The sequence below is a fragment of the Astyanax mexicanus genome, chromosome 13 (assembly GCF_023375975.1).
Source record: "Astyanax mexicanus isolate ESR-SI-001 chromosome 13, AstMex3_surface, whole genome shotgun sequence".
NCBI classification, from domain to species: domain Eukaryota; kingdom Metazoa; phylum Chordata; class Actinopteri; order Characiformes; family Acestrorhamphidae; genus Astyanax; species Astyanax mexicanus.
This window is the reverse complement of record NC_064420.1, coordinates 45,755,184-45,827,272: the sequence shown is the minus strand read 5'-3', so window position 1 is coordinate 45,827,272 and position 72,089 is coordinate 45,755,184. Positions and strand designations below refer to the sequence as shown.

At 37.2% G+C, this 72,089-nt stretch overlaps 2 protein-coding genes across 4 annotated transcripts in view; one reads left to right on the top strand and one right to left on the bottom strand.

The window, feature by feature from the left end:
- Positions 1-20,933, top strand: part of si:ch211-236h17.3 (carbohydrate sulfotransferase 11) — a 47,504-nt gene extending 26,571 nt beyond the window's left edge. The window contains exons 2-3 of the mRNA XM_049463162.1: positions 11,476-11,558; positions 18,315-20,933. Coding sequence (XP_049319119.1) covers positions 11,476-11,558; positions 18,315-19,160 — 929 coding nt within the window. The 3' untranslated portion in view covers positions 19,161-20,933. The remainder of the gene's footprint in view (positions 1-11,475; positions 11,559-18,314) is intronic.
- A 6,887-nt stretch (positions 20,934-27,820) lies between these two features.
- LOC103045687 (solute carrier family 41 member 1) lies at positions 27,821-69,670 on the bottom strand. 3 transcript variants are annotated; one of them, XM_049463141.1, is made up of 11 exons: positions 69,324-69,670; positions 67,436-67,733; positions 56,961-57,068; positions 55,386-55,457; positions 50,542-50,686; positions 48,998-49,144; positions 46,266-46,410; positions 45,011-45,090; positions 34,542-34,676; positions 33,402-33,550; positions 27,821-30,241 (listed from the first exon to the last, which is right to left on the bottom strand). In XM_049463141.1, the coding sequence occupies exons 2-11, from the start codon at positions 67,721-67,723 to the stop codon at positions 30,068-30,070; spliced, it is 1,443 nt and encodes a 480-aa protein (XP_049319098.1). In that variant the 5' UTR covers positions 67,724-67,733; positions 69,324-69,670; the 3' UTR covers positions 27,821-30,067. The 3 variants fall into 3 exon arrangements, with proteins under 3 accessions (XP_049319098.1, XP_049319099.1, XP_049319100.1); XM_049463142.1 differs by having other exon boundaries at positions 69,344-69,670; XM_049463143.1 differs by lacking the exons at positions 67,436-67,733; positions 69,324-69,670 and adding an exon at positions 62,249-63,909.
- Between the last annotated feature and the right edge of the window lie 2,419 nt (positions 69,671-72,089).

The following is a 72,089-nucleotide window of genomic DNA, read 5'->3' as shown; positions in this document are numbered from 1 at the left end:
TAGCGGGAGCCCAGGAGCCAAAGGAGTCATCAAGAGTCTATTTTCACACCTTGTTCCTGCGCCATTAAAATAGCGAGGGAGTTTAGTAAAATATCTATGCTGATGAGTGTGGTGGTCTGGAAATAAGGTGTGTTCAGGTAATTTTCTGACATATTGCTATCTTGGCAGCAGAAAACAAGCGAGGTACAGAACTGACACTCAATGTAAGAAAAGTATGTGGACTGATTTTTAAATATTACAAGCAGTTTTACAAGATTTTACACTAATATGTCTTGGGTTTCACAGAGTTACACAGTTCTGGAGAGAGGTCTGTCTGGAGCAGCTTCACCAAGGTTATATACAGCTCTGGAAAAAATTGGAGACCTGATTTTGCTATTTATAGGTATATATTTGAGTAAAATGAACATTGTTGTTTTATTCTATAAACTACAGACAACATTTCTCCCAAATTCCAAATAAAAATATCGTCATTTAGAGCATTTATTTACAGAAAATGAGAAATGGCTGAAATAACAAAAAAGATGCAGAGCTTTCAGACCTCAAATAATGCAAAAAAAAAAAAAAAAGTTCATATTCATAAAGTTTTAAGAATTTTTAAATCTGAACTGTTTTTTAAATCACAGTTTTTTATGCATCTTGGCATCATGTTGTCCTCCACCAGTCTTACACACTGATTTTGGATAACTCTATGCTGCCACTCCTGGTGCAAAAATTTAAGCAGTTCAGCTTAATATACTGTATGCTTGTTTAATTTCATAACTTGACATGTAGTTTCTCCTTTATAAAGATGTGACTCAATATAAATAGTCCTTGAGATGACCATTTTAATATAGTCTATCATGCTGAAACTCTTGAAATACTCAATAGCCCCACTGGAAGAAGCACAGAGCCAACAAAATCACAGCACACAGTGCGAGTGTGTGTGCGGTTTCCGGATAGATTTGTTACAGGATTGTCCTGAATTCACCTTTTTTTCTTTTATCCCTTTAGATATCTAATCTATTTAACATTTATTCACATTTATTCAAATTTAACCTGATAACCCATCGCTGAAATTCCAGTTTACCAATGAAGCAAACCCCAGACACCCTAGTGAAAATAAGTATATTAAAGTATACTAAGCATTATTATGCTATAGTGCACTGAAGTGTTCTTGTAGCCACTTTATTATTAATCAGTATATTTAAAGAGTGCTAAAATAGAACAACTTTTTTGTACTTATTATACTTTAATTACAGTATAAAAATAGTACAAAAGTCTTACTTAAATTGTGCTACTAACTGTACTAAAATGGAACTATTTTAAATATACTTAAGCATCATTTAAACATTTAAACTACTTCATGTATGTAACCCCATATTTTAAATATGTTTACAGTAAAATTATAATATATTTAATGAGTATTACACAAACTGTATCACTATTTATTATACACCAGGTATATTAGAATTGATGTTAAATATATGTGATCTTTTTACATTAGAGTACAGATATGCTTCTTGTTCCACTGTCTGCTAGTGCTAGAGCTACAGTGTGGGAGGCTGGGGTTCAATTCCTGCCCTAGGTATAAAAATAGTACAAAAGTCTTACTTAAATTGTGCTTAAAGTGTACTTATCTGTACTAAAATTGAACAATTTTAAATATACTTAAGTAACATTTCAACTACTTCATGTATGTAACCCCATATTTTAAATATGCTTACAGTAAAATTATAATACATTTAATGAGTATTACAACTGTATCACTATTTATTATACACCAGGTATATTAGAATTGATGTTAAATATATGTGATCTATTTACATTAGATTACATTAGATTACATTACATTAGTAAAATAATAAAACATATGCTTCTTGTTCCTGTCTTTTGTAAGTAGCACACTTCTAGTATACTTTGTTGGGAATAAACATATATATTTTGATATACTGCACTAAAATTTTTTAGCATGTTTCACATTTATTTCACATTTGTATTTGAAATTTAAATGTGTTTTTAAAACTGTATCCTATCATTTACTTATGTTTATATTTTCCTAATTATAATTACAGAGCATTGAAATACATGTTAACTTTTATAATAATGCAATACCTAAATATATTTTACAAACATTTCACCAATATAGTAATTTAATTTACTTTCTAATAAAGTTCTGTGATACATTGTACTTTAAATGTGAATTGCTGTAACAGTTGTTGCTAAAAATGTACAAAAGTATATTTGTAAATAAGTATTGTAGAAGTATATTGAATTATATTAAAGTAAAAAAGTACTTCAAGGTAGTCTATTTTTTTAAATACACTATATTGTACTTTTTAAGAAGTATGATCAAAGTTTAATTTCAAACATTTAATGGATTTTAAGTAAGTACATACATCTTAGACATTTCTTAATATGTTTTAGGTACAATTAAATATATATTTCTTTTTCACCAGGGAGCCCATAGCTGTTTATATGCCAGATTACCAATGAAGCAAACCTCAGACACCCAACATGTCTTGGTTGATTTTCCACATTTAATAGCAATAATCTATTAAATTAGACTTAAAAACTACAACTTCTGTCCAAATTGTTCCTTAAATAAAGACACATTTATTTCACATTTTTATTTAACATTTAAATGTGTTATTTAACAATGTATCCTAAAATGTACTTTTATTTATATTTTCCTAAATATAATTACAAAGCATTGAAATACATGTTAACTGTTATAATAATGCAATACCTAAATATATTTTTAAAACATTTCACCAATATAGTAATTTAATTTACTTTCCAATAAAGTTCTGTGATACATTGTACTTTAAACGTGAATTACTGTAACAGTTGTTTTTAACACATTTTGCTAAAAATGTACAAAAGTATATTTGGAGATAAGTATTGTAGAAGTATATTGAATTATATTAAAGTAAAAGTGTACTATATTGTACTTTTTAAGAAGTATGATCAAAGTTTACTTTCAAACATTTAATGGATTTTAAGTAAGTACATACATCTTAGACATTTCTTAATATGTTTTAAGTACAATTAAGTATATATTTCTTTTTATCAGAAAACCCATAGCTGTTTATATGCCAGATTACCAATGAAGCAAACCTCAGACACCCAACATGTTTTGGTTGATTAAGCACATTTTATAGCAACAATCTATTAAATTTGGCTTAAAAACTATTTTAAAACTTCTATCCAAAGTGTTCCTTAAACAAAGCTTGGGAAACTCTCCAGTCATACATAAAATGACATAACACCCCTATTTAAAACCGCTGTTTTGGAAGTCCGCCCAACGTAGACAACAGAATAACAAGAAAAGCAATCTTTTCTTGATCTATCTGAATCTATCTGAGGAGAAGCTGGCCGCTTTTGAAGGTGCCCAAACAATGGAGGCCTTTTTAGCCCTCGTTAGTATGCACAATGAACGAAGGCTTCCCAAGTCAACTCAGGCCAGGCGGCAGCAACAAAGGCCCGCTGGCTGGAATGCTGCGGAGGCTTGTGGCCATTTTTGTTGGCCTGCGATGGCTTAGAGGGGACCGCACACAAATCAGCAGGCTTTTATCTAATGCTTTAAAGCAGACTGGAGACAGGAATACCTCCTGCTGTGCAGAAACAGCTCACTTTCTAATCTCCAGCCTCCTGCGGCTTGCTCATAGCACGGGACTGTGTGTGTTTGTGTGTATTTGTGTGCCCTGTATGGCCTTACCTTCCGGGAAGCTAATCCTAAAATAATCTGACTCAAGACCGATTGTCTTTAATTGCTCTGAAAATAGCAATTTATGAAAAAAAATAATATATATATATATATATACATATCCACAGTCCACAGTTAATCCTGTTGGATGTGGTCGGTCCTTCTTGGTGGTATGCTGACATTACCCTGGATACCGTGGCTCTTGATGCATCACAAAGACTTGCTGTCTTGGTCACAGATGCGTCAGCAAGACGTGCACCAACAATTTGTCCTCTTTTGAACTCTGGTATGTCACCCATAATGTTGTCTTCATTGCAGTATTTAGAGCAGAACTGTGCTCTTACCCTGCTAATTGTACCTTCACACTCTGCTCTTACTGGTGCAATAATGTGCAATTAATGAAGATTGACCACCAGGCTGCTCCAATTTAGCCATGAAACCTCCCACACTAAAATGACAGGTGTTTCAGTTTCATTGTCCAACTCCTGTAGAAAAACAACAGCAAACAGCAACTATTCACTCAGACAAAAAGAGATGAATGGAATTGCGCAATCAATCCATAGCTCTGAGAAAAGTTCCTCTTGTCCCCTAGACGAGCCCAGAATCGGTCCTGGGTACAGAATAAATTGATAAAAGTGATAAAATTCCCTAAAACTCTGGATACAAGGTGCAAAAAAGCTTCAAGAGCAGTAACTATAGACCTTTTGAATATACAGAATTAATACTGTTGCTTGAATGATCATTTTAATGCACACTGAACTGAATGTATTTGTTAATTGGACAAAGAAGGGAATTGTGGCTGATTTTTGGCGTATCTCTTTTTTTTTAAGGTCTATTATTTACATTCTTCAGCGTTTTTTGCAAATAAAGTCTTTTCAGAAATCAGTACTATTTGGTGGAATAACTCTGTTTTTTTATCACAGTTTTCATGCATCTTGTCATGTTCTCCTCCACCAGTCTTACACACTGCTTTTGGATAACTTTATGCTGCTTTACTCCTGGTGCAAAAATCCAAGCAGTTCAGCTTGGTTTGATGGCTTGTGATCATCCATCTCCCTCTTGATTATATTCCAGAGGTTTTTAATGTGGTAAAATCAAAGAAACTCATCATTTTTAAGTGGTGTTTTTTACATTTTTCCCAGAGCTGTAGGTTCACGCAAATGGGTTTACTGATTGTTTGGGTGACCCCCGTTTGCTAACTGCACCAATGTAAAAAAAAAAAGGGGACTCAGTAACGAACCATTTCACACCACACCTCTTTTTTACAAACCGCAAACACTTAAATCAGACAGAATCTTTTTAAAAGCTTGTGTGGTTCCACTTGACTCTATAGTTGTCATCACCCCATGACAATTCACTGGTACTTGAGTGATCTGAAACGCTTTAATTCAGCCGTTCTCTCTCTCATATCCTGTGACTAACTCAAGAAGTCTGAAGCGGAACTTCGTCGCTGGTGAGGTTTTGTGGTTGCACAACACACTCACTCAGACCATTAGCGTTTCCTCTTCTGCAGACTGCTTCACTGCTTCTGAAATGTAAATCGCAAGCATTCAAATTAAGATAAGTTCAGACTGATAGCAGACAGAACGGAAGTCCTGTAAAAATGATCTCATGTGTCCCTGTTTGGAAACCTATTAGGGGTTTAGTGGTGCGTATATTTATATCAGATCCTAACGGTATGTCGGTTGTAGTTGTATAGTAGTAGTATACGTACACTGTAAGCTCTGATAAGTTGAATTTACTTAAACAATTTAAGGAAACCAGTTGCCTTAAAAAAGTTAAGTAGTGGGTAATGAAAACTTGAGTTAGCATAACTTAAAACATCAAGTTATCACAACTAAAGGGGAATTTGATTTATTTGTAAGGTAGCCCAGGGGGAATCACTACACACTGATGGTGAGTGTTAGTCAGAAACTGTTGGACACATCCAGTATGCAAATAGATTGTGACAGGAGCCAATGAAAAAGAAGCTGCCAATGGAAACAGACTAAACTCGTTGTATAAGTTGTTTCAACTAACTCAAAATAGTTGAGTATTGTTTAGAAATATCCAATTTTATGTAACACAGACTCAAATCATTTGAGTTCAAACAACATATGTGTTTACAGTGTAGTAACTGTAGTCTATATTCAGTGTTGGGCATGTTACTTTAAAAAAGTAATTAGTTATAGTTACTAACTGAGTAACTCCACCATAAAAGTAACTAGTTACCAGTAAAAGTAACTATTGGGTTACTTTTGTGTTACTCACCCCCGTACCCCCCCCCCCCCCCCCCCCCTACCCACAACACATCTCTTGGTGCAGCTGTGCAGCTATAGCTGCGGAAATAAAAAAACAGCAAAAGCAAACCACCTGGCCTTTATTCTCCTCCTGGACCTGAGCATGAACTTCAGACCAGCTGTTTACTCTCCACTCCAGCAAAAGATGCTCCACATATGAGCTGATAACTCATCCATTTCCCTTTATAAAGCTACGAGTCGTAACGCCGTTATTCCCATCACTGTCTATATTATTTGGGACAGATCAGGATGACAGGCAGGCCAATATGGTCACGTTCACATTACAAGCCACATTACTTAAATTGTGCTAAGTGTACTTAACTGTACAAAATTGAACTACTTTAAATAAACTTAAGTAACATTTAAACATATTTAATTCATGTATGTAACCCCATATTTTAAATATGCTTACAGTATAGTTATAATACATTTAATAATGAGTATCACAACTGTATCACTATTATTATACACCAGGTATATTAGAATTGTTCTAAGAATTGATAAATATATGTTATATATTAAATATATATATATATATATATATGTTGAATATTAAGTATATTTTAAATATATTTGATCTATTTACATTAGAGTACAATAAAACATATGCTTCTTGTTCCTGTCTTTTTTAAGTGGCACACTTCTAGTATACTTCGTTGGGTATAAAAATACATATTTTTAATATACTGTACTACAATTTTAAAGCATTTTACACATTTATTTTACATTTTGTATTGACATGTAATGTGTTTTTAAAACTGTATCCTAAAATGTACTTTTATTTATATTTTTCTTATTATGATTACAAAGCATTAAAATACATGTTAACTGTTATAATAATGCAATACCTAAATATATTTTTAAAACATTTCACCAATGTAGTAACTTAATTTACTGTCTAAAAAGTTACGTGATACATTGTACTTTCAGTGAACTACTGTAACAGCTGATTTTAACACATTTTGCTAAAAATGTACACAAGTATATTTGGAGATAAGTATTGTAGAAGTATATTGAATTATATCAAAGTAAAAGTGTACTTCCTAGTAGTGCATTTCCCATCACTGTCTATATTATTTGGAACAGATCAGGATGACAGGCAGGCCAATGTGGTCACGTTCACATTACAAGCCACATTGCTGAAATCAGATTTTTTCCTCAGATCAGATTTGGGATATCTTGACGGTTCACATTCACAAATGTAAGTGATCTGTATCTTTGTGTAATGTGAACGAATCTGTCCCTGAAACGCCTTCCCAAGTGAAAGACAATACTAAGCATTATTATGCTATAGAGCACTAAAGTGTTCTTGTAGCCTCTTTATTATTAATCAGTATATTTAAAGAGTGCTAAAATGGAACAACTTTTTTCTACTTATTATACTTTAATTACAGTATAAAAATAGTACAAACGTCTTACTTAAATTGTGCTAAGTGTACTTAACTGTACTAAAATGGAACTTTAAATATACTTAAGCAACATTGAAACATACATAAACTACTTAATGTATGTAACCCCATATTTTAAACTGGCTTACGGTAAAATTATAATGTCTTTTGTCTTTTGTCGTTTCAATAATATGTAATAATATTCTCTAAAATGCTACATTGACTGGTTGGTGTGGTGCAGTGGATAACACCACTGCCTGCTAGTGCTAGAGCTACAGTGTGGGAGGCTGGGGTTCAATTCCTGCCCTGGGTGACTGAATGCGATTCTACACCAATAAGAATCCTTAGGCTAGACTCTAAACAGTACATTGGCCCAAATCTGTAATAGAAATAGAAATAACCATTAGCATTTAGCTTGGAAAGGTTTTTAGACCAGTGAGCTCGATTTATGTAACTATAGATGCTCAAATAAAATGATCCAAGACTGTGATGTAACAGTTTGCTGGTTTTGGAATCAACCCGTTTAAAGAGAATTTTCTGTTGAAGGAGGAACAGCAGTGCTTGAGATGTGCAGTTAGCACAATGCTAATTGGTAGCTTTGAGCTTCTAACAGTACTTGTTAGCTATGTTAGTCTTGTAAAAGCAGAATACAGACATCAAACAGGTCCTGGCTGATCAGTTTACACTTTTTTACGATCTACAGAAGTCTGAGCTGTGCTGCTCTGTATATTGGCTTCCTGTAGCGTTTCTGTCTGGCTGTAACTCTGTTCCCTGAAGCATAATATGGAACAGGACTCTGAAGAACGGCCACGCTGGCCATGAGGCCACGAGTGTGTGTGTGTGTGTGTGTGTGTGTGTGTGTGTTTGGGCATATGGTCCACATCTAAAGCTGTGTGTCCATCCCCCCTTCGTCCCCCTTTCACTTATTTGTCTCCATACTGCTGTTCGGCCTTATTCTGTCACTGCTGGACTTTACCCCAACTCAGTCCACCCACCCATAACTCACCACCCACCCTCCCTTTATAATTTCACTTTTTACCCTCGTTTCTCTCATCCTTCCTGTTTACATTAAACTTGACTTTCTCACAAAACTCTTCATTTTTAATTTTAAACTCAAGATATTTCATGTTTTATCTACTCAACTCAACTACTTTCATTTATTAATATAGGTTTATTCCCACATTTTAGGCTTTAACACATTAAAAAAACAGTTTTTACCAAGCATTTGGCCCATCGTAATACTTCCATTACTTTTTCCAACATTTAAAATATTTTTGGTTCCAAAGATACCAAGCAATGAAGAGTTTCAGGCGTTATTTTGCCTTATTTTACCTGCAAACACGTCTTAATCTCCTAAAACACAGACTTACCTAAATTATCTAAACTATGTCTTTGTACAGGAAGTCATTTTCTGCAAAAAAAAAAATAAAAATAAACAATATCCTTATATGGGGACAGTAGGTAATTTTAACATTTAAAAATGTTCCTCGCCATTTGAGATCAGAAGGACCCAATTAGTCCAAAAACAAAATGTTAGCTTTCTACTAGGGCTGCACCAATTAATCTGATGATTATTTTTTCGATTAGTTGATTAGTCAACGATTTTTTCTGCCATGTTCTCATCTCTAAAAACAAAAGAAAAAGCTGAACATGAGATTTAAAGGTACCACATTAAAGTAAGACTACCTTAATAAAGGGTTTATAAATGGTTCACAATTAGTTTATTAATGGTTACTAATTAGGTTGTAAATGCCTTAAAAATCATTAATAATCAGTTATAACACATACATAGAAAGGGCAACACTATAGATAGCTGTGGGTTCACTATTTAGCAAACAACAGGTCAGTGTTGCCCTTTCTATATGTGTTATAACTGATTATTAATATTTTTAAGGCATTTACAACCTAAATAGTAACCATTAATAAACTAATTGTAAACCATTTATAAACCCTTTATAAAAGGTAGTCTTATTTTAAAGTAATACCAAATGTTGTTTAGACATGGAAAACACTGATATTTAGTGAGTAAATATGTAACATGTTGTGTTTGGGCACTTTTGGAAACACAGACTAAGTTGAGTGTAAACTGTGTGATTGGGCCATTTACCCATCACCCATTGCAGTTCCTTTTTCAGCACTTTGTGTAATGCAGTAATGTTACAAATTAACGATAAGTTTAGTCGACAAACTTAAATAATCAACATTGTCGATTATATAGACTAATCGTTGCAGCCCTACTTTCTACAGTAAGTAAGTAAATTAGTTTTAATTGTAAAATTAGATGAGAATTTTTACCTGGCCCATGATTCTGTCTAGACTGGCTGTAGAAACTTTGGACTGGGATTCCCGCCGTCTTCTTTTCAATCAATTGAGTGTAATGTTGTCATGTGACCACTAGATAGTGTGGTCTCCACATGCGGTCCAAAGGGTTAACGTTTAAAGAAAATTCCTATAAAAGATGTTCAAAGCAGATCTCAGTGTAATTTTCTGCATTAGTGCTTCATTAGCATGCTGACGAACATATCTTGGGTTCGTATTGTCTGCATAAAAAGAGTAGTGAAGGTAAATGTAAGAAACACTATTTACATCCATACTGTCACAACTTTTTTTCTCATTTGGCATTGTATTCCAGTTGTTCTCTATTTCTATCTCTCTTTCTTTGTCTCTCTTTCTCTCTGTCTTTCTGTTCTCTCTCTCTCTCTCTCTCTCTCTCTCTCTCGCATTGTCTCTCTTTTCTCTTTCTCTCTCCCTCTTTCTCTCTGTTCTCTCTGTTCTATTTCTCTCAGTTCTCTCTCTCTTTCTCTCTGTCTCACTCTGTGTTCTCTCTCTCTTTCTCTCTGTCTCTATTTCTTTGTTCTCTCTGCTCTCTCTGTGTTCTCTCTCTCTTTTTCTCTGTTCTCTCTCTCTTTCTCTCTGTCTCACTCTGTTCTCTCTCTCTTTCTCTCTGTCTCTATTTCTCTGTTCTCTGTCTCACTCTGTGTTCTCTCTCTCTCTCTTTCTCTCTGTCTCACTCTGTGTTCTCTCTCTCTTTCTCTCTGTCTCTACTTCTCTGTTCTCTCTGCTCTCTCTCTGTTCTCTCTCTCTTTCTCTCTCTCTTTCTCTCTGTCTGGCTCTGTGTTCTCTCTCTCTTTCTCTCTGTTCTCTCTGTCTCTATCTCTGTGTTCTCTCTCTTTCGCTCTGTTCTCTCTCTTTCTTTCTCTCTGTCTCTCTGCGTTCTCTCTCTCTCTTTCTCTCTTTTTATATCTGTTCTCTTTCTCTGTTCTCTTTCTCATTTTCTCTTTGACTGTCTCTGTGTTCTCTCTCTCCCTTTTTTATTTTCTTTCTGTTCTCTCTCTCTCTCTCTCTCTCTCTCTCTCTCTCTCTCCCTCTCTCTCTCTCTCTCTCTCTCTCTCTCTGCTGGCACATGTGTAAAACCAATCACTTACACTACTGCCAGCGAGGGCCCCAACATAGAATTGTCACTGACCAAGTGTGAGTGTGTATATATATGTGTGTTTGTGTGTGTGTGTGTGTGTGTATGTGTGTGTTTGAGAGAGAGAGAGAGAGAGAGAGAGAGGAGAGAAGGGAACTGAGGGGGAGATCGGTGTTAGAGAGAGAACACACTACACTGTACATTTCTTATAGAGTTACAGAGTGAGTTTTCAGTTTAACAGTGGAAGTTTGTATCTGATTGTGTTTGGTTACGGTGTGAATCTCCTACAGGCTGATTCAGTAGCGCATGTGACACACATACACACCCCTGGAGTGTGAGGGGTTAAACAGGCTTGTGGTTAAACGGTTTCTCATGTGGGCTGTTCCTCTTTCATCATAAATACAGAAATATAGAGAAGTACTGCCAATAAATAGGCCTCTCTGTAGAAGATAAAATCATCCAGACCTCAGTAACTTTAGATCTTGTCACTGAATGCAATCAAATTCCCGAAGCAATGTTCCAAAAATATAGTAGAAAGTCTTCCCTGGACAGTAGAGTCAGTCGCTCCAATAAAAGCATGTTAAACTAACTTTAATACCTTTGATACCTTTGGAGGAATCATTGAATAAGCAGTCTAGTTTTGTGGAAATAAATAAAAGTCTGTGACTTCCGTTATCTTACTTTTGTCTTTTGTGTTTTTTGTGTTCGCAGCAACAGAGCAGCTTTTTGGAAGGACCAGTGTACCAGGGAAATCTAGGAGAACCCCTCTGCAGACGCTCTACAACAGTGATCAGGTGATCATCATGCTCTATTTAGTTTTATTCAGGAGTAAACTGTAAAATAACAGCAGTCTCCAAGCTTAACCCTTGTGTGGTGTTCGGGTCTGTGGGACCCGTTTTCACTTTTCATCAAATGATACTAAAAAATATTTTTTCTAACTCAAACTCATTGGCATTGGCTTATTTTTTTGTGAAAAACATATATCAAAACACATTTTCAATAAACACACACTGTACACCCCCCCCCCCCCCCCCCCCCCCCCACATTTATATTACATACAGTATGTTTGGCCAGGGGCTAATAAACATTGCTTCATTTGTAAATTTGAAACTAAACAAATTTTCTACTCATATCTTGAGTTTAATTCATTTTCTTTTACATTTTATTAAAAAAACTAATAAAAAAAAGAGTAGCACTTTTTAAAAGAAATGTAACATAAGAAAGGTAAAGGGCAAATATTAACCATGTAAGCTGTTTATATTGCTTGCAATGTAGGTGAAGCAAGCATGTGTAAAGCATTTTAAAGTAACAAAGTAAACAAGTAACAAAACATATGAACACCACACAAGGGTTAAAGGAGAAATCTGCTGTGAAATGAACTTGGACTGTAGTGAAGCATGAAAACGAATATGAAATTTTGTTGAATAACCCAACTGCATTATTTCCTAGCATTCTGAAATACAGCGCTTTTAGCCGATGCTCCCAACAGGATTACAATACTAGTGATAGGGGCATAGCGTGACCTATGCAAAGAAATGGCTATTTGTACATCATTACTAAACTCAAAGTATCTCCACACTTCATTGGTAGAATTTTAAGGACCCTGAAATTTAAAACGAGGCACTGAGAGCTTTGAAAGTGTGAAAAAAACACTGTTTATGCACACACTACTTTCAGGTTGTTCTCCGGGCACCGCCATCTTGAAATTAAGTCACAAATTAAGTCGACTGAGGCTCCTTCTTTATTTAATCCTCTAGGCCACCCTAGAGCTGTGAAACTACACTACATTACTACATTAATGGTGTTATTTCTGAGTTTCTTTACCTTTCCCCTCTTTTATGGATGCAGAAATTTACATGGTTTCCCAGCTCTAGAGTGGAGCAACTGTCTAACTGCCTGTCGTGCACACCTTAGACATCCATAATCAGGAGTCTAAGGACCAATACCAATTCAGTTCAAAATGTGACACTCATATATTATATAGATGTATTACACACAGAGAGATCAATTTCAATCGTTTATCTATTTTATTGTCGATGATTATGGCTTACAGCCAATGAAAACCCAACAATCTGTATGTAAGACCAATCTGTATATTTGCCAGTGTGGGCAGTGATGCTAAATCCTAAATCCTGCTGGAAAATGAAATCCGCATCTCTTTAAAAGTTGTCAGTAGCAGAGGGAAGAAGCATGAAGTGCTGTAAGATTTTGTGGGAAAACAAAACTGCACTGACTTTAGACTTGATAATAAAACACAGTGGATCAACACCAGCAGATATAAGACATGTCTCTTTATCCAAACCATCACTGATCATCAGTAAATCTTACATTTCATTTGTAAATCAAGGGAGCAGAGTCTGGAGGAAGAGTGGAGAGACACACAGTCCAAACTGCTCGAGGTCTAGTGTGAAGTTTCCACCAATCAGTGATGGTTTGGATATAACTCAAAACGTGCTCTGTAATTAGTTACTGTTTCACTTTAAATTGGCCTCGCTTTACATTTCATACAGTGGGAAGATACTGTATCTTATGGCCACAAATTAGCACTGTACAAACTGCCCTCGGTTCAAAGTGAGGTTAATGTATCCTGGAACCAAAACACAAGGGTAATCTCAGTCATTAACCTCTCTCTCTCTCTCTCTCTCTCTCTCTTTCTCTTCATGTTTTAATGGTTTGGAGTTCCTTTAGAGAGGGAAACTCTGGTTTTACGCTGAGCTCAGAGGACACATTCCTCAGGCTCTGTTTATGAAGGACAGTGTTGAGGACAGGGGAAAGTTGAGGTCCTAAGAAAATAAAGCCCCAAACTTGTCCACATTCCATACCGACCCCCCTCCCAGCCTCCACGCACCAGCTCTAACCCCAGTACCGCTGGAGGAAGCAGAGTCATCCGCCGGGTGAACTCTGGCGAGGCGAGGCGAAGACTGACTCGAGAACATGCCACGTGTGGTTCTGTTCAAGCTCAGAGCTCCTGTGAGGAGCTGCAGGTCTCTCAGGTCTCGGGGGCTACATATATTTACATTAAATCATATTGCACAACAGAACTCTACTGTGCTCTACTGTACTGCTCTACAGTAATGGCTGCGTTTCGTTTAGTTACGGCCGTAGGTTAGATTTATGCACTGGGTAATATTCTCTCTGCAGACGTTTTGATAAAAAAACACAACAATTCAATTTTCCCTTTTTTGAGCATATCAGATTTCAGCTCAGTGATAAATAGCAGGACTGTTCCTCTTGCTGTTTTCTGGGCATGAGAAAGCAGTTACATTTTTTTTTTTTTTTTTTGAAATGAGTGACATTATCATTAGTGTATCATTAGTGTTTGTTTGGTACAATTTTCTATGGATGTCATCTCTATAAGAATCTATAAACATACTTATAGCACATTATAATGCATTCATAAGGCATTATAAACATGGCTATACGTACTTATAAAAACAGATAATCCATCATAGCCATGTTTATTATGCATCATAAATTGTGACCATAATGCATTAATAGCTGTGTTTGTGTTTATGATGTTATACATCAATACCAATACCATATTTTTAACCACTCATGAAATATACTTGTCTTAAATATAATATTAGGTTTAGTTCATTATAATGTATTATTACAGGTCTTTGTGCTCCAAGTAAAGTGACATATTTTCATTGTGGGACTAGATTATTAATATATATATATATATTTTTTTTTAACATATATATTATAAGCACAGCTTATAATGTATTATGATTACAAGTCTTAATGCTTAATAAACATGGCTATAATGGGTTATGCTTTTTATATAAATATTTATAGCCATGTTTATAATGCCTTATTAAATACATGATAATATGTTATGGATGTGTTTATAGAGTCTTATAGAGATGACATTCATAGAAAGTGTTACCATTTGTTTTTCTATTTTTTATATAGTTTTATAGTGAACCCATCAGGTCTGAAGATAGAACTGTTACAGTGGTATGAAAAAGTTTGTGCACCCCTGATCATTTTCATGATTTTCCTTTATAAATCATTGGTTATTCAGATCAGCAATTTCAGTTAAATATATCGGTAACACTTCCTATAAACCCTGTAGTCATCATGTATTATAAATGCATTTATAATGCATTATGTGGCATGCATAATACCTTATAATGACTGTAATAAGCCTGTATAATAACTCATAAGTACTTACAGCGGCACATTATAAACACATTATAAACTACAAGTGTAAGTGTTTATAAAGAAAGGGCTTATAATGCCTTAGAATATCTGTTCATAAGAACATTGTACAATGTAGTGTTGTAATGCACAATAACAGATTTGGTATATTTTGGTATAATGCATTATAATATGCAGCTATTACTGACCTTAAGTGAGATGAATTTTCACATTCTTTTTAAACATGAAGTAAATTTTTGTTATGCGTCACTGTCATGTTTTGAGAGTAATGACTGTATATAAGGCTTTATAATGTGTTACACACTTTTATAAAAGCTTAATTTGAGAAATCATAGCTGCGTATTATAATGCATTATACACAAATATACCAAATCGTTGTTATAGTGCATTACAACATTACATTGTACAATGTTCTTATGACCTATTATTATAAGGCATTATAAGTCCTTTCTTTATAAACGCTTATACTTGTAGTTTATAATGTGTTATGAATGTGGCCGTAAGTACTTATGAGATATTATACAGGCTTATTACAGTCATTATAAGGTATTATGCATGTCATATAATGCATTATAAATAAACAGGTTTCATAGGAAGTGTTACCAATATATCATACAGCAGAAGAACAGAACACAGTGATATTTTAGAAGTGAAATTAAGTTTATAGGATTTACAGAAAGTGTGCAATAAGTCTTTAAACAAAATAAGGCAGGTTTGAGTTCCAATAATTATTAGCACTGATTATTGGAACACAAAATTAGTTTGATAAGCTTATTGGCCCTTGACCTACATTCACACGGGTGAATCCAATTATGAGAAAGGGTTAATGAGCCAACTGCAAGAGTTTTTCTCCTCTTTTCTCATCTTCTCTGAAGAGCGGCAACCTGGGAGCCTTAAAACAACTCCCCCATCAAATTACATAAAAACTAAGATTGTTCAACATTGGTACTTTTGGCAGTGTGGGCAGTGTGCCAAGTCCTGCTGGAAAATGAAATCCATGACTGATTGTGGAAACTTAGACACACTAGATATCAAGCAGTTTGGACTGTGTGTCTCTCCACTCTTCTTCCAGACTCTGCTCCCTTGATTTAAAAATGAAATGTAAAATTTACTGATGATCAGTGATGGTTTAGAGAGACATGTCATCTGCTGGTGTTGATCCACTGTGTTTTATTATCAAGTCTAAAGTCAGTACAGTTTTGTTTTCCCACAAACTCTTACAGCACTTCATGCTTCTTTCCTCATGCTCTTCAACTTTAATGGAGATGAGGATTTCATTTTTCAGCAGGACTTGGCACACTGCCCACACTGAGAAAAAAAAAAGTCTGATCAATTGGTCTTATGTAACATTTTCTGAGAGACTGATTTTTGGGTTTTTATTATTGGCTGTAAGCCATAATCAACATCAACAATAATACATCTATGGATAATATATGAGTTTCACATTTTGAATTGGATTCTAATTTGTTGAGATGCACCTGTATTTCAGGGTATTCATTGCAATAGTGATATCTCCCCAGTGTAATCTCAATGGCTGCATCTCAAGGTTTCTTTCTCCAATCTCTCATTTCCTATTCGGTTATTTCCCGTGCCAAATTCAGACCTGTCCCTGTGAGAAGCACCTGAGGCAAGTTCCCTCTGATTCATTTCCTTCACAGGCAAAGTTCTCTCCGTGCAGCCCGAACAGGCAGCAGGCACACACGGTCGTATTCTCTGAGTGATGCAATGTGTTGGAGCATTCCTCGTAAAGCTGCTTTTTCTTTTGGCAGGAAGAGTTTCTAGGAAATTGGATTGCTAGTCACATTCTGTGCTTCTTCTTTCTCATCGTCCACCATCGTTAAAACTTAAATACCTGATGCCACAAGCACAAATTCACAAACTCTGACTATTCAGCTGTTCAGGCTGAAAAACAGCACAGAACGCAGGACATTAAAGCTGCTGTTCATCACTTTACTGCTTCAAACCATCTGTTTCTGCACTGCGGGTTTCGCTGTTATTTACTGGCACGGCTGCCACTGCAGTTCCTAACCCAGAAGGGATCAATTTTTTAGGTGTTTTATGTATCTGAATGCTTCTGTTCTGTTATACACTATCTACAGGTCAATATGGGCAACCCAATCACCTTCTAGCGCTGGGGTCTTGGGTTCAAGTCCCTATCTGAGTGAAATGTCCATGTTCTCTTCTGGGAACTCTTCCAAAAGTTTCTTCCAACAGTCCAAAAACATCAAGTCATTTCCGGTTAAGAGTATGCTGAGTCTGATTGGCTGATGCTTCTCACCAGTGTGTGTCTGTGGACGAGTGCTGTGTGTGGACGAATGGCTGTATGTAAAAAACATGGAACAACTTTAACTTTTCGATATCGACTGCTATAATACTGACAATATTAAGTAGGTTTTAACCGTGTTAAGACAAGACAATGACCGTTTATTACATTGAGTACAGAGTTCCCGTAAACCTGAACATGACCACGCCGAGTGAAACACACAGCTTCCAGTTCTCACCTTCGAGTTCCAGTGAAAGCAGAAGTGATTGCATGGTCCAGTGAAGGACTGTTCATGATGGTTAATGTTAATCAGCTTCAGAGAAACTAGGCAAGCTGTGTTTGTGCATTTGTACATCTGTGTCAACAGTAGGCACTGCTTAAAGTAAAACAGACAGAGAGGGAGAGGCAGCAGACAGGGAGATCTGGAGAGGCAGCAGTTAAAGGGAGAGAGGCAGCCACAGACAATAGGGAAGAGGCAGCAGATAGCTGGGATGGGGAGAGGCAGCAGATAGAGGGGATGGGGAGAGGCAGCAGACTTGGGAAGGGTTGAGAGGCAGCAGACAAAAGGAGAGAGGCAGCAGACAGAGGGGAAGAGGCAGCAGACAGGGGAAGGGGGGTAGGCAGCAGACAGAGGGTGAGAGGCAGCAGACAGCGGGGAGAGGCAGCAGACAGTGGGAGGGTGAGAGGCAGCAGACAGGGGTAGGGGGAGAGGCAGCAGACAGTGGGAGGGAGGCAGCAGAGAGAGGGGGAGAGGCAGCAGACAGAGGGAGAGAAGCAGCCACAAACAGTAGGGAAAAGTCAGCAGACAGAGGGGATGGAGAGAGGCAGCAGACAGAGATAGAGGCAGCAGACATGGGAAGGGGAGAGGCAGCAGCCAGTAGGGAAGAGGAAGAGGCAGCAGTCAAAGGGAGAGAAGCAGCCGCAGACAGTAGGGAAGAGGCAGCAGACAGAGGGGATGGGAAGAGACAGCAGACATGGGAAGCGGGAGCGACAGCAGAGTGTAACAGAGTTACAGTACTAGCTTGTTTTTCCAACTTTAAAAGTTTGTTCATGCACTTTCCCCCCTACTAGTTATTTTCATCATTTTTATTGATGATTGTTCTTCTCTCTTTTTTCTCCACAGCTGGATCAGTCTGCGGTGGCGTCGGTTCTGCAGGGTCGGCGAGGGCATTTGGATGAGGCGTGTCGCTCGTACATCCGTAAGCGCCGCGTTTTGACCCCAGAAGACCTAAGGCACCTCATCGTGGACGACAAGCACGGCCTGCTCTACTGCTACGTGCCCAAGGTGGCCTGCACCAACTGGAAGCGGGTGCTGATGGTGCTGACGGGCGACGGCCGCTACCGCAACCCGCTGGCCATCCCGGCTAACGAGGCTCACGTGCCTGGCCGCCTGCGCTCGCTGTCCGAGTATAGCACAACCGAGATCAACCGCCGCCTGCGCAAATACCTCAAGTTCATCTTCGTGCGGGAACCTTTCGAGAGGCTAGTGTCGGCCTACCGGAACAAGTTCACCCGCAACTACAACACGGCCTTCCACAAGCGCTACGGCACCAAGATCATCCGCCGGCACCGCGCCGACCCCCAGGCCGAGGCGCTGGAGAAGGGCAATGACGTTTCGTTCGAGGAGTTCGTGTACTACCTGGTCGACCCACGGACTCAGAAGGAGGAGCCGTTTAACGAGCACTGGGAGAGGGTTCATTCCCTGTGCCACCCCTGCCTTATCCACTACGACGTGGTGGGAAAATACGAGACTCTGGAGCAGGACTCACGGTACCTGCTGAAACTGGCCGGAGCCGACCAGGAGGTCCAGTTCCCCACCTCCTCCAAAAGCACAAGGACCACTGGAGACATGGCGGCCAAATTCTTCGACAACATCAGCCCCTTCTATCAAAAGAAACTCTACAACCTGTACCGAATGGACTTCCTGCTCTTTAACTACTCAACACCAGCATACTTAAAACTGAGATGAGTCGGACTCCAGAGCCTTGGGCTCTTCTTCATCTTCATGCTGGTGTGTCGACACTGTGCCGAGAAGTGATGCACTGAAGTGGTGAAGTGGTGGCTTGATTCAAATCTGTAAATCTACACAGATTTCTAAAGCCTTTCAAAGGTATTAATTGATCCAATACTTTTAGGGCATTAAACATTACGTACTGAATTTGTACTGAATTTCAATACATGCAAAATTGACTCTCAGATTAATATTACTGTAATTTCCAGTCACTGGTGTTACTGTCACTAGTATAACAGTCACTGGTGTTACTGTCATTAGTGTAACAGTCACTTGTTTTACTGTCACTATTGTTATAGTCACTAGTGTAACAGTCAATGGTGTTACAGTCACTATTGATGTAACAGTCACTGGGGTTACTGTCACTAGTATAACAGTCACTGGTGTTACAGTCACTATTAGTGTAACAGTCACTGTTTTTACTTTCACTAGTATAACAGTCACTGGTGTTACAGTCACTATTTGTGTAACAGTCACTATAAGTGTAACAGTCACTGGTGTTGCAGTCACTATTAGTGTAACAGTCACTGGTGTTACAGTCACTAGTATAACAGTCACTAGTATAACAGTCACTACCAGTGTTACATTCACTGGTGTAACAGTAACTATTAGTGTAACAGTCACTGGTGTTACAGTCACTAGTATAACAGTCACTACCAGTGTTACAGTCACTGGTGTTACAGTCACTAGTATAACAGTCACTAGTATAACAGTCACTAGTATAACAGTCATTACCAGTGTTACAGTCACTGGTGTAACAGTCACTATTATTGTAACACTCACTGGTGTTACAGTCACTAGTATAAAAGTCACTAACAGTGTTACAGTCACTGGTGTAACAGTCACTATTAGTGTAACAGTCACTGCTGTTACAGTCACTATTAGTGTAACAGTCACTGGTGTTACAGTCACTATTAGTGTAACAGTCCCTATTAGTGTAATCACTAGTGTAATCACTGGTGTTACTGCCACAGTGTTGCGGGCACCAAAGCAACAGGTCGTCACAATGTTGTCCACATCCCCCAAAACAAATTTTTTACACATTTGAATCAGCCAAGGTTCACACTTCTTTTAGTGCGAGTGGACCCTCTCTCGGACTGTCGCTCACATGGACGTCTCGGTGCGCTCGGTGAGCGTGTGCTGGTGTTTAAATTCCACTGGTGTGCGTCGCCGAGTGGACGGAGGACGAGCCCTGAATAAGCCATGCTTCTCCCCGGGGGCGGAAAAAAAGCACCGCCGAGAACTGATTACTAATCGTGAGGTGCTGCTGTGTCCGCCCGGGCCTACCCACAATGCCTTAGCCATTCCCTTGGCTGTGCTCCGTACTGACTGACTGACTCAACCCCCAACCCGACTCTGTGCCTCTGTGACTCACTAATTGATCACTAATTGAAGCGGGATTCTTCATTAGCTGACCGATGCAGAGATTTCTATTTCTACAGTGTTTTTGTTTCCACAGCCCCTCCCCTTCCTGTTTATTCTCTAGTCTCATGTTTTATATGAATTTCATTGGTGAATATTTATTGTAAAAGTTGTTTATTGCTGTTGAACTGAAATCAGCAGAGGCTTTACTCGATGCTGTGAATCTTTGTAACCTAAAAAACTTGACTAATGACAAACAATTCATGCATTTTCTTTTGTTTCTGTCTTTTTTTTGTTTGTTTTTTACTTTTTGAGTCGCCCTCTATGGGATAAACAGTTCATGGAAATTAAAAATGGATTAAAAAGTGATGCATTGATTGATGGACATGATTTAATTGGGGACATTGGGGATGCATTGGGAATTATTGGTAGTAGTAAAAAGTAGCTAAAATTGCATTATACATTACATTATACACAATAAAACAATACATTGGCATGCCAATAAAAGCCATGGGAACTGATTAGTATGCAAACTGATGTGTTACCTCTGTTATACACCTGTATAAGTTGTAAGGTGTTATCTTGTTAATGAGGCTCATAGCCGCATAGGTGGTGTGAATTATCCAATAGTTCCAAGTTCAAGATTTCTGAAGTTTAAAGTGTAGACGTATAATATATAATAGCAGGCTAATATATTACCACCCACTGTAGACAGGGCAGTGCAGTGGGTGGTAATGATCATGCCCGGCAGCGTCTGGCTAAAATTGTCCATGCAAACAGACATCCAACTTAAATAAGTGCAGTGTTCTTTAGTTTCAGTGAGATGAGGCAAATGTCATGGGACACAATATTATTTGCTGTCCCATGACATTTGGAATGTCAGTGTAATATACAGTACTGTGCAAAAGCTTGAGGCACCTGAAAAGCTTTAAAATGAAAAACTTAATCTAGGCAATATATGTTTACATTAGTAAAACTAATGTTAGAGAAATACAAATAACATTTATAAGAAAAAACTACTGTGGTAGTTTACTATGGGTGTGTTTATTCACTCATTTATCTAAGATTTTTTACATTTTCATTGAAGTCACCGGTGTGACCTACTTTATTCTTAAGAAATTGTAAAAAAAAAAAAAAAAAAAAAAAAAAAAAGATTAAATAACATTTTAGCTGATATATAATGTTGGAGAGTCACTGGTGATATATTAATCTGTGTTACTGTCACTGGTGTTACTGTCATTAGTGTTACTGCCACTAGTGTAACAGTTACTGGAGGTACAGTTACAGGGGTTACTGCCACTAGTGTTATTGTCACTGGTGTTACTGTCTCTGTTGTTACTGTCACTGGTGTTACTGCCACTGGTGCTAGTGTCACTAGTGTAACAGTTACTGGTTTTACAGATACTGGGGTTGCTGCCACTAGTGTTACTGTCACTGGTGTAAATGTCTCTAGTATTAGTGTCACTGGTGTTACAGTCACTGGTGCTAGTGTCACTAGCGTAACAGTTACTGATGTTACAGTCACTGGGGTTACTGCCACTGGTGTTACTGTCACTGGTGTAAGTGTCACTGGTACTAGTGTCACTGGTGTTACTATCAGTTTCACTACGGTTACTGTCTCTGGTGTTACTGTCACTGGTGTAAGTGTCTCTAGTATTAGTGTCACTGGTGTTACAGTGACTAGTACTAGTGTCACTGGTGTTACTGTCACTGTTGTTACTGTCTCTGGTGTTACTGTCACTAGTGTTACTTTCTCTGACATTACTGTAGCTAAGTTTAGTGAGACTGGTGTTAATAGTCACTGGTGTTTTCTTACCTTGGTGCCAACAATATAAAAAAGGTATGATTAAGCTGGATATTCATATATATTGATACAGCTAATAAGTTACATAATATCATATCAGCCATAATAACAGAAACTTTTGGGTCATTTTACAGAAACTGCTTAATTTCTTTTTCTAACATTTAAACAATTTTAAATGTTAGAAAAATGAAATAAACAGTTTCTGTAAAAGTACCCAAAAATAAAAAAAGCTTAGAGTAAGAGAGTGAAAAAGATGGTAACTGATTGGTTTTGGCAGATATTCAAATTTGCAGGCTTGGTATCATACAGGAAAAAATTAAATCACGCTAAACCTAGTATTTCCAATCAGACAAAAGTCTTATTGCAGAGATAAATGCTTTTTAAATGCTATTAAATAATGTGCCCTCTAAACCATCTGAACAGTACTGTACATTTCATTAATGTTGATTCTTCTCCACACATCTGAATCTGTTCAATCCAATGAATCACTTTTTTTTTTTTTTTTTTTATAAAAAAAAAACTCTCAACCACAACCCCTCTGTGTTCCTCTGTTGTGCAGCATGCTGTGGGAGTGTTGTGCTGAAGGATGAGCTGGAGGATGAGCTCGGGCTGCTCTTTCTGAGCTCAGCCCAGGTCTGGAATTAAAACAGTAAACGCTGGCTTTCTCACAGAGTCGCCTCTTTATTTAGCGTGCATCAGGCTGGGTAAATAGTGCATAGCTGTGGTCAGGGGGGACGGAGACCCTCGTCAGAGACCTCCTTGTTCGGCCGCAGCATCCAGGGAGGTGCAAAACCATCTAGCGGCCGCTGCAGGTTAGAAAGAAACACCTTTCTGAAAAAGCTGAATATTGTCTCTGTGAGGTTAAAGCTGTTTTTCTACTTAGTTTTAGTTTTTTTACTTTTTGTGAATCACATAATGTGAATTTGACTTGTTCTTCATGTTGTGTCTAGATTTTATAATGAATGGACCAATAGAAATGCTCCCAAAATGACTTTCATTGAAAGCTATGGTATAAAGTTTTTTGCTTCTCCTTTAAACCCCTTAAAATGCATTGTCCTGTAAACGGGCTGCAGGTGTATTTGATACAAAACTCTTTTTTTCCTGCAGTAAAATAGCTTATTTACGCTCAAAAATATGTGAGGGTTTGAAATCTCCTACAGGACACTTGGAAAATCTGCCTGTTTTCTCTCTTCTTCACTTAATAAATTAATAATTCCAGATCAGAAACAGGAATCAACCCAAATTCTGCATGTTTAAAAAATAGATAGATGTAAAAACCAGACAAACATAATGAAACTAAAGGTTTGGAGGACCTTTTAAGCCTATTTTAAGCATGTTTTTTTTTTTAAGTTTTTTTTTTAACCCTTAAAAAACAGAGTGAGCTATTTTAAGTGAGTTTGTTAAGATTAGATTAATCACAACAGAATATTGCGATTAATCGCACTTGTTTTTCTCCTTAACTCTTTCAAAACCCTGCACCCATTACAATGGACATCATGTATTTCCTTTTTTAAATGTTTTCTTTTTTAAATGCATGTAACACTATTTAAGAGCTGTTGTCTATCAGAATAGACCATGAACCAGCCAATGAACAAGTTTTTAAACCAAAGAGAAGTAGCTTGGCCCCATCCGCTGTAAAAACACTGGAAAAACAGTAGTACTAAAACCAATGAAGCAAAGTAACTAAAGGTTTGGAGGACATGCACTGTTTGATTTTAAAATGATTTATGATTTCATTCATTATATTTTGACATCAGCAGATTTACTTTTTCCTTATCAAACATGAAAGCTTTTTATGTAATTCTTGAATAGAAATCCTCAAGATTTAGTGGTTTAATGTCAGGCAGAAAATTGACAAAAATCCTGGCCTGTTAAGGGGTTAAGGTTGCCCTAAAGTTGGAGATTCAAGGTTTTTACATGACAGTGATAATAACATAAACTGAAGATTTGATGGGTGTTAGTAACTCATTATAGTGTTTGTCCTAGTGTTTTGAATTTATTTATTTACTAATGTAATCATGTTATAAAATATACAATTTTAGGTAAGTAAAAAACTAAAAAGGCAATATTAGTGCATCTCAAAAAATTAGAATATCATTGAAAATGTACATTGTTTTAGTAATTCAGTTCAAAATGTATATATATATACACACATATATATATATGTATATATATGTATTTCACACAGAGTGATATATTTTAAGTGTTTATTTATTTTATTGTTGATTATTATGGCTTTTATGTATATTTTTTTTTATACATTTTAGCATAATTGAAAATTGAAAATTAATCTACCTTCGACAGTAAACAATGCTGTGTTATATCTCTTAATAAAATCACAAAAGCATAACATAATTAATTTGTGTTAAAAAATAATCTCGTTAAAGTTTCTTAATTAATTGAATGTCTTACAGTGCTTTATATATATATATATATATATATATATATATATATATATATATATTATTTATTAATTTCGTACAAGTTTCGTACAAAATTGCAAGAACTTTAAAAGAAAGTAAAAGAAAGTGCCGGCACTGCAAAGACCATTAAAAACGTCATGACAAAACTGGCACTCATCAGGACAGCACCAGGAAAAGAGGGGCAAGAGTTTCCTCTGTTTCACAGGATAAGTTCATCAGAGTCACCAGCCTCAGAAACCACAAGTTACCAGCACTATACATTGCACAGTTAATATTCTATACACAGTTTTGCAAAGGATTTTTTCCAGACAGCCAGTGTTACACTACGCCACCTGAACCCGGCTGGCATCATGTCTTAAAATGCTGGGTATAAAACCCACAGCCATGCAGGTGCAGTGCCAGTTGGGCTTTATTTTTCTCATAAATTCGCAAATGACTTACAAATGCTGCCAACACATAATTCAGAAGCATTTGTATGCATGTAGCTTGATTTAGAGCATGTCAGTGTGTCTTTGCTATCGTGACCACATGAAAAGTACACCTTTCGAATCTGGAAAATTTAATAATTTTCTTAATTAATTATGGCTGTGATTAGGTTTTGGGCGTAACATGAAATAAACCATTAGGTGTGTAACTTTCAATTCCCTTTAAAAAGAGCCAGGTGCGCTCTGACTTTGTCAGATAGCTTTTTTAATGGCGCAGCTACCCGGACAGGAAACTGACCTAAAACAGATTAGGTAATTGAAATATAACAGCGTTGGGTGCTGTCAAGATAGCAATGAACGTCTGTCTGACTGTTGACATCTGTCTAGGTTGTATTTAATCAGTGGAGCACCTGTGTTTTCTGCTGCCAAGATAGCAATACACCAGAAATGTACCTGAACACAACATATTTCCAGAAGACCACGCTTATTGGTGCAGATATATTCACAAGCACTGTTGCTATTGAAACAACACAGGTAGAAGGCCTAAAAAAAAAGCAAGTTGGCAGGGTGTAAGATAGCAATGTGCATCACCTCTGGAATATAATCAAGAGGAAGATGGATGATCACAAGCCATCAAACCAAGCTGAACTGCTTACATTTTTGCACCAGGAGTAAAGCAGCATAAAGTTATCCAAAAGCAGTGTGTAAGACTGGTGGAGGAGAACATGATGCCAAGATGCATGAAAACTGTGATTAAAAACCACCAGGGTTATTCCACCAAATAGTGATTTCTGAACTCTTAAAACTTTATGAATATGAACTATGCTTTTTCTTTGTATTATTTGAGGTCTAAAAGCGCTGCATCTTTTTTTGTTATTTCAGTTATTTTCATTTCTGATTTTCTGCAAATAAATGCTTTAAATGAAAATGTTTTGGGGAACATGGGAGAAATGTTCATTTTACTCAAAAAATATACATATAAATGGCAAAATCAGAGAAACTGATTACACGTCTATTTTACTGTGTATATACAAAAGCAAGTTTGTGGTACATGTGTTCCTGGGAAATGGTTTGTAGGTGGTACATTGGTTTTAAAGTAGGGGTGGGCGATATAGCTCTAAAATAATATCACGATATTTCAGGGTATTTTTGCAATAACGATATACTTGGCGATATAGGAAAACAGAAAAATAACTAATTAATTTCAGGAACATAGTAAAATAGTATAACAGCATAATCATAATGTGGCGAAATAAATAATATAGCATAAAATAATATAATGCAGCAAATATTATTTGCTGCATTATATTATTTTATGCTATATTATTATATTTAATATATAACATAGTTTATATGCATGCATATAAACTGCAAACTAAAACAATTATACAATAAATACACCTAAAGCTTCATAGTAAATAATAGACTACTTTTAAGACAGAGCATCTCTATCACGATATAGATTAGATCACGATATTTCTGTGTCACAATATATTGTATACGATATAATACTGCCCACCCCTATTTTGAAGTTTTAGTTTGGTCATTTGTGGAACTTCACAGCAATAAAGGGTTCATCTACCCAATTCCTGAAAGAGAATCATATCGTAGATTATGGCAAAGACAAAGAAATTGAGCATCTGGTTCTTGTTTAGAGCTTGTATTTATTTCTCTGGGTTTTATTAGGGCTGGAGGGAACACTGTCCAACAGTGAGATTATTAGTGTGATCTCCTCCCTATCCATTTTAATATGTGAAATACAATATTATATGACTTTTTGTACAGATAAATACAGATAAAACCGTGAAAATGTGTTCAACCCTTATTAGAAGGAAGCAACTGAACTGTACTTTGCAAAAAAAGCATGTAAATGTAAAAAGCATGAGGTTACCTGTAATTCAACTTAGGCTCAAATGTTAACAAAACTGCCATCTAAAATAATAAGCACTTCAGTCAGCTGATCTGTCTATAAAAATTAAAACCTGAAATACTGTCAATTATAGACTACAAAAATCACGTGTCATTCTGTAGTTCTACTTGTGCTCATATTTTGAGCTCTAATATTTGGTCTAATCTTGATTTTTTTCAATAGCAGAAATGAATGGGTCACGTAATTTAATGTTTTTACTACATTGTAAATGAATACTGAAGACATCATAACTATGAAGTGGTTTCTGAGGCTGTTAACTCTGAACTAATGAACTTATCCTGTACAACAGAAGGAACTCTTGCTCTTCCTTTCCTGAGGCGGTCCTGATGAGTGCCAGTTCTATCATAATAATATAATAATGTTTTTGATGGTGTATGCGACTGCACTTAAATATATTTTAAAAGTTATTTTCTAAAGTTAATTTCTTTAAGTCATATTTTTCTTTATTTATTTGAGTAGTTTTTGCTTCTCATAATATGGATTAGAACAACTGATGCTCTTAAACACATTTAGAGACATGAAATTCAAGTAGTAATTAACTCTTGATGAGTTCAGCACAGCTGTTAATTGAAAGCCTGAATTCCAGGTGACTCCTTAATAAATCTGACTGAGAAAATACAGCCAAGATGTGTAAAACTGTCTAATCTAAGCAAGAGGTGCTACTTTAAAGAATAATCCAAACATTTGGTACAGGTACTGTATATGGCTCAAAACACATTTATTAAACCCCATTTATTTCTGCTATTGAAATGGATCAATGTCAGATCCAGAATCCATACATCCAGAGTGCCATATGTGGGCATAACCAGATGACGTCAACTACAATGACAACAACGATGACTTAGACTGTGGTCTACCTCTAAAAATCAATTTAGTGCACAAAAATAGTGACACGGATTCACTGCAAGGCAAATCAAGAACTAGTCGAGGAAAATTCATAAAATCTAAAAAACCTGAATATTGTGTTTTTCTAGGTGTTATAGGTTATTTGTAGCAGCAGAACCTCCAAAAATCTCTCCGTCAAGTCGGGTCCCATTCTTTCTTCTGTGTTTCTTCTCTTTTTCTTCACTTTTGTGTTGTTCTGTAATTTAATCCAGCACTGGAATGAGCATGTACAGGGGTTGGACAATGAAACTGAAACACCTGTCATCATTTTAGTGTGGGAGGTTTCATGTCTAAACTGGAGCAGCCTGGTGATCAATCTTCATTAATTGCACATTGCACCAGTAAGAGCTGTAAGAGTGTGAAGGTTCAATTAGCAGGGTTAGAGCACAGTTCTGCTCTAAATATTGCAATGCACACAACATTATGGGTGACATACCAGAGTTCAAAAGAGGACAAATTGTTGGTGCACGTCTTGCTGGAGCATCTGTGACCAAGACAGCAAGTCTTTGTGATGTATCAAGAGCCACGGTATCCAGGGACCAACCACATCCAACAGGATTAACTGTGGACGCTGTAAGAGGAAGCTGTCTGAAAGGGATGTTTGGGTGCTTACCCGGATTGTATCCAAAAAACATAAAACCACTGCTGAACAAAACATGGCAGAATTTAATGTACACCTCAACTCTCCTGTTTCCACCAGAACTGTCCGTCACCACAATCAATTATTGTGGTCTAAAACCAGGTGTTTCAGTTTCATTGTCCAACCCCTGTACTTTCCATAATACAAACTATCCAAAACGCACTCATAGTCAAAAAAACAAAAAATAAAAAAATAAAAAAAATAGCTGCACCCAGAATTAATCAACCAACAGGAATGAAACTTGGTCCTGCTTTTGTCTTGGTGTGGACGACCAATAAATCCATGTGTGGAGGCACCGTGATTAGCTTCAAGAAGTCATGGTGTGGAGTACACAATTTTGTATGCTGCCAGATCACATTTAAAGCCCAATCCCATTTCACCACTTACCCCTACCCCTTGTTTTTGAGTGTAACCCTTCTTCCCCTTGGAACAGAGTTAGAAGGGTAAGGGGTGAAATCCTGCACCCTGAAAAATGGGACGACCCTTCAACAAGCACCCGGTACGTCATCAGGAGCGCTAAAGTTCAGCAACCTAACTGCTGCTGCTGCAAATTAACTAGTTAACTTTAGGGCGTATTTTATTGGGGGAGAGGGTGCAGAAATTAATTATTATTGTCCATTCTCTAATTCCTCTGTAATGGGAAGCTGAAATTAGCTTTGATTAGCTTTTATTTTATTTTATTTATTCATTCCGCCTTAAATGCTGCAGCCCCTGCTGTCTGTTGAGCCATTTAAGGTGGAATGGGAAAGTTAGCTTGCTAGCTAGCTACTGAGACAAACTACTAGCGATCTTTTTTATGCTTGTTATGAAGAATTTATCTTTCTTAAAAATAGCATTGGTCTCCTTTTGGTCACATCCTTCTGGGTTCAACTATTTTCGTAAGCATTTTCGTTTTTGACGATGAGTGCAGTAGTTTGGAGAAAGCAACAGAAGGTCTTATGGCCATTTATCTATCAGTGAAATCTGTGCGACTTCTGCAGTCCTCAAATCTTAATCCACACACATTCAAGCTCATTTAACATGTCACACAATAGATGGTTGGATGTGGAACAGGATGGTCGATAGTCCCATAGTCCAAAATAGTCTATACTTTTAATAAATAAGAAAATAAGCCCTGCAAAGTTTGAAGATGAGTATGTGTAAGTCATCACTACAGGACACACCCACACATTACAGTGTATTACAGTGTAACAGATAGTTGTTGTAGGTCCAGTATGTATGTTTCATGTCCAACAGGAGAATTCATTAGTGTTAGTCCACTCATCCAGCCTGCTAGAGTACCGTTAGTCTGTGTTATTTAACCTCCCAGAGACAGCAGAAGGTGCTAGCCCAGAAGACGGTGGTGCAATGGGGTCCCTTTCAAGGTCTGGAAGTGAAGGCCACGCCCCTAATCCTCTCATAGGCCGAGCCCCTCCATCAGCATGACCAGGTGGAAGCACAAGGCCAAGAAGCCGGTTCCCAGCAGGTCTCCCAGAGCAGTCAGGTACGGAATGGAGAAGTTATCTGGGTCGAGGCCCTTCCTCCACATCAGCCGCACAATCAGGTCAGCCACGTAGAGCAGGATACCCACCTGTAAAGATAAACAGGTCCATCAGTTCTATAGTCTAAAAATATTCTATAATTCTATAGTATTAAAGAGCATTTTATTAGAAACAGGATTCATTCACCTTTTACAAGGTAAAATTCAAGCACTTTCAAGACCCATTTTCAAGTTTTTCCAGCACCTTTTAGCTGTGGTGAATTAATGGTAACAGTGATATCTCAAAACTCAGATTCAGCGATAGTCAATATATCACAAAACTATTCTCACTTCACAGCGACTATGTTACTGGGAAAAAAATACTCATAGCAGGAACTATGGATTTATTGGTGTCAGTTTCACACAATTGAAATATCAATGCTCATCACCGCATGTTTACCCTATTCATTTGATTGAGCAGTTACTGTAATATGTCAAATTTGGGGTTGAGTTGAGAGCATTTAAACATATATATATATATATATATATATATATATATATATATATACTCAAATTTATTGATTTGCTTTTTGTCACACTTCAAGAGATGGCATTATGTTTATGTGAACACAACCAGAATTGTGTTATATGGTAATAGCAGAAGGAGAAGAAATGAAAGCAAAAGTTTTAGGGTTTTAGGATGGTTTTGACAGTTTGGGGGCGGAGTCAGGATCACCTCCCTCAGCGAATGCTATTGGCTGATATCTCCAGGTTTTGTGACTGACCACCGATTACCAGCAGCCTTCAGAAACAAAGACAGCAGGGGAGTTATCTAGCTATGTTAAAAGCCAAACTTTGGATTTATCGAAATAATAATAGTAATAATCGGGTTACATGTAAAATATAGGATAGGTTAGCCAGGATTCAGTGCGTGGAACGAGACGATCTCCGGGGCTTATATCGCAGCTCAAAACGTGCAAAAGGCAAGTACTAATTCTTTTCAATAATCATGGGTGTGTTTTGGGCAGAACGCGAAATGAACCAATCAGCCAATCAGGTGCGCTCTGACTTGACTGATTGCTATTTTAATGTTGCAGGGCTCCTGCGCTTCTCAGCAGAGGAAATTGACCTGCTCTTTTACCTGTAAAGATAAACAGTTCCATCGGTTCTATAGTCTAAAAAGAGATTCCATTAAAAACAATTTATGTCCAATGTGAAGGTTAAAGAGACATGCCGTCTTTTTTTAGCGATCCATAGGCGAGATGTCAACCGTGCACCATGCAGCTTGATTCAGGGCATGTTAGTGTGTCTTTGCTATCGTAACAACAGGAAAAGTACACCTTGCTCAGCTGAAAACGTGCTAAAGGCATGCACTATTTATCTTAATTAATGATGGGTGTGGTTTGGGTGTAACGTGAAATAAACTAATCAGACAATCAGATGCACAGTTTTGCAGTGCAGATATTTCCAGTTACAGTTGAATTCATGATTTTAATCCCAGATAAAAAACCTATTATTTACCCTTTAAAAAGCCATTTAAATGGCTGATTAAAGGGTGATTACTGTTGTTTTGCTGTTTTTCTCGGGTTTTGAGAGCTCTGTGCTGACTCAGCTATTGGTCAATTCGGATGCGAGGCTGGTGATGTCATGGGTCCTGCATTGTTAAATATCGCGATATACATTGTCGAAAAAAGCACACAATTTTTTCGCAATATCGTTCAGCCCTAATATGTATTTTTTAAATCAAATTGAACCCTTTTATCTAGCTGTTTTTATAAGACTGCACTTTTCAGCCAATGCCAGGGTTATCTTTCAGTGTTGTGCTCCATCTTCCGCAGCTGCATCAACACATTTACGACACAGCGCTGGATTTAACTCACGGGTAAATCTACTGCTGCAGAATAATGAGGAAAACTAGCACAGAGTGCATATTCTCACTTTCATCATTTAGAGGATGTGTTTTCGGAGCATGTTAAAGTCCAAACACAGCAGCTTGAAAGCCAAGGAGGACGGTGTGACTGGATCGATCATTCTGACAAAACCACAGGAACATCTTCACTGCTGCAGAGGGTCAAGAGAAAGTTCTGGAGTTGCAGTTTAAGCTAAAGATGTAGACTTTTAAGTTTATCATGGAGAAATCATGGAGAAAATGACTTTTTATTAAGACATATAAGATTTGAAAAATACTGGAGAAACTGGAACTTTTACTTGCCTCTGAGCTGATTTACTTCATTGATTCATAAACTGTAATTTGTATTTTAGACCTCCATGTGTTTTGTGTCTCCACATGATTTGCCTTTCTTTCTTTTTCTACCTCAAATATACTTATATATTTGTATAGCATTTAAATGTCCCTTTGAAGACCTCTGTCAAACACCCGATCTGCCTTTTCTGTTGTTCTGTATTTGTTTTTTATTTTTTCTTGTTTTTTGCATGTTAAAACTCAATAAAATGAAAGGTAAAAAAAACAAATCTGTGATATTCTGTAATTAACTGCGATTAATTGCACTTGTTCTTCTTAAGAGGCTTCTTAAGTTTTTATAGAGGATATTTAAATGTAAATAAAATAATAAATGTAAGAAATGTAAAAATTCAATTATATTAATATTAGTGATGTTGATTATAATACTAGTATACACTTAAAACACCATAAAACATGTGGCGCTGGAATAAAAAAGAATGCATGATAAATTGGATAGAGGAAACTTTATTTTTTTTTTACTTTATTATAAAACATCTCAGCTTGTTTATAAAGATTTCTGAATTAGATCTTAATTAGCTGAGTATAAAAGAGCGTTTTCACACCTGTAGTTGTGAAGGTTTCTATCATCTGGATCAGTTGATGAGTTTGTTTATTTGGAGCGTTTCTCCCTCTGTTTGGTTTGATTTAGTTTCACACAGGTAAAAACTTAACCGCACCAAATGTGCACCAATAAACCAAGCGAGCACATCGTCTCCTCTGATTGGTCAGAGCTGTCTGATGCGGGAGCAAGAAAGTAAATATAGTGAGAAGATTCTGTGATCCAGTGTGTATATCTGTGCAGTGTGTAGCTGCTTTAACACAGAAGGTTGTAAATTTGCTGCTGCGCTTTTAAACACAGTGTTTTCAATGGGACATGCAGCACAGATGTGAGCAGTGAACGCTGCACATACTGCATGTGTAAACAGCATAGTGTTTAATCTACAGTGTGTGTTTTTTCTTTAAATGACACACAAATAGAATTCCATAACCTGTAAACCTGTGTGTGTGTGTGTGTGTGTGTGGTCTGACCTGGAGTAGAGCAGCACACAGGTAGCAGCAGGTGAAGGGCAGTGTGATGGCAGCGTGGCCCCCTTGTAGTGTTTTAATAGCGAAGAGGAAGACCAGGTGACCGGGGACCACCAGCAGGAACAGGACCCTCGCTGACTTGGAGTTCACTCCTGAGGAAAAGCAGGAACACAGACTGTTTGTTTCACACAAAATGGCTCACATGGCATTCATTCATACTAGAGACCACAACTAGGCATTTTAAAAAGAATGAAAAAACTGGAGCAGTATTAGCATTAGCTGCTAGCCGCAGCACTAGCTCTTTCACTGTTCAGAGACTTGGTATATTGTACTGTATATTGTAGTATATTGTACTGTAGTCTGCATATTTGCCATGTTAAAATAAGCTATGTGGAACTATCCACTAGCTGGTATTGCGCTCTGGCTTACTGGAATGCTCAGGGTTTCTTAGCGTAGCGCTATCATGCGTTTACTATAGCTAAGCGCTAGGGGTGTGACGAGATCTCGTGGCACGAGATCTCACAAGATTAAAACGGACGATTTTTCTCGTCAGGCTTAAACCTTTCTCGCGGGGCAAAAAAACAGTTAAGTGTGGACTTTTTAAGAGGGATCTGGCAACCCAGTAGCGATAGCGATAGAGTATGATGACTGAGCAGTGAGAGCAGCTCTCAGCAGAAGAGGAAAATTCAGGCATTTGTATAGAAGATGCTTCTGCTACTATTAAGTTGTATGTCTGGCTGCATTTTGGCTCCAGTGGAAACAATAAACAGTAACAGAGTGACCAACAAGATACAAACCATATATAAATACTGTAAGTAAATCCTACACCTGACTGTTTCATAGGCAGGTGTACTAATCCCTTAGCATTGTACTGTATTAAAAAAAAAGTTCTGTCTCTGTTTGCACTGCAAGCATAGTCTTAATATGACTGGTTGTGGTATGCACTTATTGTTTGCACTATATAAGTTTTATTTTTATTTTATATTCTTATTTCTATTTCTTATAGAATCAATGTGTAAGAGATATATAGTTTATAGTTTTGTTTACTTACTCCTTTTACTTTTTCCGTTTACTGAAAATTTAAATTCTGTAGTCCGTAAAATACGGTACTTGAAGTGACCAGGTGTAAATAAGGTCTCTTACCTGCAGAAAAGAAGGTTATGCAGGGGTTGGGCCAGTGCTGCCTCATCTTGTAGGGCAGAACTCCAGGAATACTCCAGAAGTGCAGGTAGGTGGAGATCCTGCTCGCCTGGATGGCCACCAGGTTTCCTCCAACACCTGAGAGAAAAGAGCAATTCAGAGAAAAAATTCTATCAGCACTGAATTCATTTCAGTGCAAATCATCATCATTTATTCTTTTTCAAGTCCTCTGTATGAGGTAAAGTTTATTTGAACTTTTTTTCTATCGTTACTGAACATCAACAATTCATTCAAACAGACCCAATCAGTCCTTTTTCTGTGTGTCTAAAATCTGCACCCTGATTGGCAAAAAAAAAAACAAGCTACTCCTGCTTTCGTTCAGTATCCAATCAATGAACACTTTTCATTTTAAATAGTCTAAAGTTAAGTTAAATGTGATCTTTTTCACCCTCTCACTGGTATAGTTTGTTTATGTGAATCATCGTGAATTTGTATGACTAGATAAGTACAAACTAATGAGATAACTAGCTAACATACTAATGTTATCAAGGACAGCAATGACCTTAGCGATGAGCTAGCTAACACTCTATTGTTACCAGGGAGAGAACTAAAGCTAGCTTACCTTAGTGATGAGCTAACTAAAATACTAACGTAACCGGGTATAGAACTAAAACTAGCGACGAGCTAGCTAACCTTAGTGATGAGCTAGCTAAAATACTAATGTAACAGGGTACAGAACTAACACTAGCAACGAGCTAGCTAACCTTAGTGATGAGCTAGATAAAATACTAATGTAACCGAGGATAGAACAAAAGTTAGTGATGAGCTAGCTAACCTTAGCACCAAGCTAGCTAACACACCAATGTTACCGGGGAGAGAACTAAATCTAGCAACAAGCTAGCTAACCTTAGTGACGAGCTAGCTTACCTTAGTGACGAGCTAGCTAAAATACTAATGTAACCAGGGAAAGAACTAAAGCTAGCGATGAGCTAGCTAACCTTAGTGATGAGCTAGCTAAAATACTAATGTAACAGGGTACAGAACTAACACTAGCAACGAGCTAGCTAACCTTAGTGATGAGCTAGCTAAAATACTAATGTAACCGGGGATATAACTAAAGCTAGCAATGAGCTAGCTAACCATAGTGATGAGCTAGCTAAAATACTAATGTAACCGGGGATAGAACTAAAGCTAGCAATGAGCTAGCTTACCTTAGTGATGAGCTAACTAAAATACTAATGTAACCGGGTATAGAACTAAAGCTAGCGACGAGCTAGCTAACCTTAGTGATGAGCTAGCTAAAATACTAATGTAACCGGGTATAGAACTAAAGCTAGCGACGAGCTAGCTAACCTTAGTGATGAGCTAGCTAAAATACTAATGTAACCGGGTATAGAACTAAAGCTAGCGACGAGCTAGCTAACCTTAGTGATGAGCTAGCTAAAATATTAATGTAACTGAGGATAGAACAAAAGTTAGTGATGAGCTAGCTAACCTTATTGATGAGCTAGCTAAAATACTAATGTAACTGAGGATAGAACAAAAGTTAGTGATGAGCTAGCTAACCTTAGCACCAAGCTAGCTAACACACCAATGTTACCGGGGAGAGAACTAAATCTAGCAACAAACTAGCTTACCTTAGTGACGAGCTAGCTAAAATACTAATGTAACCAGGGATAGAACTAAAGCTAGCGATGAGCTAGCTTACATTAATGATGAGCTAGCTAAAATACTAATGTAACCAGGGACAGAACTAAAGCTAGCGATGAGCTAGCTAACCTTAGTGATGAGCTAGCTAAAATACTAATGTAACAGGGTATAGAACTAACACTAGCGACGAGCTAGCTAAGCTTAGTGATGAGCTAGCTAAAATACTAATGTAACCGGGGATATAACTAAAGCTAGCAATGAGCTAGCTAACCATAGTGATGAGCTAGCTAAAATACTAATGTAAGCGGGTATAGAACTAAAGCTAGCGACTAGCTAGCTAACCTTAGTGATGAGCTAACTAAAATACTAATGTAACCGGGGATAGAACTAAAGCTAGCAATGAGCTAGCTTACCTTAGTGATGAGCTAGCTAAAATACTAATGTAATGAAGGATAGAACTAAAGTTAGTAATGAGCTAGCTAACCTTAGTGACGAGCTAGCTGACCTTAGCACCAAGCTAGCTAACACACTAATGTTACCGGGGAGAGAACTAAAGCTAGCAATAAGCTAGCTAACCTTAGTGACGAGCTAGCTAAAATACTAATGTAACCAGGGATAGAACTACAGCTAGCGATGAGCTAGCTAACCTTAGTGATGAGCTAGCTAACCTTAGTGACGAGCTAGCTGACCTTAGCACCAAGCTAGCTAACACACCAGTGTTACCGGGGAGAGAACTAAAGCTAGCAACAAGCTAGCTAACCTTAGTGATGAGCTAGCTTACCTTAGTGACGAGCTAGCTAAAATACTAATGTAACCGAGGAGAGAAATAAAGCTAGCGATGAGCTAGCTAACCTTAGTGAAGAGCTAGCTAAAATACTAATGTAACCGGAGATAGAACTAAAGTTAGTGACGAGCTAGCTTACCTTAGTGACGAGCTAGCTAAAATACTAATGTAACCACGGAGAGAACTAAAGCTAGCGACGAGCTAGCTAACCTTAGTGATGAGCTAACTAAAATACAAATGTAACCGCTGATATAACTAAAGCTAGCGATGAGCTAGCTAACCTTAGTGATGAGCTAACTAAAATACAAATGTAACCGCTGATATAACTAAAGCTAGCGATGAGCTAGCGAACCTTAGTGAAGAGCTAGCTAAAATATAAAAATGTAACCGCGGATATAACTAAAGCTAGCGACGGGCTAGCTAATCTTAGTGAAGAGCTAGCTAACACACTATTGTTACCAGGGAGAGAGCTAAAACTAGCAGCGAGCTAGCTAACCTTAGTGATGAGCTAGCTAAAATATTAATGTAACCGGGGATGGAACTAACACTAGCGACGAGTTAGCAAACCTTAGTGAAGAGCTAACTAAAATACAAATGTAACCGGGGATATAGCTAAAGCTAGCGAAGGGCTAGCTAATCTTAGTGAAGAGCTAGCTAACACACTATTGTTACCAGGGAGAGAGCTAAAGCTAGCAACGAGCTAGCTAACCTTAGCGAACAAGCTAGCTAAAATACTAATGTAACCGAGGATAGAACTAAAGCTAGCAATGAGCTAGCTAACCTTAGTGATGAGCAAACTAAAATACTAATGTAACAGGGGGTAGAACTAAAGCTAGCAATGAGCTAGCTAACCTTAGTGATGAGCTAGCTAATCTTAGTTATAAGCAAGCTAACACACTATTGTTACCGGTGAGAAAACTAAAACTAGTGACAACCTAGTTAACCTTAGCAACAAGCTAGCTAACTTTAATGGCTATAGCTAACACACTAATGTTTCCGGGAGAGAACTAAAGCTAGTAAGGAGCTAGCTAAACTTAGCAATGAGCTAGCTAAAACACTAATGTTACCAAGGACAGAACTAAAGCTAGTGATGAGCTAGCTAACCTTAGTGAGGAGCTGTTGTGATTTTTTTTACATTTTATAATAAAAATGAATAGAATTTGATTCAGTTGACTTCATGTGGTGACTTCTGATTAGGTTTTAAAAGAGACACAGATTAAGCATAATTTTAATAAATAGAGAAGATCATTTAATATTTTTATTTTTAAATCTTAATCTGGTCTCGTTTTTTCTGGTCTTGGTCTTAACTCAGACTCTAACTCGAACTGGGACTCGATCTCGGACTCAGCTTTAGTCTATTAAGTCATTTCAGAGCCTTTTTGAATACAAAAATTTATTTCACCCGATTCTGGAGGACATAAAACTTTTTCCCCCTTTTTCATCACCGCCGAAATATGAAATTAACACTTTTATGGCTTTTCCATCTTTCTGACTGAGCCAAATTGGAGCTGGCAGCAGCAGGTGGGCATTCTCTCTCAGCGAGCACAAAAACCATTAACCAGATCAAATTAATGCTTTATTTAATCACAGTCATTTCATTTTCCTCATTCGGGACTGTTTGTCTTTCTGAATAAGATGGAAAAACTGCGGGGTTTCTATCTGTCGACAGCTGTGCTAAATAAGAGCATATTTTGCAAAGCTGGGATTTGTGGACGGTGGAGTAAATGGATGGATGTCGTTGTTTCAGGGTGGCCTCGTGTCTATGTTACCTTCTGGCTCTGTATTCCCTTTAGTTATTAAATTACACTCAGATCTGCTGGATAAAAATTGTATTGGGACACTTTTACTCATTCTTTATCTCTTCTGAGATCAAGGATATTAAAAAAAAAGAGAGTTTATCCCGCTTTTGTTGGAGTAACCGTCTCTACGGTCCAGGGCAAACTTTCTACTAGATTTTAGAGCATTGCTGTGAGGGTTTGATTGCATTTAGCAACAAGAGCAGCATTAGAAGAGTCAGAATATTAGATGATCACCAGCAAGTTTCACATAACAGAGCTCTTATTATGTTCTTATAAAGTGTATAATAAACAAAACATGACAGAGATAATACATAAATAATTCATAATATTTCTAATTCAAGCTTTATTTAACAAAAACAACTTGTGTTCCTTAAAATAATAAAATTAATAAAATAAAATTAATGATTTTTAAGGCATTTACAACCTAATTAGTAACCATTAATAAACTTATAGTAAACCGTTTATAAACCCTTTATAAAGGTAGTCTTATTTTAAAGTGGTACCCTATAAATAATAATGCATATAATAGTAATTTCCACAAACAGGGATCTAATTACCATATTCTTCGCACTATAAGGTGCACTTAAAATTCTTTATTTTTCCCAAAAACTTTCAGTTTGTCTAATAATCAGGTGCGCCTTATGTATAAATTTAACCAGTCAGGTATTAAGGAGCAGTAAAGCCACTTCGCTGAAGTACAGAGTTATACAGGAGTTTCAGTAAAATTTCTCCAGCAGTATAAGCATTATCTGCTAAGCATGCTAAGCGCTAGCTCTTTTGCCGTTCAGAGGTGAGTATTATCAGCATTTAGCTGCTGCTAACCCCTGGCTAGCACTGCTGGAGCAGTATTAGCATTAGCCGCTAATTGCACTAAGCGCTAGCTCTTTCACCGTTCAGAGTTGAATATTATCAGACTGTAGTCTGCGTGTTTACCGTGTTAAAACAAGCTACATGCATGGGACAAACTGCTAGCTAATATCTCCCTGGCTTACCAAAACGCTGTTGGGCAGCATTGACTAGGACTAACAGTGGCTAGCACTAGCAGTTAGCTGCTAATGCTAATTCTGCTGCACTCAGCCTTAGTAAAAAATCTGGAACTCTAAGTTTAAAGTAAATAAAAGGAAGTGCTTTACCTACTCAAATAAGGTATAGTTTTTAGGAGAGAAATCTGTGTAGATTAACATACAGCACTTGTTTGACTTTTAAGAATTACATTTTTGTTTCCTTAGCTTAGCATTACTGAATTAGAAGGAAAACATGGCGACACCACTGTTCCTTACTAGGGTTGCATAATGCGCCTTATAATCCAGTGCGCTTTATGTATGAAAATAGACCAGAAAATAGACATTTATTGATGGGCAGCCTTATAATATACAGTTCGTACATTTAAAATGCAATAATATATAAAAATAATAAGGCTGAATACGAAGTACAAAAATAATGTGTAATATGTCTAATTTATGGCTTATTAACAAACACAAAACAAAATGCTAAAAACCCTTAAATTGTGTTTCTTAAAATAAAGTATTATAAAATTAAGATGTTAAAAAATAAGATCAACATGTTAATATCAATTAGAGCAATGTCTGCAAGGCAATAAAATCAGATTAAATGAGTTTATTGCTGCTGTATCTGAGTGAGTGTGATTCAGATTCAGATTCTGGAAGTGTGTGATTGTTTTGCTCTTCTCTACAGAGCCTGAAACCCTGGCTGTCAGAAAGCTGCGTCACGTTGGCTCGTCTCTGCAGAGGGACAGGAGTGTGGCTGAGGAGGGAAGGGAAATCTAAACAAGACTGTTGTCTCTAAACATTCACCACAACTCGTATATTACCGAAACATCTGGCCCTGCCGTAAACAGCCTCGTTACGGGCTCCGTTTTATACCAGCCATCGGACAAAATGGACTAAAAACGAGCAAATCCTACAAACAGCAGAAATACGCAGGCTTGTGGGTGTTTTATTGTAAAGTTTTAAAGCATGAGCTTTTTCCTTCTGGCAGAAATATGTCTGGGCCTTGTTTCAGAAAGCAGCTGTCACTCAGAACAAACAACACAACAGCTCAGAACATCAGGAGCCAGTTTCTACTTCACTCCAACATCAGGAACATCAGGAGCCAGTTTATCCTTCAACACAGCTAATCAAATATAACACACAATGTATGCTGTAAATTCATTCAAAATGTAAGTACAGTTTCTCTGTCTCTCATTTTATATACGCCTAAATCAGAAAAAAAATAGTACAGCATGGAAAATGCAAAAATCATTTTCACACATTGATTGAGAGAGTTCACCACAGAGTCCAGACCTTAACCTCATTGAGAATCTTTGGGATGTGCTGGAGAAGCGGTCAGACTCTACTATTATCAATGCTGCTGCAAGATCTTGGTGAAAAATTAATGCAACACTGGATTGAAATAAATCTTGTATCATTGCAGAAGCTTATCGAAACAATGCCACAGTGAATCTGTGCTACAATCACAGCTAAAGACCCAATTAAATATTAGAGTATAACCTTTTTTTTTGTGGCAATTTGTTTTTTTGGCCAGGCAGTATATTATATATATTTATATAGCCTGAAGAAACATGTCATTGCTTATAACTGCAATTAATCCAGATCATTTTACACTGTTGTTCCTTCTGGTGCATAAATCATCAAATTATTTATTACATATAAATCACAGCTGGAGTAAAATTACAGTGGTGATGTAGATTAATTATGCAAGTATCTAAGATAACACTCTATGAAGCTTTTGGAGGTTTAATTGCTAAAAAAACAGTGAAATTGGAATAAATACCAATAAACAAATGAATAATGCTTAGCAATTTGGTATAAACAGTACAAGACAAAATTTTGGACACACCAAACACTTTCTTTCTTTTTATGATTTTTTACATTGTAAATTTAACATTGAAGACTATATTAAAGCTGTACAGAAACACATGAAGAATTATTCTATAAACAAGAAGTGTTAAACCAGAATTTGTTCTATACTTTAGATTCTTCACAAAAAAACTGAATAAAACAGTTTTTTTTGTGTACATTCACCAAAAGAGTTCAATTCAATGTTTATTTAATTATTTTTCTACATTGTAGATTATTTTTAAAGAAACAACTAAGGGACACATGTGAAAATACATAGAAAAAAAGGGTTTGGCTACTTAGAAGAATCTAAAGTATGAAACAAATTTTGGTTGAACAGTTTTATCTGTTTACAAAATAATTCTGCATTTGTTCCTCTAAATCTTTAATATAATATTTACAATGAAATAAATTTTAAATTTATTTCATTGTAAATTTACAATGAATTTACAATGTAATAATGTAATAAATAAACAATGTAATAAATTTACAATGTAAACAAAAATCATAAAAAGAAAGAAAACACATGTGAAGAGGTGTGTCCAAACTTTTATCTGGTACTGTTTTTACCAAATTACAAGGCATTATTCATTTGTTTATTGGTATTTATTCCAATTTTACTGTTTTTTTGAGCAATTAAACCTCCAACAGCTTCACAGATAAACAGCTTCACAGATCATTATCTTAGATACCTGCATAATTACTCTACATCACCACTGTAATTTTACTCCAGCTGTGATACGTTTATGTGTAATGATTGTGGAACGTTTGATGATTTATGCACCAGAAGGAACATCAGTGTAAAATGATCTGGATTAAGTGCAGTAATAAGCAATGGCATGTTTCTTCAGGCTGCAGCCGTAACTCTTACTCCTCCCAAACTAAACTCCCGCAGGATTTTATATCAAACTCTTATTTTACTGATATTAATCACGACTGACCAAAACTAAACCTGCACACTGTGAGTCCGGTCACCTGGAAGACCCTGAGCATCAGGAGACAGAGGAGATCTTCTCTGTTACTGAGATACAGTTCTTATTAAATCTGATTAATCACAGTACTGTTCTTATTAAAAAGACTTAAGTGTTCTTATTATTATTATTATTATTATTATTATCATCATTATTATCGTTAATCACACCCGATTTGTGTCTGGTTAACTTTTTTTTGGGTCCCCATTTTTGAGATATTGACTCTAAAACGTGTGTCACGGTCGGGAATACATGTGAAACTGATATCAAATCAACACCTTAGCAACCACCTAGCAACACTATAGCAACCACCACGGACATCATAGCAACACCTTAGCAACCACCAGGCAACACCTTAGTGACCAACTAACAACCAACAGGGATACCATAAAAACATCTTAGTAACCACCTAGGAACACCTTTGAAACCACCTAGCAACCACTTTGCAACACCATAGCAACCAACAGGAATACCGTGAAAAACCAACAGGGATACGATAGAAACACTTTAGCAATCACCTAGCAACCAACTAGCAACCACTTAGCAACACCATAGCAACCAACAGGGACAACACAAATACACCTTCACAACCACTTAGCAACATAGCAACCAACACAGATACCATAGCAACATTTTGGTAACTATCTAGCAACACCTAAATCACTTTAGCAACCACCTAGCAACACCTTAATAACCACCTATCAACCACTTAGCAACACCAAAGCAACCAACAGGGATACCATATAAAAACACTTTAGCAACCACCTAGCAACACCTTAGAAACCACCTAAGAACCACTTTGCAACACCATAGTAACCAACAGCCAAAACCTTAACAACTATCAACAACTTAGCAACCACCTAGCAACCACTTAGCAACACTTTAGTAACGACCACAGACACCATAGCAACACTGTAGCAACCACTTAGCAACCACTTATCAACAGCAAACAGCTGTATTATGCAAAAAAAAAATCTGTATTCAGCTTTTAGCAAAATGCTTTGGACTGTTCAATTCAGTCAAACCAACTATCAACGCCTTAGCAACCACCTAACAACCGACAGAATAAAGGTCTCACTCTTAAAAACATGCGGAAGAAAATTTTGCATTTCTTTTTATTTGCATGAAGCTCGGGAAAGATAAAGGACTGATGCAAAGCAGAGTTCAGTCTAACAGAGACACATTCAGAGCCGGCTGGATATCTGTATTATATCTGAGCGTGAGACACATTAAATAATAACTATAAATAGGCTGTATAGAGCAGGGTGGCAACAACTAAGGGGATCTCAGAAATAGATCAGATACAGATATTATCTGTATATTTTAGTAAGTAGACTTTACTTTAAACTGAGCATCTTACCTACAATTCGGAGCTGTTTGAATGAGTAAAATCTGTTCAGAATTATGCTAATGAACAGCTGTAAAAAGTACTATTGCACTAATGTACTAATTTTCTTTTCTTTCATTTTGGGTGTAAATTGAAATAAACCAATCAGTGTGTGACTTGTCATTTCCTTTAAGAAGCAGGTGAGCTCTGACTTTGGCGCGTTCGTATCTTATCAGTGCGGTGCTTTTGTGCGTCTCAGCAGAGACAGATACTGACCTGCGCGTTCACACTGTGAAGATACACCAGCAGCTCATTTAAGGACTTAAGGGAACAGAAATGTTATTTTATATTCTTTACTCTGTTTATTGTTGATGTAAATGCTGGATTTGCATCATGAAGTGTGTTAGCACAGCTAAGATAGGATTGGGCGGCTGACTGTTAAAGCTCCACTAGGTAGGATTGAGATTTTGTGCTTGTGCGCTCCCCCTACAGTTGCAGAGTGTAATAAATGTTTCAGGCGGATTAGTTTCTCTTTCTCGTTTTCTGGCTCGTTCTGCTGTCTCTTCCCAGCTTCTGCCAGAGTGTCTGTATGTTAGTTTGTAAAGAATGAACCAGTAGTGCTTGCAGAACTGTTAGAACTAAAGGTCGGAAAGAAGGTCACAGTTCTCGCGAGCGTTGGTCGCGGCCGCCTTGGAAAACTTACAGAGTCTGGTTTGAGCTCAGAGGAGCTCCGGCACAGACACGAGAGCACCGCTACTCCTCCTATTACACCTCAATGCAGCGCTGCAGTGAGTTTCAAGCTGTAATTTTACTTCTTTAAAAAGATCAAAAATCAAGGAAATCCTACCTAGTGCTGCTTTAACTGTTGTCAGGGTATTAATCAGTCAGTGGCGCACCTGTATTTCTTGCCGCCAAGATAGAAACGCGTAAGAAATTTACCTGAACACACCTCACCTCCAGGGTCCACACTTTTCCATACTATTCCACAGACCTACAATATGCATTGTTCTTTATGTTCCATGGACTAGTTCCTGTTCCATAGAATGTGAGTGTAAGTATATTATGTAGGTTTCATTTACTCACCATTTATGACTGGTGTGAAGACAGCCATGCCCTCAAAGTTGGGATCACTGACTGTTTTGTCCAGGATCAAACCACCAAAACTGCACAGATAACAGGAGAGAAAAACATAGTGACATTAAAAAGATTTCATCATAATTAACCAAACAGTATGACAATCTCACACTAATAATCTTTCAAAATATATCTATTATTATATCTGTTGTTTTAAAGCAAATGCAATATACATTAGACAACAAATGATAGCTTGAATGGTTTGGACACACTTTAAATTCTGTAGTTATTTATTATTTTTAATTATTCTGAGGTAAATACGATTTCAATTAACAGCTGTGCTGAACTTGTCAATAATTAATTACTTGAATTTATTTTGTTTTTTCATACATTTTTTCATATCTAGTTGTGTAGATAGTTGTATCTAGGATGAATGAATGCTCTTAGAGTCGCTGTAAAATAACACCAAATCCACCGGAGATCCTATGTAAACCTATAGTTACTTTCACACAGAGGTGGGTAGTCCAGGTCTGGAAAGTAAAGATTTGGTGGATTTTTAATTTTAATAGTGTAAACAGAACTGTTCTAAAATATACACACCTACCTATCTTAATTGTACTTCACTGGTGGTGTTTCTCCATAAACAAATTCTAACCATTTGTTCCTTAGCTCTAAATTACTGGGTAAAGCATATAAACATTGATGTGTTATTCACACAAATAACACAGGAATTAACTGTCTCGCTGTCCCTAGCACTGTTAGGTGGGCGTGGCCATGAATACTACTTGTTTTTCTAAACATTTTCTTTTACTAGCTACTGCAGAGAATAGAGGTTAAGAAACAGTTTCATGTGCAGCATCATATACAACTCAGAGAGACCTAAAGTATTTTTTAAAAGAACAAGAAAAAGCGGATTTTAGCGGAAGGAGACCTTTAATGTGTTCGAGAGCATCAGTTGTAAAGTTGTGAAGAGGTAGAGCTTCTAAAATACAGTGAATAGCTCTATAAATCATTGGTTGTTCAGATCAGCAATTTCAGTTAAATGTATAAATATAGCAGAGGAACACAGTGATATTTGAGAATTGAAATGAAGTTTATAGGATTTACAGAAATTGTGCAATAATTATTTAAACAAAATTAGGCAGGTGCATAAATTTGAGCACCCCAACAGAAAAATGACATCAATATTTAGTATTAGATCCTGCTTTTGATTTTTTTTTTTCTTTATTGTGTAAATTCTATGTTAAATGTGTAAAGTGTGTACCTGCTGATGGACATGGCCACTATGACGGGCTGCCAGCCAGATCTCAGCACCTCTCTGATCTGAAGACTCCGCCGAGCGATCACCACCCACAGAGGGATCAGCAAGAGGAAGAACACACACACCAGCGGAGAGAGGTACCAGATATCTATAATACAAAACACACAATATAATACACATATTAACATATGTGACTGGACCATCTTTAGTTATTTGATTGTACCCACAGATTTATTTATTATTATTAACTTTTGGTCCCACTTTATAATAGCTCTCCCTAATAACTGCATATTTACACATTAGCAATCCACATAATAACAGTGTAGCTACTCATTAAGTACAGATTGTTACAAATGTATTATATTTACTATTAAGTATAGTATAGATTACGTAATTGCACGTCAGCCTCAAGTTTGGGCACCCCTGATGATCATTTTTATGATTTTACTTTATAAATCATTGGTTGTTCAGATCAGCAATTTCAGTTAAATATATAAATATAGCAGAGGAACACAGTGATATTTGAGAATTGAAATGAAGTTTATAGGATTTACAGAAAGTGTGCAATAATTCTAAATTAGGCAGGTGCATAAATTTGAGCATCCCAACTGAAAAATGACATCAATATTTAGTATTTTATCATCCTTTTGCAGAAATACTGTAACTCTATAACTCTAACTCCTATAGCTTCCAATGAGTGTCTGTTTTTGCTTCTGGTTGAAGGTATTTAGGACAATTCTTCTTTACTAAACATCGCCAGTTCAGTCAGATTTAATTCAGGTTTCTGATCATGAACATCCCGCTTTAAATCACACCACAGATTTAGGTAAGGCAAGGCAAGTTTATTTATATAGCACCTTTCATACACAACGGTCATTCAAAGTGCTTTACAAATTAGAAAATACACAGAGAAGTTAAAAAAAAACATGTAAAAGATTAACAGTAAAAATGGAAATAAAAACTAAAATAAGAATAAAGCGAGATTGATTCAAACATGATTAAAACAAAGAGAATTAAATTAAAAACATGTAAAAGAACAACAAGGAATTAATAAGAATAAAGCATGAATAAAACATGATACAAAAATGCCGTTTCAGAATAAAAGTGGGCGGAGCTGCAGTGTTTTAAGCTGAGCTAAAGGCCTGATCAAACATGTAGGTTTTTAGTCTGGATTTAAAAGTGTTTATTGTTGGGGCTCTTCTAATGCTCTCTGTTAACTGGTTCCATTTAAGAGCAGCGTAGTAGCTAAACACTGCCTCTCCGTGTTTAGTTTTTACTTTAGGCGGCTCTAACTGACCAGTTCCTGATGATCTGAGAGTTCTGCTCGGCTCATACTGCTGGAGCACATCAGATAAATATGCTGGTCCTGCACCATTAAGACATTTATAGACCAGTAACAGTACCTTAAAGTCTATTCTGTAACATACTGGTATCCAGTGCAGGGATTTAAGGATAGGGGTGATGTGCTCTCTTCTTTTACTTCTAGTCAAAACTCTGGCTGCTGAATTCTGAATCAGCTGAAGCAGTTTGATGGTCTTTTTTGGGAGTCCAGTTAGGAGTCCATTACAGTAATCAATCCTACTAGAAATAAAGGCGTGGATGAGTTTCTCCAGGTCTGCTTTAGAAAGAAAATCTCTGATTTTATTTATGTTCTTGAGGTGATAAAATGCTGATTTGGTGACAGCTTTGACATGACTGTTAAAAGTGAGATCAGAGTCCTTTTAGTATTCAGGTCTGGATTGAGGACTGAGATGATCATTCCAGAACGTTGTACTTGTTCCTCTGCATGAAAGCTTTAGTAGATTTTGAGCAGTGTGTTTAGAGTGTTTAGGGTCATTGTCTTGTTGAAGTATCCAGCTCCGACGCTTTAACTTCAACTTTCTCACTGATTCTTACAATGTGTAATTCACCAGTAGTTACACTGTTATTATATGGCTTGTTGTTGCGTAACTATACAGTTATTAGATACACTTATTAGTGGAAGTGGATCTTATTTATTTATTTATTGTGTAAATTCAGGATTTTTATTAATACTTCATATGTTGCACTGTAAACACAGACAGATGTGTAAAGAATCGTCACACGCTGCAGTAATTCTACTCAACACAGCGTGAAACAAACTGTTATTAGAGAATGTGAGACCAATCGGATTTACGATCACATGACGCCACATCAAAGAGAGAAACGTGAGACCCGACAGCAGACCTGATGTTTACTGCCTCCCTCACGTCAAATAAAGCTGTCTGATGAATATATATGTGCTGTAATAAACAAAGTTGCATTTCTCACAGCACTTCTGTTTCACAGTGGACCTGTTCTTCTATATTTACTGCATATATAAAGCATCTCCTGCCCTCTACTGGAGCCCTGCTGTCACTACTGTCATTCTTACTGCTATCCTTAAAAATAACAGTGCTATTTAAAAAAGTTGATCTTTTGATCTTTCTGTACACATCTGTTTTTCAGAGCTATTTGAATTTAGAAAAACACTTTTAGAGATGTGAAATAAATAAATAAAAATATTTTTGAGATGTTTTCTCAGAGAGGATTTATTAGAGTCCTGTGAATTTAAAAATATATATATTTTACATGAATGTAACATGAATGTAAAATAAAGATTTTTTTTTTCCAGAGCTGTCATTATTCAAAATTTAGATTTTAGTGCTAAGTGATTTGTTTATGTGTTTAAACCTTTAACCCTGAATGCAGAGTGTGTGACTAATCCAGATGTGTACCTCTGTACTGGAAGAGGGTGCTGCTGATCCCGGCCAGCAGAGAGAGGGTGATGAGATCCCCGAGACTGGCAGCGATCGGTGTCGCCACGTTATCTGGATTAATGCCAACTTTCCTGGAGCCGATGATCACACCAATCATCACCAGCCCTGCAGAAACACAGGGGTTACATTAACACAGTGATAAAGACATTATAATTCATTACTAAATGAGTGATTCAAATGTGGTCGATTCTGTGGTGATGTTAAGTAGTTGCTAGGTGGTTGCTCTGGTGCTGATGATGGGTGGCTGCTCTGTTGATACTAGGTGGCTGATACAGTGTTCCAAGGTTCCTAGGTTGCTAGGTGGTTGCTATGGTGTCCAGAGTGATTGTAATAGTGTTACTAGGTGGCTGGTATGTTGCTACTAAGAGGTCGCTAGGTGGTACTATGGTATCTCGGGTGGATTCTGTAGTGTTGCTGGGAGGTTGCTGCAATAGTGTTGTTAGTTGGTTGCTATGTGGATGCTATAGTGTTGCTAGTTGGTTGCAATAGTGATGGATGGATGGATGAATGGATGGATCGATGGATACTTCATTGGTCCCAGAGGGGAAATTTTTGCTAGGTGACTGATATGTTGGACCTAAGTGGTCACTAGGTGGTACTATGGTATCCCAGGTGGATGCTATGGTGTTGCTAGGTGGCTGCTATGTAGGTACTAAGTGGTCATTAGGTGGTACAATGGTGTTTCAGGTGGTTTCTGTAATTTTGCTAGCATGCTGCTATAGTGTTGCTAGGTAAATGCTAAAGTGTTGCTAGGTGTTTGCTATGTTGGTACTAAGTTGTCACTAGGTGGTACTATGATATCTCAGATAGTTTCTGTAGTTTTGGTAGGTTGCTGCTATAGTGTTGCTTAGTGGCTACTATGTTGTTACTAAGTGGTCACTAGATGGTATTATGGTATCTCTAGAGGTGGATTCTCTAGAGTTGCTAGGTTGCTGCTATAGTGATGCAAGGTCACTGATACAGTAGTGGTTGCTATAATGTTGCTAGGTGGCTGTTATATTGTTGCTAGAGTGTTGCTAGGTGTCTGATATGTTAGTACTTAGTGGTCACAAGGTGGTACTATGGTGTCTTTAGTAGTGTTGCTAGGTGGTTGTTATATTGTTGCTAGAGTGTTGCTAGGTGTCTGATATGGTAGTACTTAGTGGACACGAGGTGGTACTATGGTGTCTTTAGTAGTGTTGCTAGGTGGCCAATGTAGGATTTTCAGGTGTTTGTTATGGAGTCTCAGTCTGTGCAAGTTTACTAATATGGTATTTATGGTGGTTGCTATGGTATTTCAGAAGGTTATTATGGTGTTTGCTATGGTATTGCTATGTGTTTGATGGATGGGTGCTCTTTGTAGTTTTACGTGAGTGCAGTCACTGCAGTGCTGAGAATAAAATAGCTTTGAAGGACAGGGTGAAATAAGGATATTAATAAATTACAAATTGTCCTATATGATAAAATATATAAGTAGCTGTGATTAAAGGCTATTGATATGGACACCGTGGTCACTACAGTACCTAAAGACAGTGCAGCGATAAAGGCAGTGGTCACGCTGCTGGCACACAGAACCGCCGCCTGGTCCAGCTCCACTCCCCCCCTGGAAACGGCGCCAAGAGCCACGGCCGCCAGCGCAGCGAGGAAGCCCACCACAGTGGCCTGCACCTGCAGAACAGACCATATCGCTAAAATCACATCCAGCGCTGGAGGACGTCCAAACACTAATGGCCTAACAGTGCTTTTAAGGTTAATGACTGAGCTATAGATAGTGCTGTCAGAGGAAGAGAGGAAAATGACTTTATATTAATGGCCTGCTGTAGCTTATCTACAGAAACCCCAATTATTAACAAACTACCTGGTTAAACAGAAGATTAACCACAGGATTTACAGATTAAGAGTTAGTGAAATTGAACAGATATTTAATTAAACATAGGATTAAATTAAATTGGTTAAAATTATATCCTTTAGAGAAAAAAAAACACTATATACCGTATTTTTCACATTATAAGGCTTACTGAATTATAAGGTGCACTATCAATAAATGTCTATTTCTAGTATAATTTATACATAAGGATTATAAGGATTATAAGGCACATTTTATGTGACAATAGTAAGGAACAGGGGTGACGCCATGTTTCCCTTCTAATTCAGCAGATAAGCCAAGTAAACAAAACTGTAATACTTAAAAAAGAATGAGCACTGGATGTTAATCAGATTTCTCTGTGTAAAGCGCTTCTGTTTATTTACAGTAAGCTTAGATTTCCAGATTTCCACTAAAGCTGGAGCATTAGCATTAGCGGCTAACCACTAGCGGTAATGCTAACACTGCTCCCGCAGTACTAGCTGGGGTTAGAGGCAGGCTACAGTCAGAAAATACGCACCTCTGAATGGAAAAAGAGCTAACTAGCGCTTAGCATCATTAACAGGTAATGCTAATGCTGCTCCAGCAGTACTATCCGGGGTTAGCAGCAAGCTACAGTCCGATAATTCTTTTCTCTGAATGGAGAAAGGCTAACTAGCGCTTAGTGTGGTTAGCAGGTAATGCTCATGCTGCTTCAGCAGTGCTAGCCAGGGTTAGCAGCAGGCTACAGGCTGATAATACTCACCTCTGAATGGAGAAAGAGCTAACTAGCGCTTAGCATGGTTGGCATGGTTGGCAGCTAATGCTAATACTGTTCCAGTCTCAGTACTGGAGATCTAAAATGAAACTCCTGTATAATGCTGTACTTCAGCGGAGTGGCTTTACTGCTCCTTAATACCTCACTGGTAGAAATCATACATAAGATGCACTAGATTATAATGCGTATTGACGATTTTTGTGAATTAAATTAAAGGATATTAAGTGTGCTTTATAGTGCGGAAAATACAGTACTAATTTATTTTCTGCTTTTTTTGTGACCATAAACATGCAGCTTTACTAGAGAAGGAAGGATTTTCAATAGTTGAAAATGAAAGTCAATGTAAATAGTAATTATAGAGCATTTTTATTAGTCCACTGATAATGACTTCTTTCCAGACGACGGACGCGCGGGCGCGTCAAACGCAGCGTTGCTGGGTGTTTCTATAAATAGATTTGCAATAATACGGCACAGAAACACAGTTCAAACATTTCCTGAATCAACAGAGTCCGCCCTTTTATGATATCCAATCCTGAGTCTGTACGTCACTCAGGTCCGGATTTATATGCCTTTTAGACGAGCAATACGGTCCGCCTCTCTTGTGTGACTGGTGGATTCGCGTGTCTATCACCAGCCTCTCATCTGCGACTGGTGGATTCATGTGTCTGTCACCAGCCTCTCATCTATAATTGGTGGATTCATGTGTCTGTCATCTCTGTTGGTTGTGTAAAACTGACCAATAGGCTTTCAGAAAATCACAAAAAACCCTCCCACACATGATTACATCAGTCTGAGTCATATAGAAAGACACGTGGGGGCGGGGTGTAAACAGTTCACCGCGGCTCAAGTTACAGCAGCGTTAGAGAAGCAGCGGTTTTAGGTAGAAGTGCATCAGCGGCTTTGATTCTTATAATGAGGAAAAATATAGAACCGATCAGGATCCAACTGAAGATCTGTGAGTGTATTTAGTGTATTTATAAAACTGTCACTCATTAGGGATGTTTTGTTATGTGAGTTCGCGAGCTAGCGAGCTAAATGCTGCTGCCGTATGTAGAGAAAGGATCTTTGGGGAAACGCAGGGCTGATAGAGAAGCTGGAATCTCTCTCTCTCTCTCCCTCTCCCATACACACACGCGAACACACACACTCACACACTCTCTCTTTCACACACACACACACACACACACACACATACCGACACACACTCTCTCTCTCTCTCTCTCTCTCTCTCTCTCTCTCTCACTCACTCACTCACTCACTCACTCATGCACACACACAGTAAACACTGAAGCTAGTTAGGTTTCTATAGTCATGATCTGACAAAATTGATTAGTACACAGTAAATATTTACTTTGCTATTGGAAAATTCATTTTCTACCCATTAGTAAATATTTATTGTATAAAGTTTTTCTTTCTTTTAGTAAAAGTAAGCTTCACTTACAAATTGCATACAAATAAACATTTTATGACCACTGATGGATTGTGCCATATATATCATACTGTTATGTTCAAATTAGACTTTGTTGTATTTAGTTTTATTCTTAATTTTTATTTGTGTGTGTAGTGAATGCAAAACACTGGTAGTCTGTTTAGGTGTAAAGTGAAGTGTAGTGAAATAAAAGAGAGTAAATCCACCGTCTCTTCAGGTGGGCTCTTCTGCATTCCACTTAGGTGAGTGGGAGAAAGGGAAACTTAGTTAGCTTTTATATGTGAAAGTAGGCATTTTCTAATGAACAGACAATGTTTTTTAATACAGTAAAGTAAACATTTACTAATGAACAGTGATTTTTTTTATGTTTATGTCCAAGTTTATGGCTGTTTGCTGTTGTGTCAAGTAGAATGGCAACATGCTACTGAATAAACGTTTTTACAAAAAAATAATTTTATATCTTTATTTTACATTTATATATTATTTTATATATAGTTAACTACTGATGTGAAGCTAAGACTTTAGTAAATCAATTTCAAGCACCAAAACATTTTATCCACACGAGTAAAATATATTTTTAACATTATATAGGAATAATTTTTAAATCGGATTTCACATTTTTGAGGTTTAGGGCCACATAATCTCTTCATACATCCTCCAGGCCACTTATTCCCTTATTATTGAGATAGTTGAGATTATTCTGAACATTTTGATATAAAATATGTGGGTATTATTTTAAATGAAAGTGCCTTTAAAGGCAAAATTAAGAAAATATCCAAAAATCGGGATTATTCCCCTAGTCTGGAAAGGGTTAAATGTAGTGTTTATTCACTCATTACAATAATAAATAAATAAATTAATTAATAACATTCATACAACAGTTGTGGTTTCACATCACTATGTCCATTAAGTCATCTCCAGACTTGGGTCTGTAACTTGGGTCTAATTTAGGGTTATAGATATTTTTTGGAGATATACTGTAAGTAGCATGAACTAAGTTTAAAAAGATGCTCCTGCCAAAAATGAAATAAAGCACTGTTCATATTAATCGAGGTTCTGGATCTTTGCCAAGCTGATGCTGTACAGTAATGCTGTGTGATGTGTCTGTAAAAGCATTAAAGCTGGAATTTAATACCTTCCTCTAGCTGGTGTCGGGTGCACTGTAATAAATCCTGACTAAAAATAATCCTAATAAAAAGTTTTGCGAGGGTAACTCAAACTGTATAGTGTAATACTGGCTCTTAATTGTAGGATACATTGGGGTTTTATGTAGATAAAGAGTGTGTCCCATTTTGAATACTAATTATTAAAACAAATTAGTTTTTGAGTATGTATTATTTAGTGCATCTCAACAAATTTGAATAGCATTGAAAAGTAAATTTGTTTCAGTAATTCAGTCCAAAATGTGAAACTTATATATTATATAGATATATTACACACAAAGTGATCTATTTTAAGTGTTTATTTCTTTTAATGTTGATGATTATGACTTACAGCCAATGAAAACCCAAAAATCAGTGTCTCAGCAAATTTGAATATTATTTAAGACCAACTGGTACTTTTGGCAGTGCACCAAATCCTGCTGGAAAATGAAATCTACATCTTCATAAAAGTTATGAAGTCCAAACCATCACTGATTGGTGGAAACTTCACACTAGACCTCGAGCAGTTTGGACTTTGGAGTTTGGTGTCTCTCCACTCTTCCTCCAGACTCCCTTGCTCCCTTGCTCCCTTGATTTACAAATGAAATGTAAAGTTTACTGATGATCAGTGATGGTTTAGAGAGACATGTCATCTGCTGGTGTTGATCCACTGTGTTTTATTATCAAGTCTAAAGTCAGTGCAGTTTTGTTTTCCCACAAAATCTTACAGCACTTCATGCTTCCCTGACAACTTTTATGGAGATGCAGATTTCATTTTCCAGCAGGACTTGGCACACTGCCTTTGAGGAAAACGACGTCTGGCTGACCCACATGGAAACAGCTTTAGCCTTTAGCTCATCTTAACATGATTGGAGTGAGTCTCAGTTTCAGCAGTAAAGAGAGGAATTAGAGGTCTGACAGGTAAAGAACTGCAGTAATAAAGTCACTGATAAGATGAAAAAAACAGATTGTCGGGGTCATACAGCACTGATACTGAACTACTGGTAGGGTATGCTAGCAGAGCATCACTTTAATATTACTTTAATACTTTAATATAACTGTACGTGCACTAACCTGCTAAACCCTCAGTATTAAGATTATCACTATATATAGCTTATATATTACAGCATTAGTGTGTTGACTGCAACTGGCATGCAGAAAATAGCAGAGCTTACCTGTATGAGGGCCAGGTTGCTGGTCACCATTAACCACTGCTGCTTAGGATCATCCATCTGACCAGTGTTCGCCTGTGCAAGCAGACACACGGGACAAAACGATAAATGAGACACAAAACTACAAAATACTCAAAACAGCCATATGTTATATACTTGTGTTAATTTTTAGCCTCTCTGTACCTTATCTTAATACTAAACAGGTGGTTTAATATAACACAACTGTCACTGTGTCTTTAAGACTAATATTCTGTATGTAAATGACTTGGTCCTGATTGGTTGCTCTGTGCTACATTCATAAATCAGTCAGAACTGAAACATTATATAACTTCATATAACTTCAGCATGAACAGGCAGAGCTAAGCTGTTTTATTGAGCAGACCTAAATTAATGTAGACTGAACAGGTGGAGGTAAACTTATGTAGATTTAGGCCCAATCCCATTTCACCACTTGGCCCTACCATATACCCCTATCTCTTGTTTTTGAGTGTAATCCTTCCCCTTTAAACAGAGTTACAAGGGGAAGGGGTGAAATCCTCCACTCTAAGAATTGGGACAAACCTTTAGTAAGCACCTGATACGTCAGCAACCTAACTGCTGCTGGTTAACTAGTTAACTTTAGGTCGTATTTTATTGTATGTCTTCAGAAAGGGGGGAGATGGTGCAGAAATTAATTAATATAGTCCATTTCTTAATGTTCTTTATGTGATTGGGAGCTGAAACTAGCTTCGATTAGCTTTTATTTTATTTTATTTTTATTTATATTATTCTGACTTAAATGCTGCAGCCCCTGCTGGCTGTTGCACCATTTAAGGTGGAACGGGAAAGTTAGCTAGCTAGCTACTTTCTGAGACAAACTACTAGCGATATTTTTTATGCTTGCTATGAAACATTTGGCCATAAAACTTTAAAAAACGACACATTAAACTCTGGTAACATAGTGCTAATCAATAATTCTAACAGGGAAAATTCTTACATTTCTGGCTTCTCATACCCCTTCGTTTAAAGTGTGCATCTGGAAAATCATCCCCTATCCAAGAAGGAGGATCCACAGATTTGGTGGTAAAAGAATGCAGATGCATAATATAAAGCAAATGCTTATGCCTTTATTACTGATTAACGCCCTATATTTAATACTTACGTGAAATCCTACGTTGAAATAATTTAACTTAATTTATTAAATTATTAATTATTAAAGTATTACTTGTGGTATTTATGTCTATTTTGAGTTTTATTTATTTCTATTTGTGTTTGCAATGTGGAAATGTTGTTTTAATTGTTTCAATTAAAAATTAAACCAATTGGTCATTCATTATTAAGTGAAATTTATTGTTTTCTCTTGTGTATTTTTAATTGTTTTTTAGGCAAGCAAATGTGTTTTATCTGATTACTCGATTAATCAAATTGATTTTTCAGTAGAGTACTCGACTATTAAAATAATCGATAGCTGCAGCCCAACGTATGATAAGCACACTACTGCACTACAGTATACAAAACTAAAACTAACATAATATCTATTGTACAGCACTACAGATAATAACCCAGCCCAGAAATCAGAGCAGAGTGAAGAGATCTTACTGCAGTGGAGAGACGAGAGGCCAGAGTCATCTCCAGATTCCCCTTCAGGCCAACCAGAGCCGGAACCAGGATAAACACCTCCGTGATCACTTTAAACACGTCCCAGTGCTGAAACACACACACACACACACACACACCAACATTTAGAAAGAGAACATTACTTCATATTCTCTATATACAGTCCCCTCCAAAAGTACTGGAACAGTGAGGTCAATTCCATTATTTCTGCTGTAGACTGAAAACATTTGAGTTTGACATAAAAGGTTGAATATGAGTCAAAAGATCAAAGATTTCGGCTTTTGGCTATTTCCATATTTTCCAATTTTTTTATGAGCAAAAGTATTATAACCTGTGACTGTCAGGTCTGTTTTACTGTCCTGAAGAAGAAAGTCGTCACTGGTGTACTGTGCCTTTAGCTCAGTTTGGACACATTGGACTAGTGCTGGGTGGTATGACCAAAAATTTTTATTACGGCATTTTCAAAGATTCTGATGTTTTCACGGGTTATCAATGTATTTTTATTTTGTCTTACTTATTTATGTACCGGTAGTTATTTATTTATTTGTATTTTTATTTTTTTTGCATGACTGGGTTTTTTATATAGGTTTGTGCTATGCTGTTACTGTGCTGTTAGGAGTACATGCTGTTAGCAGTATGCTGTAGTGCCCGATGCAGTCCTCCAGGTGGACGGTCGTTTCCGGTTGAGAGTACGCTGTGCGCTATTGGCTGCCGTTTCTCACTGGTGTGTGGATGTAATGTGCTTGTGTGTAAAACATGTGAATTGTAAAGTGTCCTTGGGTTTCTAGAAAGGCGCTATATAAGTTGAACTTCATTCATTCATACATATAAAATAAAATAAAAAACTAAAAAGTAAGGCTTTGATTACTATTAGGTTTACTTTGTCCCACAAAATTAAACAATATATAAAGAAAACATATTTCATTATCAGAAAAACAGCTGAAGAATTTAAACAATAGACCTTATAAAGAGATACGGCAACATCTTTAACACTGATTCCTTTTCAAATACTTCCATAAACACTTTAAATGGACCTAAAATACTGAATGTTTAAGTATTAAAAAGACATATTTTCCAAAAGCTCTACTGCACAAGTAAGACACACGTTTAATACGTTTAATATGTTTAATTTAAATGTTTTTCTGAAACCATTAGAGCAGGGGTGTCCAAACTTTTTTGTTGGGGGCCAGAAGGAGAAATATATTTGAAGTCACGGGACACAGACTCTGTAATAAAACAAATAATGAAATATACCACTTTAAATAATACTTTTTTCCTGATTACTTCATTTACACATCATTTTACTTGACTAACTATCTTTATCTATCTTTGACAGTGTTGTGTAAACTAAGATTTTTCAAATTGATGTTTCATTTCATGATGTCTCTTAATATTAAAATCCTTAATTACGACAACTTTTAGACTCTTTTGCCCTTTTTCTGCACTACAACTGAACACTCTCTCCGCTTTTAGACTCTTTGGCCTGTTTTTCTGGGCTACAACTGCGCACTCTCTCCGCTTTTAGACTCTTTGGCCCGATTTCTGCGCTAGAACTGCGCACCCTCTCCGCTTTTAGACTCTTTGGCCTGTTTTTCTGCGCTAGCACTGCACACTCTCTCTCCTATAAGACTCTTTGGCCTGGTTTTCTGTGCTACAACTGCGCACTCTCTCCGCTTTTAGACTCTTTGGCCCGTGTTTCTGCACTACAACTGTGCACTCTCTCAGCTTTTAGACTCTTTGGCCCGGTTTTCTGTACTATAACTGCGCACTCTCTCCACTTTTAGACTCTTTGGTCTGTTTTTCTGCGCTAGCACTGCACACTCTCTCCGCTTTTAGACTCTTTGGCCAGTTTTTCTGCGCTAGAACTGAGCACCCTCCCCGCTTTTAGACTCTTTGGCCCGTGTTTCTGCGCTACAACGTCACTCTCTCAGCTTTTAGACTCTTTGGCCTGTTTCTGACACCTAGCGTCCAAACTAGCGGGCCAACTTTCATTCTATTTCTAAAATACCTCGCGGGCCGCTCCAAAAAAGGAAACTGGCCGCAAATGGCCCGCGGGCCGTAGTTTGGACACCCCTGCATTACAGTATTAAAATCAGCCACAATTCCCTTTTTCTCCAGTTATCAAATAAATTCAGTTCAGTCTGCATTAAAATGATCCTTCTAAGCTACTTTAAATATTAATATATTTAAACAGGGCTATAGTTGCTTCCTTGTAACCAGAGTTTTAGGCAGTTTTATCACTTGTGCTGAATAAATTATTCTGCACTCAGGACTGATTCTGGGCTCGTCTGGGGGACGAGAGGAACTTTTCTCCGGGCTGTGGATCGATTGGACAATTCCAACCCCTCCAACAGATCACAACAGTACACAAGCGCTAAATCAGCAGCTACACACTCCCCCCACCGAATGCTGGGGCAGGTGTGAGTGAGTGAGCTGAGGGTGCCCTTCTCCACAATCCAGCATCTAAAAATAATCGTAATGTTTAAATAAACAGATAAGAGAGGTGGTGCCAGGCTGCCATCGCGTGGATATTTATAACCCAGCACTGATAGAACCACACAGAACGTCACAGTACACACGTCTAGCCTCCTGACACACACACACACATACACACACACACACTCAATTCAATTCAATTACCAGGCATAGAGCGGTGCCCAGGCCACCTGCCTCCACTCACGGTCCACACACACACACACACACACACTTATCATACACAACAGCCGTTAACAGTAAACTAGAGCAAATTATTTTGATTAATTCCTTTAAATTAATTCAGTCAGCAATTTTAAAATTATCAAAATGTAATTCAATTAAATGGGACAATCGTTATTGTACTCGGTTGTATGTAATCGGTATCTTTACACAGAAACCTATAAAAAAACCTATTTTATGCTGCACTGATTTTCATATTTTACATTTTTACTCCATTTAACTGAAATACAAGGAGGATATTTTATGTTTAAACCATGTTTAATATAAAAGCTGCATATGAGGAAAAAATGATGTGTATCAAATTAAATGTAAAGGAAACTATAGCTTGTGCATCACTTTGAATAATGTTGTCTATTTACAAATAAAACAACTGAGCTAAAAATCGTAATCGTTATTTTTTGTAAGATTTTGAGATTTTTTTTTGTTTAATATCGCCCAGCTCTAGAAGAAACCCTTGCTTGGAGATTCACAACTAGTGTCCAGTACTTCCACTAGAATTGTAACTAACAAAAATGATGCAATATATAGTTGTATATTTATATATTTAATTTTGTATTAAGTTGTGCCTTGTTTTCTATAGTAGTGGACAGTAGGGCTGCAACAATTAGTCGATTAGTCGACAATGTCGATTATTAAATTTGTCGATTACAAATTTAATCGGCTTATGCTCAACTCAAAAAGTGCCCAAACACAGCAGATTACATATTTACTCACGAAATATTAAACTAATTTGATTATTATTTTTTCCGATTAGTCGATTAGTCAACAATTATTTCTGCCATGTTCTTCAAGTCTAAAAACAATAGAAACAGCTGAACATAAGATTTAAAAGGCATTTAAATGTTGAGATGTTGTAATGAACTCAGTAACACAGTATTTATTTCTTCACCCTAATCTCATCTGCTCTCCACTACCCAGGTCCTGGAGGCACTCAGACTGACATCATTTCAGTGTTCTTAATGCTTTAGCACGCCCACATCGACTCAGGAAGGGCTTGTTATTCTGATGATTCATTAAATCAGGTGTACAGGGCAGGGAATACATCAGAACATTGCTGAAAATGCAAAAATGGCAATAGGGGTGTGCCATATCTCTAATAGGGGTGTGCCATATCAAATTAAATGTAATAGTAACATTTAATAACAATATAATTTTCATCTTGATAAAAAGTGTATTCATTAAATATATATTTTTTTTTTATTCAGTGTTTTGTCATGTCTCCAAGAGTATCGTTATTGCAAAAATACCATGAAATATCGTGATATTATTTAAGAGCCAAATCGCCCACCCCTGAACTCTAATAATCCTTCATTTTAGACTATTTCTATTAGTCGATCATTCATCAAAATAGAGATATGTGTCTTTTTTGGACAGCAATGGTCTTTAGGACAGGGCTACTCCATGCCTGAGGCACTACAATCCTAAAAATAAGACGGTAGGCAATTATGCCAAAGAATGACTTTATAGAATCCTTATAGAATAACTTTTAGATCCTTACAGAAACATGTTTCCAACTAAGATTAGTTTTAAAGATTTAAAAAAGTAAAAAGCCCTATTTATATGTATAAACACAACCGTATAAACACAACAGCGAGTGAAAATGGAGGAGCTACTGACCGCAATGTCATGTGACCAAGAAAGCAAAAAAAAAAACTCACTGGTCCTGCTGTTTTTTCAACTGCAGACCGAATGCAAAAGTTTTATTACTCTTATTAGTAGAAGTGTGAAATAATTTGGAAGTTGATCTGAAGTTTATCAGACCTTTGAAAGCCGAACGAAATCTTCACCACTGAATTAGAGCTGCCTCCCTTAACTCATTCTGATTCTAAAATCTCCCGCGCTGGAGCCAAGCCTAGCTGAGCCTTTACCGAGCCTAACTGCTCCACTCGGTTCCAGCTTGGAACTTGTTAGATGCAGAGTGGAGCAGACCGGAGCCTAGCCTTGCCTAGCCTAGCAAAGCCTAGCTGACTATGTGCCTGTGTGATTATGTCATCACACACTGACGGAGTCCGGCTATGGAGGCTGATTGTGTGCAGCTCTACAGCTAAATTATCAATATACCAATCGATATACCACAAAAATGATATCACCGTTACTAAAACATTTCTTATCGCGATAAATACTGATATCGAACTATTGTCCAGGCCTAGACACCACATATCGATAATGTATCGTATTGTAATGCATCACATCGATATATCGATATTTTGTCCCACCCTACCCAGTACAGCAAAGTATTGGAACATCACTTAAGTAAATCGTTGCTCTCCAATGAAAAACACTTATCTCCAAAATAGCAACTTTACTGGAGAGAGATAAAACCTTGTACACTTCCAATGGAAGTAAATGTAAAAACAGTTTATTCCAGGTAATTTTGAAAAGTTTCTATTGGTCCGTTCATCAAGAAATTTTGACACAGTATAAGGAACTTTTTGTCTGTTCAAATTATATAGTAAAGTAAAAATCTACAAAAATTGAGATAAATGTTTTTCATTGGACAGCAACGAAATACACAATAATTTAAAGACACAAAACCACGTGTAAAACCTTCGTACTTGAACGAGATCCATGACGAGTCCAGCCGCCACCATGCCCAGCCCAGAGACCAGGTACGGCAGGAAGATCTGGGCGGCGATGAGGTAGGAGCTCTCGGGCAGGAAGCCATTAGCTGAGCGGGTGAGTTTACAGGTGAAGCCTCGCAGCTTCTTCCCCTGGTAGCACAGCTCCAGCTCTAACTGGGTGACCACCATTGCTGCTACCCCATCCCACAGCAAACACGACTTTTAGAGGTCCGAGCAGAAAAGTTCTGTAGAAAGCTTCAGAAGAGTCGTAGAAGTTCCTTATAAAAGCACTGATATGTCAATGTGCTTTGGGTAGAGTCGGGTCCAGAGAAGTGGGTTGTGCCCACTAGAAAGGTATTTAAAGGTCATTCCAGTCACTATCATGCACTGAAGCTAATAATGAGAGCCCTGAACTTGTTGACATTAGCTAGCATTAGCCGCTAGTTCCTGATGTGACTGAGATTGACACATTCTGGTTCTTAAACTCCCTCAGTCTTAATTTACTACTATTTTACAGATTAAAAAGTAAACAAAAATAGATACTGGGTTAGCATTAGCATCCTAAGCTAATTAAAACAACCATCAAATACATCACAGTGAAGGTAAAGCTAATATAATATTTAAAAAGAAAATATCTAATGTATTACCACAATTTCACAATGTGTAATTTTATAGATTAAAACTATTATCTATATGAAAATCTGTGTTGTTCACAAAAGCCTCATTTAAACAATCTTTTCAGACACAAAAACTGAATGTGGAGATAAAAACTGTGGTTAAGTAAAAGTTACGCTACTTTTCATGATCCTAAGCTAGGTTCTGGGTTAGCATTAGCCTCTTAGCAAATCTTCAAAGTTCTCACTATAAATAGGTAAAGCTATTTTTCCATATTCTTTAATTCACAGCTTATGTTCCAGCTTTCCCGGTTGTTAGCATTAGCTGTTAAAGTTCTTCAAAATATATTTCTCTAAACGTATAACTACTTTTCTCAATCCTATTCCTCAGTTTTCAAGACTGTGAAGAAATCCTAAACTCAATGGCTAGCCCTCTGAGTTGTTAGCATTAGCCTTCAGATGTTCTTTAACTGCTCACTGTCGAGTTAAAGCTAATTTTAAAGAGCCTTAGATTTTTGTAATCGTGAAAAATGCCTATTTTAGCCTAGTCATCTTACTAAGCTGCTAAAGTTAAGTTCTTCTTGATTAGCCAATTGTGAAAAGCTGGCAACAGTTAGCTAACAGAAGCCTTTGTCTTTCTTAACAATGTTTGTCCATTGCCTTTCATTACTTTAGAAGTGAAGCCATTTGTATGATCATACGTTTTTTTTTCTAATCTGTAAAGAATTCTTAGCCATTAGCATCCAGAATCTTCTTTTTTTTTTTTTTAACTGCTGCTAGCTTAAGTTTGAGTTATTGGATCCTCTTGAGTTTGAGTTTAGTTTCCGAAGTTCTACAAATGTTCCTAATCTTTCGTTTTCAACATTACGAAGAAATGTTATGTATCCATCCTTAGCTGCTAGCGTTAGCTGCTAGCTGCTAGCTTTAGCCTTCACAGATCTTCACAGATCTGAAAACACAACAAGCTAAAATGTCTCTACACTACTGGTAGGTTTTAAGCATTAGCATTAGTGACTGAAGAGGCTAAGCAACAATATATATATATATATATATATGATTCTTAGATCAGATAAAACAAAAATTATGGATACTATGCAAAAAATAAAAAACAAAAATGTAATATCTCATTTCCTTAGTTATATTTCATTTTTCTCATATTTCCTTAGTTTTTCCAATTCCAAAAACAAGCAATATGGTTTCCAGCCTTCTCATTTGTTAGCATCCACCTCCTTTAAAGTCCTTTAAATGTATTAATGCTGTGTTAAAAGTTACTTTTACGATCCTTATTTGCGACCAATAGCCTCCAGAAATTCTTCAGACGCATCAACGAAGAGCTAAAGCTAATTTTCAAGATAGTTTTTAACATTGTGGAAAAAGTCAATGATGTCATTCAAAATATGAGAGAGAACGTATCCTGAGCCTCCAAAAGTCCTTCAAATGCATCTCTGTGGAAAAGTCACTGATGTAATTCCCACTATCCTTAGTTTTTCTCATTCCAAACACAAACAACAAGGACAACAAGGTTGCCAGCCTTCTCGGTTGTTAGCTTTAGCTTTCGACGTCCTTCTTGAAGAGAAGAGAAGAAGAAGAAGAAGTCAATAGATCAGTGAATCCATTCTTGAGGTTTATTTTTAATTTTTTCTTGATTATTATTTCCCATCAGATGTCAGAAGTCCAGATGATGAGTCCACGATGAACCAGCTCTGAGACAAGATTAACTGAAGCAATACTTTGCTCTTCGGAGTCTCAAACTGCGACTGGAGCATCGAGCCGGCACGTCCATCTGTGTGAGAGCGCCAGACTGGAGGTAGTAGATGTGGATGTGTGTTTAAGTGTGTGTGTGCGCATGAGGCGTCCTCACACAGTCACTGCTGTCGTGACTCGATATATCTCTCACACACACACTCACACTGAAACACACAGACACACTCACAAGCTGTAGTTCCAGTGTTGTACCGGTGCTTTGCAGCAGCTTCAGGAGCCAGCTGACACAAACACATGTTGAGGTTGAGCCGTCCAATCACTGCTCTCCTCCTCTTCTCCTCTCTTTTCCATCCCTCCATCCTATTTCTCCTCCTCCTCCACCTATCTCCTCTATTAGCCCTTGCTTTCCTAGATGACCATCTCAGCATGTATATATTTCTGTCCTCTACGATTGGAGCCCACTATTAGTTCACTATTTGCTCACTATAATCAATAATAACTCACTATTACATCTACAGTGACTCAGTATTAGCTCAGTTCTAGCCCTGCCAGTGGCTGACGTGCCACTCTGCCCGCACTTCTGCCTTATCGGCAGTAAATGGGCTGATTACTGGCAGACGACAAAAGGGAAAGAGAGAGAGAACGAGAGAGACAGACAGACTGACTGGACGGGAGGGTGAGAGACAGAATGAGAGTAAAAGAAAAAAAAAGATAAGCAACTAAAACAGACAGAAACTGAGAGAAAAAGACAAAAAGAGAAAGAAAGAGAAAGACAAAAAGAGAGGTAGTAAAAGCCATGATTCAGCTCCACACAGAGGGAGCCCTGGGACAGCAGAGTGACGCAGCAAACTCTCCATCCAATCCCCACCAGTCCTGCCACCACCCCACCACTTCCGCTCTCATCTATTATACATCCACACCACTATATAACAACCCCCCCCAACCCGTCCAATCCACAGCGCTGAACTCACTGACATCTAACAGCACTAACATCCCCTCCTCACTCAACTCACTGTACTGGTTTGCTTCAGGACAGAGAAAAAAACGCTTGAGACACTTCTTCCATCTGATAATTAACCCTTCTGTTATGTTCATTTGTCAGGAACAGCAATGGTGTTCCAGGGTTAATCTGACCTGGTTCATGTTTAATTATCCAAAAGATGTCTGAAACCTAAAAAAATCCTTACATGCAGTGTAAATATTTTTCCATTACTACTACAACTCCATTACTAATTATTCTAACAATATTCAGTGCAATGGTGTTCCGTACCTCTAACAGGTAATGTTCAATTAGAATAATTCACTCGTTTTTCATAAACAAATACATGTTCCAACATTTTTTAATGTTTCACCACTTTATTACTTTTAAAAGACCAACATATAAAACAATAGTTTTACAAAACATTGAGGCATAACATTGCATTAGTTTTTGTTTTTGCAGGATGTGGTTGTTGCAAATAAGTGAGATGAACCATTTTTATATTATATGTTGATTACACTAATTAAGGCAAGCAGAAATAGTTTCATACTGGAAAAAAAAAAAAAACCTTTTAACTACTTTTCCCAGATCTTCAAACTTAAAAACGGGTCAAATTAATCCGGAACATAACGGGAGGGTTAAGGATTCACTACATGAAACTGACAAACCGTAAACCTCAACCACTCAAACACTGCTATTCCTGCGTCCAAAGGAAATCCAGCACAGCCAAAAACAGAGCAGTAAAAATAACGGGCTGATTCTAGTACCACAAAACTGTTACATCACATTTTCAGACCAAATTCTAAATCAGGCATTGGCATAGGCAGGCCAGGGGCCAGATGTGGCCTGCAAGCATGAAAAATCTGACCCGTGAGATTGTTTGACCTATAATGAACGAAATAAAATAAAGAAAAAATAATAAAATGCTTCTCTGGTGATGTATGTTTCTGTCCGTTCTCAGGCTCCCTATCTTCTTATAAGGGCTTTATTCCCCCGGCCATGTCCCAATTCACTAGCAGGGGCAGTGGTAGTGTATTGGACTGCAACCCTGACGACACGGGTTCGATCCTGCGTGAGGAGCGGTGTGTTTATTTTTTATTTTTTTACCTGGGGCTTTAAAGTCAACTGTTCTGCAATTGGGTTCAACAACCCTCTGGTAAGTAAATTTTACATTTCATTAGTAAGTCAAGGGAGCAGAGTCTGGAGGAAGAGTGGAGAGACACACAGTCCAAACTGCTTGAGGTCTAGTGTGAAGTTTCTACAATCAGTGATGGTTTGTTTAGAGAGACATGTCACCTGCTGGTGTTGATCCACTGTGTTTTATTATCTAGTCTAAAGTCAGTGCAGTTTTGTTTTTCCACAAAGTCTTACAGCACTTCATGCTTCCCTCTGCTACTGACAACTTTTATGGAGATGCAGATTTTCTTTTCCAGCAGGATTTGGCACACTGCCCACACTGCCAAAAGTACCAATTGGTCTTGTATAATATTCTAATATTTTGAGACACTGATATTTGGGTTTTCATTATCATATAATTTTCATTTCATAATCAATAAACAATAAAAGAAATATAGACTTAAAATAGATCTCACTAGGGTCATGTGTAATACATCTATATAATATAAAAGTTTCACATTATTAACTGAATTACTGAAATAAACTAACTTTTCAAAGATATTCAATTTTTTTAGATGCACTACTATGAAACTCATGTATGCATAGTTATGTAGTTAACATACAAGAAGTGATGTGTAGACTGTCCATTTTCTTTTACTATCATATAATTGTAAATGTTTTTTTTCTATTGTTTATTATCAGATCAGTGCTCTGAAAATACAACAAGCAGTAAAATACTGTATAACAAGCAGTAGCAGTGACTCCTACCTGCACGCTGTCCAGCACCATGCCCGCCATGACCATTCCCATCCCGGCCAGCAGGTAGGGGAAGAGCACCTGCAGGCAGATGGCTATGGACGACTCCTCCTCAGTCTTGGCCAGCAGTGTCTTCTTCTTCTCCTCTGCAGGTTTCTTGGGGGGCACAATGGGAGGGAGCAGCGGCGCTTCATCCTCTCCATTTAGACCGTTGGTGGCTCCACTCTGCCCCTTCCCTTTGCCCTTCTTGCCCTTCTTACGACCTCCTCCCTTCCTCTGGCGGACCTCGTCTGCAGGCATGGTGAAGCCTCTGCCAGAAACACAACACAGACTTAGTCATGAGGGTCAGGGTGGTTTATCTCTTTTATCTTCTTTACTGCTACGCAGGGCTGTTTCAAGGCATCTGGAACCCCAAGCAAAACGGACAACACCAGGTACACAGATCTATAAAAGGTATATTTTAGCGTTCGTTTCCCATCACCAGGTCACATTTTGAGAAAGTTAAATTATATTAATTTATTACTAGTTTTATCCAGTGCACTGAAATGCCACTCCCAGCTGGAGACGCATGGCATTGCGTCTATGTCTTGGTCAAAAAAGTAATAATATTAGGGATAGGTTTATATGTTTTAGTGTTAAAGACAGTGGATAGTGCTGAACATGTTCCATTCAGGTTATAACCTGACTGGAACATGTTCAGCAGTATCCACTGTGCACACTATGCTCCAATTGGTTTTAATTCCACAGCCAACTGTCAGTGATGTTATAACAAATTGGAGCATAGTGTGCAGAGGTCTCTCCAACTTTCTGCAGTCACAACATCACTACAGACCTCCAAACTTTATGCAGCTTTATGCAGATTATATCAAGACCAGTAGAGTGTATAGTAGAGTATATATATTGTTATGTGAATTTTTTTTTTAAAGGTTAGGAAATGTTTATAAAAATATGTTTCTTTGTGTTCCCTTGAAGTAATAAAACATACCAGTCCTTACATTTTATAAACATTCCCTTACCTTTAAAAATGTTTCCGCCTCTGCAGCACCTTCTCAGGCTATAGATTAGGATGATATGTCCGTGCACTTTGATACGTGGATACATCAAAATATGCAGATCAATTAATCAATAATACACCCCCCCCCCACCGGCTGACATCCAATCATCTGCATCTTACCGCTATCAGATATGCACTGCTGCTGCTTCTGTTGCAGGTCAGCCAATCAGCTCTCCCTCCTGCTCCACCTCTAAACCCATACATCACCAAGTGCCCCTCCCAAACTAGTCCTCCTATTTTTTTTTTGTTGTTGTTGTTGCATTTTTCAAATTTGAGCTGAGAGTGGATCAACTTAAATCAGGGGGTTTAGTGCCCCTTTAAAACTTTAATTAATTTTATTTATTTATTTAAACACACAATCCGAATGCAACATTGACCCAAATGCACAGCATGCAACTAACGTCCCAATCACTAATACTACCTGCACCTGAAGGAGGTAGCTTAGTTTATGCTGCTTTCTCTCAGCATCATATTTTGTCACAGTTTGCATTGCTACTCTGCTGTGCACCACAGTGCATCCATCAGTGATAGTGACTGGGCTTATCAGTGAACTATGGACCAGGCTAACCGAGGACATGTGCAATCAACAAGTCACATATAACTTACAGAGCAAGAAAGCTCATTACAACCTTATTTTCCTACCTTGTTTAAAGTGCATCAGTAGCATTTATATTAAATTATATTGCACCATGGTGCATGGTATGCTTTTACTTTAACAGGGCGAGAACTGATTGCATTTAGCAGAGCAGCAATTTAACCCAAAGCTTCTACAGTCAACATGAAGGCTACAGTAAACACAGCCAGCACTGCGCGAGCATGCAAACATATACACAAGCCTGATCCTACCGTCTGCACTAGACAGTCACCTGCACGCGCACTGGGCAGCAGACGAGCTGTAGCTGCATCAGGTGATCATCATCATCCAGAAAGCGGAGCGAATCACAGACAATGGAAAATGAAAGCCAGCAGCGCGCGCGCGCTTCCGTGTGTCTGCGTGCGTGGAGCGCTGCGTGCACTGCTGAATAAAGCTCTGCGTTTAGCATGCTTTAGGGTCTGTTTTAGGGGTTCGTTCACTAATGCAACCTAAAAAACAGAAGATATAACTGTTGAAGAAGAAAGTCTGACCCGTTTTTTTGCCGTTTGTTTGCGTGCTTTTGCCATTTTACTGCGCTTGTGCACGTCTGCGCACGCGCAGCGCCATCTAACTACTGTCGTCAGCAGGACAGGGGTTTCCACGTGGGCAGCGCGTGCACAGATTTAGGCTATGTTCATGTTCCAGTGATGGAAATATATAAGAATGCTGTTTTCTGTCTATAATGCACACAAAATAAAACTCTACTATCCTAATATATAATCTATGTAAAAAATAAATATTTTATTACTTTTGTATTACTTGTATTATTTGTTCTGTAGTGCTGAAATCAGGGTTGCCACGTCCCACAAAAATATCCAGCCCAAAAAAGCTTAAACTAGCCCAAATATATGTCTGTCACACGTTTGAAGCAAATGACAAAACAACTTTAAGTGTACAACTTAGTATTTCGTGTAATAAGGGACTTAATAAGGGATTTATTATCAGTATTGCTATTTATTTAGGTAATGTAAGTCATTAATAATATTATAACGTCAGTGTTTTATTAGTTCTTTTATAACTATTTTATATCCCAGTCCAATTATGCTATTAAGCAAAAGAATATAACATTTAAACATAAAATTCATTTAGTTTTAGAAAAAAAAGGTATTTGGCATTTCACTGGAAGTGAAAAATAGATATGCTACATACAAAAAAAAATATGCCTCAATCCTGAAATATGAACATGGCTGAATAAATCTGTTAACTGTCAAAGAAACATTAGGAAAAAAATCTAGAATTTGTTAATAGCAAATGCAGATTACCACTCTAAAAAGGAAAAAAAGAGTTACCTAATAAAAGTAATTTTATTTGCCTAAAATTTTATTTTGTCCTGTGTTTTATTATCATCAAAAACATGATTAATTAAATGAAAACTTAAAAAAAATAATAATAATCATGAAAATTCAGGTTTTTATTCAAATTTGCATATTGATGATCCATTCATTTCATAAATAATATTAAATTGCTCTCCCCTACACAAAAGTAGATGGTAGTAGTAAAAAGTATCTGTATTAATATCGTTATCGACAATAATGGCCCTGTATTTACTTGGTATTGGATTAATACCAAATTTTGAAGAATCGCACAGCTCTAATATTAACTAATATCTAACTACTAATAGTAAATAAAATTATAGCCTGAGAACCCAGTTTAGATAGCTTGCTGTTGCTATCTGCTAAAGTTTGTCTGGCTAGATTGGCTGGCTGGGTTAAATTAATATGGCTAGGCTTAGCTAGCTAGCACAGTAGCATACCTCTTACATACATCTTAAATTGAAATAGTGATCTCTACTGATTTTGTGAATCCATTTACGGAGAAGTTTGGGATCTATAGGGAAACTATGGAAGGTTTGATCTTTATAAGATTTATTACTTTTTGAAAAAGTGCATTTGGGAATTGGGAACGCACTAGTGAGGCGGCATTGCAAATACCCAGCGGTACATCGCTACTTCCGTACCCCACAGCCTCGTTTTTATCCCGGAAAGCTGTGGGAGAACGGAGTTGTGCTATTCATCAAAGTTAAGTACTTTTTTATCATGTTTTACTGCACCAAAAGTCCATTTTACACCAGAGTTCTTCTTTAAGTCTTTATTTTAATGCATGTAATTATTGTCTGTCTTTGACATAATTAAAGCCAATGTATCACTCATTTAAACACTTTTCAGTCTTACAATGGTGCAGATGAATGTCCATATTAGGAATCACCAGAGGTGGAAAGTAACTAATTATATTTACTCACATTACTGTAATTGAGTAGATTTTATGAGTAATTTGTAATTTTTTAAGTAGTTTCTAAAAAAGGTAATTTTACTTTTACTCAACTACATTTTGACACAAGTAATTTACTTTGCTACATTGGAAAACTCCCCATTACTGAGTAAAAAATGAAATGCTGGAGAAAGAAAAAAAAAATGTCTGAATTAAAAAAAAAGTGTTTTGTTCTCCATGGCAGCGCAGCTGAACTTCTCCATGCAGTGTTTAGCACAGTTAGCGAGTTATGCTACCCATCGATATGTGCTTCTTTACAGCACTGCGCATGCGCCGGCCAACATTCTTTTTGTATGTTTTCATGTTTTTTTAACGATAATTCCTTAACTTTTTATTAGGAACATCTGATTGGATGTTAAAAAACATGTAAATAGCAGTTAAAGCGTAGCAAGTTAAAAAATAATAATGAACTGTAAAACTATAAAAATACGGTTTATAGTCACATATATGACCATTATTTTTTAAGGGTAAAGAAAAAAAATGGATCATTAAAACCTATACCACTTGTTCTTGACAATGTTTATGGGGTGGTCTGAACAAATACTGCCTGAAAGATCCAAATTATTGAATTTAATAATTATTTAATTTATGATTTGTACTTTTTACATCAAATAATTAAAAGTAACTATGTAACTTTTACTCAAAGTAAATTTTAAATTGAGTACTTTTTTACTTTTACTTGAGTAGATTTTTAGCAAAGTAAAGGTACT

Bases quoted from the DNA above. Each gene is read 5' to 3' on its own strand.
- LOC103045687 (XM_049463141.1), bottom strand. From the start codon at position 67,723: ATGCCTGCAGACGAGGTCCGCCAGAGGAAGGGAGGAGGTCGTAAGAAG. The intron at 57,069-67,435 runs GTAGGAGTCACT...TGTGTGTTTCAG, and splicing joins TGGTGCTGGACAGCGTGCAG to CACTGGGACGTGTTTAAAGT. The intron at 46,411-48,997 runs GTACACATCTGG...TTTGTATTATAG, and splicing joins CACCCTCTTCCAGTACAGAG to ATATCTGGTACCTCTCTCCG.